The sequence below is a fragment of the Cannabis sativa genome, chromosome X (genome assembly GCF_029168945.1).
Source record: "Cannabis sativa cultivar Pink pepper isolate KNU-18-1 chromosome X, ASM2916894v1, whole genome shotgun sequence".
NCBI lineage: Eukaryota > Viridiplantae > Streptophyta > Magnoliopsida > Rosales > Cannabaceae > Cannabis > Cannabis sativa.
Genome location: NC_083610.1, coordinates 55,167,719 through 55,239,807, shown reverse-complemented (window position 1 = coordinate 55,239,807; position 72,089 = coordinate 55,167,719). Strand labels below are relative to the sequence as shown.

The 72,089-nt window shown below is 31.5% G+C and overlaps 2 protein-coding genes and 1 long non-coding RNA gene across 5 annotated transcripts; 2 read left to right on the top strand and 1 right to left on the bottom strand.

Annotated features, from left to right (window-relative positions):
• The first annotated feature begins 17,539 nt into the window (after positions 1 to 17,539).
• LOC115724729 (uncharacterized) lies at positions 17,540 to 18,753 on the top strand. The gene is made up of 2 exons (XM_030654065.2): positions 17,540 to 17,899; positions 18,022 to 18,753. Exons 1-2 carry the CDS (start codon positions 17,769 to 17,771, stop codon positions 18,515 to 18,517), a joined length of 627 nt encoding a protein of 208 aa, XP_030509925.1. The 5' UTR covers positions 17,540 to 17,768; the 3' UTR covers positions 18,518 to 18,753.
• A 5,033-nt stretch (positions 18,754 to 23,786) lies between these two features.
• On the bottom strand, positions 23,787 to 26,554 carry LOC115702691 (uncharacterized). Of its 3 annotated transcripts, XR_009684936.1 has the most exons (6): positions 26,099 to 26,554; positions 25,595 to 25,969; positions 25,167 to 25,215; positions 24,992 to 25,063; positions 24,289 to 24,746; positions 23,788 to 24,201 (listed from the first exon to the last, which is right to left on the bottom strand). It is a non-coding gene; the product is annotated as an uncharacterized LOC115702691 (long non-coding RNA). The 3 variants fall into 3 exon arrangements; XR_009684935.1 differs by having other exon boundaries at positions 23,787 to 24,746; positions 26,099 to 26,550; XR_009684937.1 differs by lacking the exon at positions 25,167 to 25,215 and having other exon boundaries at positions 23,788 to 24,746; positions 26,099 to 26,549.
• A 24,915-nt stretch (positions 26,555 to 51,469) lies between these two features.
• LOC115724804 (serine/threonine-protein kinase-like protein At1g28390) lies at positions 51,470 to 54,016 on the top strand. Its single transcript, XM_030654160.2, has one exon. The coding sequence runs from the start codon at positions 52,032 to 52,034 to the stop codon at positions 53,694 to 53,696; it is 1,665 nt and encodes a 554-aa protein (XP_030510020.1). The 5' UTR covers positions 51,470 to 52,031; the 3' UTR covers positions 53,697 to 54,016.
• The last annotated feature ends 18,073 nt before the right edge of the window (positions 54,017 to 72,089 follow it).

The window sequence follows — 72,089 nt, the reverse complement described above, 5'->3', positions numbered from 1 at the left end:
CTGCAACCAATGTAAGGTTTTCTTAACTTTATATGTGTTTAATTATCGTTTTAGAAAGTTCATATTTAGGGTGTTAAACAACATACTTGTGAGTAGATCTAAGATCCTGGTAAAATAAATTCCAACAGATATGTGTTTGGTGGATAGCGCAACCACTCATAAAATACTTAGAAGTGATAAATATTTTTCAAATTTATCAAGAATGAAGGCAAATGTTAATACAATATCAGACACTTCAAATTTAATTGAAGGCTCCGGAAGAGCCATTATATTGATACCTAGAGGAACAAAAATTATTATAGATGATGCCTTATTATCCACCAAATCAAAAAGGAATCTGTTGAGTTTCAAAGATATACGTTATATCATATTGAGACAATAGATGAAAATAATTTTGAATATCTTTGCATTACATCTATTGTTTCAAGAAAAAAATACATATTAGAAAAATTACATGGTTTGTCTTCAGGTTTGTACATTACACGTATAAGTATAATAGAAACTCATGTTATTGTGAACGAGAAGTGCACAAATCAAAAAAAAATATTTGTTATATGGCATGACCTGTTAGGCCATCCTGGTTCAATTATGATGCGTAGAATAATAGAGAACTCACATGGTCATCCATTGAAGAACCAAAAGATTCTTTTATCCAGTGAGTTCTCATGTGCTGCTTGTTCTCAATGAAAGTTTATCATTAAGCCCTCACCGGTAAAGGTTGGAATTGAATCCCCTGGATTTCTTGAACGAATTCAGGGCGACATATGTGGGCCTATTTGCCCACCATGTGGACCATTCAGATATTTTATGGTATTGATAGATGCATCAACTAGATGGTCACATGTTTGCTTATTATTTACTCGTAATGTAGCATTTGCAAGATTTCTCGCTCAAATAATCTGATTACGAGCACAATTCCCAGACTATGCAATCAAGACAATCCGCCTTGATAATGCTGGTGAATTTACATCACAGGCTTTTAATGATTATTGTATGTCAATAGGGATAAATGTTGAACATCCTGTTGCTCATGTACATACACAAAATGGTCTAGCAGAATCATTTATTAAGCGCCTCCAATTAATCGCAAGACCATTACTTATGAGAACAAAACTCCCAATTATAGCTTGGGGACATGCTATTTTACATGCTGCGGTACTTGTACGCATTAGGCCAACATCATATCACAAATTCTCCCCACTACAATGGGCTTTTGGTCAGGAACTAAATATTTCCCATCTAAGAATCTTTAGTTGTACAGTATATGTTCCGATTGCTCCACCACAACGAACAAAGATGGGTCCTCAAAGGAGGATGGGAATATATGTTGGGTATGAATCTCCATCTATCATTAAATATTTCGAACCCACAACTGGAGATATATTTACAGCACGTTTTGCTGATTGTCATTTTGATGAGACAAGTTTCTCAGCTTTAGGGGGAGGGGAAAAGAAACTGCTGGAAAAAGAAATTATATGGAATGCACAATCATTATCTCAATTTGATCCTCGTACAAATCAATGTGAACTTGAAGTTCAAAGAATAATTCATTTGCAAAATATTGCAAATCAATTACCAGATGCATTCACTGACCCAAAGAAAATTACAAAATTACATATTCCAGCTGAAAATGCTCCGATTCGAATTGAAGTCCCAGAGGGACAATTAATTAATGGTTCTAAAGCACGTTTGAAACGTGGTAGACCAGTTGGTTCCAAAGATAAAAATCCTCGAAAAAGAAAGGGAGCAAATAATCAAGATGGCCCTAATGAAGAGGCTGAAAATTTCGAGGAAGATGTTGACATAAACAAATCTCTTCAAGAGATTCAGGTACCTAAAAATATTAGAAATAATGAGATCTCAATAAATTATGTCAATACAGGAAAATAATGGAACCGACTCGAAGTAATTGTCGACAATATTTTTACTTATAATATAGCGCTAGAAATTGTAAATGAAAGCAAGGATCTTGAACCTAAATCTATCAAAGAATGTCAAAATAGAAAAGACAGGCCAAAATGGAAAGAAGCAATTCAAGCAGAATTGAATTCACTTGCTGAACGCAAAGTATTTGGACCTATAGTCCAAACACCTGAAGGTGTTAACCCGTTGGATACAAATGAGTATGTTTACGTAAAAGAAATGAGAAAAATAAAGTTGTGAGATACAAAGCAAGACTTGTAGCTCAAGGTTTTTCTCAAAGGCCAGGTATTGATTATGAGGAGACATATTCTCCTGTGGTGGATGCAATAACATTAAGATATTTGGTTAGCCTGGCTGTGAGTGAAAAACTCGATATGCGATTAATGGATGTAGTCACAGCTTATTTATATGGATCACTAGATAGTGATATTTACATGAAGATCCCTGAAGGATTTAAGATGCCTGATGCATATAATTCAAGCAATTGAGAAATGTGCTCAATTAAATTACAAAGGTCATTGTATGGATTAAAACAATCAGGACGCATGTGGTACAATCGACTTAGTGAATATTTATTAAAAGAAGGATATAAAAATGATCCTATTTGCCCATGTGTTTTTATAAAAAGTTCAAGTCCTGAGTTTGTTATCATTATTGTAGATGTTGATGATTTGAATATTATTGGAACTCCTGGAAAACTTTCAGAAGCTGTGGAATATCTAAAGAAAGAGTTCGAAATGAAAGATTTAGGAAAAACAAAATTTTGTCTTGGTCTACAAATTGAGCATTTAAAATGTGGAATTTTCATTCACCACTCAACTTATACTGAAAAGATTTTGAGACGGTTTTATATGGATAAATCACACCCATTGAGTAGCCCAATGGTAGTTAGGTCACTTGATGTAGAAAAAGATCCTTTTCGACCTAGAGAAGAACATGAAGAGCTCCTTGGTCCAGAAGTACCATGTCTTAGTGCAATAGGAGCATTGATGTATCTTGCTAATTGTACAAGACCTGATATAGCTTTCTCTGTCAATTTATTAGCAAGATTTAGTTCTGCTCCAACATATAGACATTGGAAAGGGATTAAGCACATACTCCGCTATCTCAAGGGTACTATTGATAAAGGATTATTCTATTCTAATAATTGTGGGTCACAACTTATTGGCTACGCAGATGCAGGATATTTATCTGATCCACATAAAGCTAGATCTCAAACTGGCTATTTGTTCACTTGCGGTGACACTGCTATATCCTGGCAGTCAACAAAGCAAACTCTGGTGGCTACTCAAATCATGCTAAGATACTTGCAATTCACGAGGCAAGTCGAGAATGTGTTTGGTTAAGATCAATGACTCAACATATTCGAGGAACATGTGGATTAACATCTAATAAAGAAGTACCAACTATTCTTTATGAAGATAATGTTGCTTGCATCGCTCAACTTAAAGGAGGGTACATTAAAGGAGACAGAACTAAACATATTTCACCAAAATTCTTCTTTACACACAATCTTCAAGAAAATGGTGATATCGATGTTCAACAAATTCGATCAAGTGATAATCTTGCAGACTTATTCACGAAGTCATTACCAACATCAACTTTTGAGAAGATGGTTCACAAGATTGGAATGCGTCGATTAAAGGATCTCCATGAATGCCAAAATGAGGGGGAGTAATTTCATACTGCACTCTTTTTTCCTTGACCGAGTTTTGTCCCACTGGATTTTCTCGGCAAGGTTTTTAATGAGGCAGTTATTATGGACATCCAAGGGGGAGTGTTATAAATATTATTAATTATGTGGATGTCCAAATCTTTTACCAGTAATGTAATCAACATTCCCTTTTTCTTAGTTTCCCTTTTTTTTAGTTTCTTAATATTTGATTCTTGTATGTGTATAAATAGGAGATCACTTATTGGAATAAAACACTCAGAAAATTCTCATATCTTCTCTATTTTCTTTCTCTAAATTATAATATTACATAGTACTAATATTTCATAATAGTTACACGTTATTTATTTATTTATTTTAATTTCTAAATTAATTACAACCATCCAATAGTGATCTAGTGACTAAAAAAAAATGTAACTATGAAGGTTACATATTTGATGTAACTATTGAAACCTCTTCCATAAATAAATAAATGGGTGACTATTCAATGGTTACATTTTTATTATAACCATATGGTTACATTTTTCTTTGACCTGTAATAGCAGGTTACTAATAGGTAGACTTTCCTTTTTTAGAATTAATTAATTATAATTAACTATTTTCTTAAAATAATTAATTAAGTAGTAGACATTCCTGTTGGGTTTTATGCCCTAAATAAAACTCATTTCAATATAATCAGATTTGTTTATTAATATAGATCAGAAATAACATTTAATGTTGCATGGTTCACATGATTTATTTCATGATTATATGTACATAATGTATAAATTCATCTGAAACCCTTTTCACATACTTGATCCTGTTTATTGTGTCGTCAACACATTGGAAAGTAAACATGACTATGTGAATAAAGTTTCCTAGATTTATCAGACATAGGGTTTTACTGATATGATAATCTACAACAAGAGTTTACTTGTATTTGGAGAAATACTATGTTCTTTCCAGAACATTGGTTAAAGTAAAGCTCAGGTTGGATGCATGGAGTATGCATCGGAAGGGACCGATATTGAACTTTGACTTAGATTTAATTAAACTTACCGTAAAATCTATTCAAGTCAATATCGCCTAGTTGATCCTAGATCAAATGATCTTAATCCAGATATGATTAGGCTCAATCTTGAAAGGCTATTCGTGTTCTTTGATTTGTTAGTTAAGCCTACTTTTAGGTCAGGGTGATACGTACATTTTGGGAACACGGTAGTGCAATTGAGTGGGAGCGCTATCATAAACATGGAATCTATAGCTTCTATCTGGCGAATAGTAAGCAAAGGATGATCTCCTTCGAGCTTGACCAAACGAACATAAATGGTGGAGTACTCATTTCACATAAGCTGAAATATCATTTATACGGGGTCAAGTGTTTTAAGGAATAAATACATTGTAGGGTGTAACGGTAATTTAATCCCTTTACAGTGTAGATCATTCATATAGAGGATCATTGATCAAATTAGGATTATAACAATGGATAACTAATGATGTGTCTATATGGTGGAACATATAGAGCATTCTATATACTGAGAGTGCAATTCTAAGTTCTATGCGTGGATTCAACGAAGAATTAATAAGTTAGTGAATTTTAGTGTTAAATTCTTGATCTACTTATTGGAAGCTCGGTTATATAGACCCATGGTCCCCCCACTAGTTGAGATAATATTGCTTGTAAGACTCATGTAATTGGTTTTGATTAATCAATTATAATTCTCAAATTAGACTATGTCTATTTGTGAATTTTTCACTAAGTAAGGGCGAAATTGTAAAGAAAGAGTTAATAGGGGCATATTTGTTAATTATGATACTTTGTATGGTTCAATTAATAAATATGATAAATGACAATATTATTTAATAATTATTTATAGTTATTAAATAGTTAGAATTGGCATTTAAATGTTTGAATTAGGAAATTGGCATTTTTGAGAAAATCAGATACAAAAGGTGTTAAAATTGCAAAATTGCAAAAAGCAAGGCCCAATCCACTAAGTGTATGGCCTGCCACTTTTGTAGGAAATTTAAATTGATTTTTTCATTATTTTAATGCCATATAATTCAAATCTAACCCTAGTGGAATGCTATAAATAGATAGTGAAGGCTTCAGGAAAATTACACTTAAATTTTCTATTTTTCCTTCAGAGAAAAACCTGAGCCTTCTCTCTCCCTATCTTTAGCTGACCACTCTCTCTCTTCTTCCTTAGAATTTCGAAATCCTTAGTGATTTGAGTAGTGCCCACACACATCAAGTGATACCTCAATCATAGTGAGGAAGATCGTGAAGAAAGATCATCAGCAAAGGAGTTTCAACATCAAAGATTCAGAGAAAGAGATCCAGGTTCAGATATTGATAATGCTCTGCTACAGAAAGGAATCAAGGGCTAGATATCTGAACGGAAGGAGTCATATTATTCCGCTGCACCCAATGTAAGGTTTCTTAAACTTTATATGTGTTTATTTCATCGTTTTAGAAAGTTCATATTTAGGATGTTAATAAACATACTTGTGAGTAGATCTAAGATCCTGGTAAAATAATTTCCAACAACTGGCCTCAGAGCCATGGTAATTGATTTACTTACATGTAATTTGGACTTTAAAACGATTGTTTGTATGTTCTTTGGATGGTATCATGTTGTATTGAGTGTTATTTGATGATTGATTGATGATTGTGAAATTTTCGTGAAAAATAATTGTTATTTCGGTTCTGGCATTATTTTTATTGGATAGTATGGAAAAAATTAAGCAAGTTAGCCTTTTACAGAACTCAATTTGGATTTTATTTGAATTAGTTATGATTTTTTGAAGATTTGACAAAATCGCCATTGATAGTTTCATGATCGCAGAACTGTCCGTACAGTTTCGAATTTTTTCAATTTTCTTCAATTTTTCATACTTTTTCATGGAATTAACTTCCAATTTTTTGTATGTTTTTGTATATATACTATTACTATTCCTAATTCAATTCTAATTATCATTTTGAATTAATTTAATTTTTTTTTAATTTAATTCAAGATATTAGTGTAATTTGAATTTGAATAGAATTAGTATTTATCTTTTTGCTTAAAAATCTATCTTATTTTTAAATTTGATTATATTTTTTTTAAATTTAAGCGTCGTATATTTTAAGATATTTATAATATCTTTTAAGATATTTATAATATCTTTTAAGATATTTAAAAATATCTTATCTTTTAAAGATATTTATAATATCTTTTAAGATATTTTAAAAATATCTTATCTTTTAAGATTTTTTAATTAAATCTTTTTAGATATTTTGACCATATTTAAATTTAAAATAAGATATTTATAATCATGTAATTTTAAATAGATATAAGATATTTTGCTAATTTTTTAAATTTTGTTATTTTATTTATTTAAATTACATTTAAAAATTTGAAAAAGATATTTATTTATCTTTTCTAATTTTTTATTTAATTTTTATTTATAAAATAACATTTAAAATTTAAAAGTAGTTAGCAAATTTTTGAAATGATATTTAGGTTGGTTGAAACCTAATTTTTCAAAAATTGTAGGTTTAATTTTAAATTTTTTTAAAATTTCGAATTTTTTTTTAAATTTTTTAAAAATTTTCGAAATTTTTTATTTTTTTTTATTTATTTAATTAATTATTTTCGAAATTAAATATTTAATTTAAAATTAAATAAATCCTACATCCAACTATCCAACTAACCTTGTTGCAGGAGTATGTGTTTTAGCTTATGTGTAAGTTTTTAAAACCTATTATTACTTGATTGCAAATAGCCATGGTTACTTTTTGCCAGATCTAATGATCTGATGGCTCCCTTGGTCAAGATAATAATTTGTAACAGGTATATTTACAATCTTCTTTCATCTGTGTATGACCTAGCAACATGATAGGACCCATCCAAAGTGTGCCTGTGTGAGCCTATGTGTTTAATTTTATTATAGATGCATATAGGTTAATGTTGCTAAATAAAATGTCATAGTCATTGATAGATTTTATTTAGGCCCATTTAGTTTTGGGCTTATTCAATTAATAACAGTTGTTCTTATTAAGGTTAAATTCCTCTCTTTTGGGCCTTGTGTGAGAGTTGGGAGCCATAGAAGTGGGTACGACATACTGAACCAAAGACTCCCCTCACACAAACCACCCCAATTGTGAAGGCCCATTTGCCTGATTTGAATGACTGTACTAGGTTAATTAAACTAGTTTAACCTAATAAAATTGATTAGCAACATAATTAATTTCATTTATTTTGAAATTAATTTAAGAAAAATATAGTTTAAGGAATTTTATATTCTAAGCTAAACTATATGTATTTTCTTGTATTTAATTAAATATAGAATTATAACCATCTAGATTCTTTCTGGAACTTAATTTAAATTTTTCATTAAATATTCCTATTTAAGTTGATATTTAGTTATCTTCAACTAACCAACTTAAATCTGAATATCTTTTGAATTCAAAATTTCAAAATTAAGTTGAGGAATTTTAGGCATTGGTTATTAAGATTCTTTAGATATTTTTTAAGTTAATATCTTTTCAAATATTAACTTAAAATGGAATATTTTCAAATTAAGTGGTTACAACTTAATTTTTGATATTTAATTAAATTTAAATTTGAAAAATATTTAAGTTCTAGATTTTTTCTAATACAACTTAAATTAGATATTTTTTCAAATTTTGTGGAAAAGATACTTAGTCAAATAAGATATTTTCTAGATAGTTATTTCTAGACTACTTATTATTTCTAATATTAAATAGGAAAATATTATACATTGTGAAATTAATTATTTAAATAATTAATTTTGGTACAATTTATTTTAAGTATATTTTTTCCTAATATTAAACTAGAGATTAATAATTAAGCCTCTCTACACTTAATTATTTATTTCTTGAATTTAATACATTTAATTAATTTGAAAATTAAATATCTAAGTTGATTTTATCATCATACTTAAATATTTCTTTTTCGTGACATTTAATTAAATAGAAAATTATTTTTAGTTGAAATTTAATTTTTCAACTAAATTTAAATAATTTTCAAAATATATTTTTTCTTTATTTTATTAATCAATTTTCGAAATTGCATTTCTTAAATGCTAGAATTTCGAATTTTATCTTGAAAAATAGATTAAGTTGTAAATTAATTATTTTAATTAATTCTTGGATCAACTTAAATCAATGATTTTTTCATTTATTGATTAATTTAAAATAAATTGAATTAAAGTATATTATTAGAAATTGAATTAATTAGTCAAAGGAAAATCTAGATAGATGATATTTTTGCTTGAAGTATTTTTCTAGAAAATTAATATTTAAGTTGATTTTCATCATCATACTTAAATATTTGAAATTTTTCTTATATATTTAATTAAATAGGAAAATTATATTTTTTGTTGTAAATTAATTTTATTAATTAATTTTGGGCCAACATTAAATTAGAATAATTTTTCCAGGATTAATTTTTTATTTTAACATGCATTTTCGAAAATTGTATTCTTAAATACTTTAATTTTTCGAAATGCAATATATATTTAAAGAAAATTAAATTTGAGTTGTAAATTAATTTATATTAATTTTGTAACAGCTTAAATTGAATATTTTTCTAAATATTTATTGGAAATTATTACTAAGATGGAAATAATTCATCTAAGTAAAATTTATAAATATTAAATTAAAATTTATATTTTGAATTTTTCATTCTAAATTGGAAATTTTAAATAAATATATATTTAAAATAAATAAATTAAATAAAGAGAATCAAAGAAAATACAACTCACTTTAAATAATGAGCTTGATTATTATTAAGATATTCGATCTCCATTGTTGGTCTTACAAAAGTTAAATGTTTTCAATATAACCTCGAGACGCTAGACTTCGTCCCCCTATGGATGGTTATTCGTTGAACGCATTTAACACCGTAAGATTTCATTTGATAAGTGTTTTGTAAGTTTTCGTCTCTATTAGACTCTCCCCTACGGTGACTACTTAGAGATAAACTTATGAAACATGAAACAATGGTGGAAGCTCATAAAATGAGAATAACCTTGACTCTCGCCTACCGGGACAACGTTGGATTCTTATTTTGATCGAATAAAAGGTTGCTAGAATGGTTTTTATTTTAGATGAGCTGACAACTCTATTCAATAAATGATGCTTTGACTCTCGCCTACCGGACACCGTATCGCTTTATTGAAAACCTTGGAAATTATTTAGGATTGTATGTTTTAGTATTTTCACTAGTCATTCCTACTTGCTATCTGTTTATAAGTTCTGAATTGTGTATGAATTTATATTGAACCATGTTAATTTTCTGTTATTAAGTTGTAGTTTAATTTCGAATCTTCATTGTTGGTCTAACATGTTTGTTTTTCTAATGAGATAAATCCCTAGTGGATTTTCACCATTAGACATACATAATAGTGTAAGATCTCGAAAGATAAATATTGTATATGCGACATCTAGCTGTTCATCAATTGATGACACCTTAGACTAGTATTTTACGATATGAAACAAGAAGATTATATAAATAAGATTACTTTGACTTTCGCTAATCGAAGCATCGTTGGATTCTTATTTTAAACGAAATTATCCTAATTCCTCTTAGCTTATTCATTTCGAATTAGCTTTCAAAACATATCATTGGATGAATGGTCTATAAATCATTTCATGTCATTTTATATGACGCATATGATTATAATCCCGAAATTCTATTCCCAATTGATATAAATCCTCAATCTTAGAAATCTCCTACTTGTATGGGCAAATCTGACTTAGAGTTTGTATTAGTAGTGCTGGTCCAAGATAGAATTACTCATTATATTTGGTATAAATTTAAGTCTTTGACTTTAATTTTAGATTCCAAATAGAAATTTTCTTAAATTTCTAATTCCGTAATACAATACAGTTACACTTTCTCAAGTGTTTAATATCCATCTTTTATTAATGGATTAAAACTGTATGGAATGTGAGTTAGGTATTCTGTGACCAGGATCCACTTGAAGTATTCTAAGAACTCTTTGATGTAACTAAACCTATATCATCCAAAGACACTACCAGTTTTTTTAATCTATGGCATTTGTATCTTGTTCATAGTGGTTTTGACAAGATCAATCTCTGCAAAGAGTTAATATGCCTATATCCACTGAAAGTAGTTCATCTCATTCGCAGATGGATGTACATTCAGGGGTGGATATGAGTTTTTCGTTGTATTCTTAAAACGATAACTCTAGATTATACCTTATGCAAAGAAATTTGAAATGTTTGAAAAATTTCATCAATTTCTAGCAATGGTTAAACACCATTAAGGTATGTGGTTAAAGATCTTGCGAACTGATAGGGGTGGAGAAATAGTTAGTAGATATGCAGTTCAAAGATCATTACATTGATTTTTGAATTATATCCAAACTTACCTCCCCAGAAATTTCGATTTGCATATTGATGATTAGTTACTAGTCGTTGCCTAAGTCCTTCTATGGTAATACAATTTCAGAATGATGTAATGGTTGTAAATCATTACTAGATTCATGGATGACCTAATCAAAATCTTAAGAAAGGCTAGAACTGTTAACCATGGTTTGTTAGCTTTTCTAAGTGATTAGGGGTGGACCATCCCATTGTCAATAGATAAGAAAGTGTTTGTTCAAACAAATACTACTTTTCTAAGAAAATGACTAAGTCTGAAAAACAAGTAGCAAATAAAGGAGATATTTATTCTTGATTCCAAAAGTGTTCTATCATCTTATATAACATATGATGATCCCACTGCCTCTGTTGTCTTGTCACAACCGAAGAGATCAATACCATTTAGTTTTCTTCGACATAATTCACGGTACCTTGTCGTAGTGGGAGAGTTTCTAGGAACTCACCTTCTTATGACTTGGGAGACACAAGTGATTAAAATCCATTGTGAGTTTAAACAAGTAATGGATTGTCAAGATAAGAAACTAAGAAGAAAGCCAATAGAACTATGGTTTAATCCATTCACATGGAATGACCTAAAGTTTTCTATTACAAGGACATAAAAGGAAATTTTCGTTAATAAGTCTATTCTATGGACTTAACAAAACTTCCTGTTCCTAGTATTATAGGTTTGAGATTATCTAAACCTATGGCTTGTGGTATACACAGTAATTACTTACTCTAATGCAAGCAACTTACTTTAGTAAGATGCTGAAGCATTTTCTTTCTAATGGCAATCTATAGAAGCTTCACAACTTCTTAGGCATAGATTTTATTTATCTAAGGAAAAGTCTCAACTATTCCAGAAAAGATAAAGCCATGGAAAAATTTCTTATATCAACAGTGAGAGGTCTTAGATATGCTTTTGTATGCCTTAGACCGTACACTGCTGTTGAGTGGGAGTAATGAGTAGGTATCAGATTAATCCAGGAGAAGAACATTGGAAGACAATCAAGTAAATCTTAAGATAAAGAAGAGGAACTATATGTTAGTCTATAAGGGTGTGTTTAAAACTCTTAGACTACACCATATCAGATTTCGAAATTTGCCTATGTGCTAGTAAATCTTTCTGATAAGATGGTGGTTACTCTGGGGGTGGAATAGTGATTTTGGAGAAGTGTAAAAACCTATCTGAAGTCTCTAGGTCTACCAGAAAGGGACTGAATGTTAAAGCTGCAGGAAAGTTACTTATTCAGTCTAAGGAAAGTTCTATACATCTTTGGCACCATTCCAAATTGCCTTAAACTACTAGTGTTAATTTCCTGATTAACCAAAAGTAGTTGCCAAAGGTATAGAATCCAGTATCCCAAGAGAGTAAACATATAGAGAGGAATTTCACATTATCAATGATTTTGTGATTAAAGGAAGAGTAATGGTGGAGAAAAGGTTGTGGTTAATTCAACCTTTCAGATCCTATTACGAGGAGTTTACTACTACTACACTTGATTTGTATATCAAGGTGTTGAGATTATTTGAAACGCACTTTTTGTTTTATATTAGTGCAAGTGGGAGTTTGTTGGGTTTTATGCCCTAAATAAAACTCATTTCAATATAATCAGATTTGTTTATTAATATAGATCAGAAATAACATTTAATGTTGCATGGTTCACATGATTTATTTCATGATTATATGTACATAATGTATAAATTCATCTGAAACCCTTTTCACATACTTGATCCTGTTTATTGTGTCGTCAACACATTGGAAAGTAAACATGACTATGTGAATAAAGTTTCCTAGATTTATCAGACATAGGGTTTTACCGATATGATAATCTACAACAAGAGTTTACTTGTATTTGGAGAAATACTATGTTCTTTCCAAAACATTGGTTAAAGTAAAGCTCAGGTTGGATGCATGGAGTATGCATCGGAAGGGACCGATATTGAACTTTGACTTAGATTTAATTAAACTTACCGTAAAATCTATTCAAGTCAATATCGCCTAGTTGATCCTAGATCAAATGATCTTAATCCAGATATGATTAGGCTCAATCTTGAAAGGCTATTCGTGTTCTTTGATTTGTTAGTTAAGCCTACTTTTAGGTCAGGGTGATACGTACATTTTGGGAACACGGTAGTGCAATTGAGTGGGAGCGCTATCATAAACATGGAATCTATAGCTTCTATCTGGCGAATAGTAAGCAAAGGATGATCTCCTTCGAGCTTGACCAAACGAACATAAATGGTGGAGTACTCATTTCACATAAGCTGAAATATCATTTATACGGGGTCAAGTGTTTTAAGGAATAAATACATTGTAGGGTGTAACGGTAATTTAATCCCTTTACAAAGGTAGATCATTCATATAGAGGATCATTGATCAAATTAGGATTATAACAATGGATAACTAATGATGTGTCTATATGGTGGAACATATAGAGCATTCTATATACTGAGAGTGCAATTCTAAGTTCTATGCGTGGATTCAACGAAGAATTAATAAGTTAGTGAATTTTAGTGTTAAATTCTTGATCTACTTATTGGAAGCTCGGTTATATAGACCCATGGTCCCCCCACTAGTTGAGATAATATTGCTTGTAAGACTCATGTAATTGGTTTTGATTAATCAATTATAATTCTCAAATTAGACTATGTCTATTTGTGAATTTTTCACTAAGTAAGGGCGAAATTGTAAAGAAAGAGTTAATAGGGGCATATTTGTTAATTATGATACTTTGTATGGTTCAATTAATAAATATGATAAATGACAATATTATTTAATAATTATTTATAGTTATTAAATAGTTAGAATTGGCATTTAAATGTTTGAATTAGGAAATTGGCATTTTTGAGAAAATCAGATACAAAAGGTGTTAAAATTGCAAAATTGCAAAAAGCAAGGCCCAATCCACTAAGTGTATGGCCTGCCACTTTTGTAGGAAATTTAAATTGATTTTTTCATTATTTTAATGCCATATAATTCAAATCTAACCCTAGTGGAATGCTATAAATAGATAGTGAAGGCTTCAGGAAAATTACACTTAAATTTTCTATTTTTCCTTCAGAGAAAAACCTGAGCCTTCTCTCTCCCTATCTTTAGCTGACCACTCTCTCTCTTCTTCCTTAGAATTTCGAAATCCTTAGTGATTTGAGTAGTGCCCACACACATCAAGTGATACCTCAATCATAGTGAGGAAGATCGTGAAGAAAGATCATCAGCAAAGGAGTTTCAACATCAAAGATTCAGAGAAAGAGATCCAGGTTCAGATATTGATAATGCTCTGCTACAGAAAGGAATCAAGGGCTAGATATCTGAACGGAAGGAGTCATATTATTCCGCTGCACCCAATGTAAGGTTTCTTAAACTTTATATGTGTTTATTTCATCGTTTTAGAAAGTTCATATTTAGGATGTTAATAAACATACTTGTGAGTAGATCTAAGATCCTGGTAAAATAATTTCCAACAACTCCTTTTTTAGAATTAATTATTTATAATTAACTATTTTCTTAAAATAATTAATTAAATATTCAACAAGACCTCTTTTAGCAATTAATATTTATATTTAAATCCTTACTTGAATTATTTTAATAATTAAGCCATTTAATTATAATATTTACAATAAAATTTATTTTTTTTACAAAAATTAAACTTCTTTAACAAAAATTAAAATGCTCTTCTTATAATAAAATTTCAAATAATTAATTATTTTTAAATGATATTTAATTATTTTGTTACAATTATATGAACTAAGTATGAGGTCTCAAGCTAATCAATCGATAATAAGTGCAGGCATTTTTTTTTCTAAAAAATCCTTTAACTTATTTCATTTTTTACTTTTTAAATATTTAAATAAAAAAATAAATAATTAAGTGAAATAATTTAAAATTAAGATTACAAGTATAATAAAATTTAAATTATGAAATTATATGTGTATAATTTTAAATTATAAAAAGTTTTGCTATAAAATTTTAAATAATTTAAGTATAAAAAAAATAAATTGCTAAAAGATCCTTATATAGTAATAAGTTGCAAAAAATTAATTAATAATTATAATTAATTTAATTCTAAAATATAATTAATCTTAATTAAAGTTTTATAAGGAAATAAATGATTAGGTTACTTTCAGGTTACACGTTATTTATTATTTATTTTTATTTAATTTCCAAATTAATCACAACCATTTAATAGTAATCCAATGACTTAAAAAAATGTAACCATGATGGTTACAATAAAAATGTAACCATTGAAACCTCTTCCTAAATAAATATATATATGGGTGACTATTCAATGGTTACATTTTTATTGTAACCATATGGTTACATTTTTTTTTAACCTGTAATAGCAGATTACTAATAGGTAGACTTTCCTTTTTTAGATTTAATTAATTATAATTAACTATTTTCTTAAAATAATTAATTAAATAGACATACCTTTTTTAGAATTATTTAATTATAATTAACTATTTTCTTAAAATAATTAATTAAATATTTAACAAGACCTCTTTTAGCAATTAATATTTATATTTAAATCCTTACTTGAATTATTTTAATAATTAAGCCATTTAATTATAATATTTTACAATAAAATTAATTTTTTTTACAAAAATTAAACTTCTTTTGACACAAATTAAAATTCTCTTCTTATAATAAATTTTCAAATAATTAATTATTTTTAAATGATATTTAATTATTTTGTTACAATTATATGAACTAAGTATGAGACCTCAAGCTAATCAATCGATAATAAGTGCAGCTATTTTTTTTTTCTAAAAAATCCTTCAACTTATTTCATTTTTAACTTTTTAAATATATAAATAAAAAAATTAAATAATTAAGTGTAATAATTTAAAATTAAGATTACAAGTATAATAAAATTTAAATTATGAAATTATATGTCTATAATTTTAAATTATACAAAGTTTTGCTATAAAATTTTACATAATTTAAGCATAAAAAAATAAATTGCTAAAAGATCCTTATATAGTAATAAATTGCAAAAAATTAATTAATTTGTATTATAATTAATTTAATTTTAAAATATAATTAATCTTAATTAAAGTTTTATAAGAAAATAAATGATTAGGTTACTTTCAGGTTACTAGTTATTTATTATTTATTTTTGTTTTATTTCCAAATTAATCACAACCATTTAATAGTAATGGGAAATTTGATTTTATATACTTAAAAAATTAAAAAAATTTATAATTAAACCAAAAATTTAAACCCTAAAAAAACTATACCTTTTTTTTCAAAACCCCAAAAATACCCCCCTCACAATTCTCTCTCTCTGCATCATCTCTCTCTCTCTCTATCTCACCCCAACCGCCCACCCTCACCACCACCTCTGACCTCCATCCTCCGACCTCCGACCCTCACCGCCACCTCCGACCACCTGCAATAACACCCCGACCCAGCCCCACTCTCTCGGACCGCCCAAAAGTCGCACTCCGAAAACCTACTCTCTCTTCCTCTCTCTCTGAAATTGCAGAAGAAAAAAAATTGCTCCTGGTCCGATGGTCGGACCATGGGTCCGATGGGGTCCGACCAATCGGACCCATGGTCCGACCATCGGACCTTGGACAATTTTTCTCTCTAAAAACGCAAAAAAAAAAAGTAAATAAAAAAATTGTCCCAGGTCCGATGGTCGGACCATGGGTCCGATTGGTCGGACCCCATCGGACCCATGGTCCGACCATCGGACCTGGGACAATTTTTTTTTTCTGCGATTTCAAAGAGAGAGGAAGAGAGAGTGGGTTTTCGGGGTGCGATTTTTGGGCGGTCCGAGAGAGTGGGGCTGTGTCGGGGTGTTGGTACGGGTGGTCGGAGGTGGCGGTGAGGCCTGAGGCCTGAGGTGGTGGTGAAGAGAGAGAGAGAGATGTGAGAGAGAGAGAGAGAGAGAGAGAGAGAGAGAGAGAGAGAGAGAGAGAGAGAGAGAGAGAGAGAGAGAGAGAGAGAGAGAGAGAGAGAGAGAGAGAGAGAGAGAGAGAGAGAGAGAGAGAATTGTGAGGGGGGTATTTTTGGGGTTTTGAAAAAAAAGGTATAGTTTTTTTATGGTTTAAGTTTTTGGTATAATAATAAAATTTTTTAATTTTTTAAGTATATAAAATCAAAATTCCCATAGTAATTCAATGATTTAAAAAAAATGTAACCATTGAAATCTCTTCCATATATATACTATAAATGAAAATAAAACAATTCTTTTATGCCTTTCATTATCCCAAAATTAATATTATTGATTTTTAATTGTGTGATTGCTCTATTTGCTTGAATGGATGTCCAAATAAGTGTAAAAAAAGATATTAGATTCATTTCATATATTCTTTGTTAGTAAAGATATATCTTTTTTGAAATATTTTAACCTTAATTTTCTTAATAGAATGATTAAACCACGGGAAGCACGAATTAGTTTTCTAATTCAATATAAGATTAACAACAAAAAAGTAAAAGTCAATTAACACTCAAAATTGAAATTAGAAAGAATGTTATCAATTTTCTCAAGAGAAAAAAAAAGAAAGAATGTTATTAAGAGAGAGAAAAAATAGGAAGGTGCTTGAGAGGGGGCCACCAACTTCAATTATTATATTATTGCGTTTATAATATTTATTACGTCGGACACACGGCGACAACTAGTAAGTATATAATAAATAATTATATTCACAAATCCAACGCAATAAAACGACGTTGGAGCATGTTTTCTGGCTTTTTGTTTGTGTGGCTATCGGCCTATACTACCCCAAATCCCACCACCTTCACCACCCCTTCAGTCTCCTCTTTTTCTCTCTCCTCAAAACGACAACATGACAACCAGCAAGACTCCCAATACGACATCATCACACTCAATCCAACAAGAGTGTTGCATGTGCGGCGATTACGGTTTCTCTTATGAGCTTTTTCAGTGCAAAGTTTGCCAATTCAGATCCCAGCACAGGTAATTAAATAAATTTAATTTCTATGTATTTTTGTATATTTTTTTTCTGGTTAAATTTTTGTTGATAGGATTTACAGTTTATTGATCATTATAAATCTTATGTTGTGAGTTCATATGTGCAGGTACTGTAGTAATTTGTACCCAAACATGCCTGTCTCTTGCCGAACCTGCAATTGGTGCCTCATGATTCAAAACGAAGACAAAACCCAACACTCATCCAACTCCAATTCATCTTCCTCCTGTAAAACCGAAGACAAAACGACATCGCCTACGACCAAGATCAACAACAGCGATCATCATAATCAGGTGGGTTCCCTCATTTTAAGGCGCCAGGGAATTCGCCCAATGAACCTCCAACAACTCAGCGGGCCTATCAAGAAACAGAAATCGGTCGAGATCGTGGTGCCTCCACCGTCTCCATCGCCTTCGCCGGTGGCGAAGTCGCCGTCGATCCGGAAAAGGGTCTTGACGAATGGGGCAAAAGAGGAGAGGCTGAGACGAACCAGGTCTGCCGAGATTTCAAACGCTCCAAGTCCAACTGGAAATGGGATCAGTTCCAAACAGGTCTTTAGGAGTAAGGTCAGGAGGTACAAGCTTTTAGATGAAGTTTCTAGCTAATAAACATAATAATTTGACAACTTTTGTTTTTTTAAGTGTGCAAAGGGAATAGACTTTTAGTTTCTTACATAAGTAGATAGTTATGGAATGGCTTTGGTTCGATGTGGGACTGTTTTTGGTCCCAATTTCCATCTATAGCTCCATCGGGTATAATGAATTATGGAGTTTTGTTCAATATATGTACAGGAGGAGGAGAAATATTATTTACTAGTTAAATTAAATAATTCATATAGCAATATCTCTTTTTTTTTTTTTTTCTTTTTTTGGATCAAAAAACAATAGGATCGAGTAAGTCAGGCAAAAGTTTAGTTAGAGTTTTGGTTTCGAAATTATCAATTCAATTGTTGGAAAATGATAACGGATAATGTTGAGTGTGGAACTAAAGTCTCCCATTAATTAAGAATGGACAATATTTCTATTGATAGGAACGAACAATATCATACCAAAATGAAAATACAGTGTTCGAGGTCCTAACATATAGAGTTATAAACTCAAATCTCATTGTATAACTGAAGAGCTATTTAGGAGTTAGGACCATATCCAATGGTTACTGCTGATAGTTTGATTTAATATTAAGCACTATATGATTGAGATATCTGGTTTCATTGTTTTACTCATATACACGTACATGGATGAACGGAGAACTAAATGTTATTATTTTGTGTTCTCAATAACTAATCACATCACATGCTTGCATGTGTATGGTTTGTGATTATTTTCAATTATTTAGAGTACAGTTTCACTATTATTGGTTTGGGGGGTACGAGTATTGATTACAAAGGCGCTTTGGCCAAACTGTTATATTATATTTTAGTGATTTTTTGTTGAGATCAAATATTTATGAAGTGTGAGTACCTACCTACAAGTCCTTCATGCTTTTTCTTTTTTAATCAGGAGTGCCTATATTAGATTCCAAAGTAGCCAAGTTGCACTAAGAACATTTTGAATGGGAAAGCTTCTCAGATTCCTAGGAAATAAAGATAAGAAAATCATCTAATCCAGTCCCATATAAATGAAGAATATGTTGACTTGGTAAAAAGCATTAAACATATACTAGTAGTATAGTGCCTCTTCTTCATCCCAAAAAACCAAGTATAGCTAATTGGAACCCATTACTTCCACGGGTATTATATTCTTTCGGCGTAACGATAGCCAGAAAATATTTGTATTTAAGAAAATAAATACAATTGAAAAAAATATAATTTCACCAATTTCTTGCTTCTCTTCTAGCGTATAGCATGGGCTAATGGGCCTTAGGGTATGTATGTATTTTATGGGGATAAGTTAAAAATATCTTTTTTTTTATCTATTAATCAAAAATACTTTCATATTATATTTTTTTAAAATATGCTTACTTTTTTGAGTGAGTTGCCCAATATACTCTCATTCTTTACTTAACATATAATTTGCATTAACCTAAGATGTTTAATGAGGATATCATCTATAAAGTGGGTATATCTTAAAGAATATGAAAATAAATGTAAAAATTAAAACAAAGTAAAGTGAATATACCATATAATTTCCTCTATTTTATGGGGGCTGAGCTGAGTTTGAGAATCAGATACTTTTGCTTAGGTCAACAAATATTTTGTTGGTGGAGGCTTTAATTCAACAAATGTTTTAGGTGGAGATTAGAGACCTAAGTCAAAACATCAGCTGAAGTGTTCAATTAGTGTGTAAAACGCGTACAACCAAAACCAAAATTAGGAGATTGTTTGGTAACTTCTTAAATTTCATTCCAAAAAGAAGACACCCACTCACTTCATATTCATACTTGCATTGTACCATGTAGTTGTAAAATTCTAGCTGTATCATCTATATATCTATATAATTTCCTTACTAATGAAGATGACATGGCAACTTAACCATCCAGGATTCTAATTTTTCTTTTTCCTAACTTTTTTGATTTTATTTTATTTTTGTACTCTAAAACATTCTATTTACACTATGAATTAATAATTTACCATTAATTTCAAAGATGAAAAGTCACACATTAATTTACCAACTTAATGACATGCATTAGTAAAAAAAATTCATTACGACTAAAAATCACTCTTTAATTTACCACGTTCAGATGCATTAGTAACTCAAAAGACTAATTCATTTAATTAAAAAAAAAAAAGCATATTATTTCATGTAATATCAATAACCCCAAAATCCTTTTAATAATAATAATAATTTCTATGTATATCTATTCTATATAAAGTGTGCCTATATAATACAATTCTTGGTTTATGAGAAATTCATGGGTAACTTTTTATTTATATTAAAAATAAAATAATTTATGAGAAATTCATGGATATAAAATGGTTTATGAGAAATTCATAGGTCACTTTTTATTTATATATAATAAAATAAAAATAAAATAAATCCCATTAAATTCAAAAAAAAAAAAATAGGGTTCTAGATTTTTTTTAATTACCGTATTTCTAACCCTATTTGATTATTTATGCCTCTTTTATAAACCCTATTTGATTAAAGTTAAGATTATAAAATTAATTTAAATTATTGTTCATATATTAATTAATCTCATTAATAAAAAATAATTCAATATATGAACCCTATTTGATCAAAAATAATCTTAACTTTTTAATTCAATTAATAATTATTTGTCACGTAATTATTAAGTCTTTTCCCTTTAATTTTCTTTTTGTTGATAATGCTAATTTATTCATATTTTGATTTCTACAATTTTGGTGTTCAGACCATTAAGGTAGTGTTTTACTAGGGGATCTAACGAGTTTCACCCCTTCGCTAATGGCCTCTAAGAGTTCAAATTCCAGTATTGTATAAATCTTCAATTTGTTCTATTTCTTATATTAACTGAAATTTTGCTACTTTTTTTTTTTTTAATTTTACAACTTTATTGTTTATATCTTATTAGGATTCATAGGTCACTTTTTATTTATATATAATAAAATAAATCCCATTAAATTCAAAAAAAAAAAATAGGGTTCTAGATTTTCTTTAATTACCGTATTTCTAACCCTATTTGATTATTTATGCCTCTTTTATAAACCCTATTTGATTAAAGTTAAGATTATAAAATTAATTCAAATTATTGTTCATATATTGATTAATCCCATTAATAAAAAATAATTCAATATATGAACCCTATTTGATCAAAAATAATCTTAACTTTTTAATTCAATTAATAATTATTTGTCACGTAATTATTAAGTCTTTTCCCTTTAATTTTCTTTTTGTTGATAATGCTAATTTATTCATATTTTGATTTCTACAATTTTGGTGTTCAGACCATTAAGGTAGTGTTCTACTAGGGGATCTAACGAGTTTCGCCCCTTCGCTAATGGCCTCTAAGAGTTCAAATTCCAGTATTGTATAAATCTTCAATTTGTTCTATTTCTTATATTAACTGAAATTTTGCTACTTTTTTTTTTAAAATTTTACAACTTTATTGTTTATATCTTATTAGGATTCATAGGTCACTTTTTATTTATATATAATAAAATAAATCCCATTAAATTCAAAAAAAAAAAATAGGGTTCTAGATTTTCTTTAATTACCGTATTTCTAACCCTATTTGATTATTTATGCCTCTTTTATAAACCCTATTTGATTAAAGTTAAGATTATAAAATTAATTCAAATTATTGTTCATATATTGATTAATCCCATTAATAAAAAATAATTCAATATATGAACCCTATTTGATCAAAAATAATCTTAACTTTTTAATTCAATTAATAATTATTTGTCATGTAATTATTAAGTATTTTCCCTTTAATTTTCTTTTTGTTGATAATGCTAATTTATTCATATTTTGATTTCTACAATTTTGGTGTTCAAACCATTAAGGTAGTGTTCTACTAGGGGATCTAACGAGTTTCGCCCCTTCGCTAATGGCCTCTAAGAGTTCAAATTCCAGCATTGTATAAATCTTCAATTTGTTCTATTTCTTATATTAACTGAAATTTTGCTACTTTTTTTTTTTTTAATTTTACAACTTTATTGTTTATATCTTATTAGGGACATTCATGGAAATTTGGGTTTCTTTAAAATATGCAATTAATGAGCATTACTTTTTGATCATAGTGTGTTTTCCATGGCTGAAAACCTCAATAATCTCTATCATTTGATATCAAATAAAATAAAATTATCATAATTATAGATTATGGTTATTTAATGAGTAATTAGTGTGTTGAAATTGTCAAGCTGATATTTAAAATTGTTTATAATTGAATTGTTTCTTTGTCTAAATTAATATTAAGTATGTTTATATGTTTATAGGTTTATCTGTTTTCTCTTAGATCAATCATGCTCATATAGCAAAAATACTCATATAGACATGTTATTTTTATTTTGTAATTTAAATCTTCTTAGTCATTATTTAGTTCACTTAAACCTTTTCCGATTATGGTGAAGTTTTGTTTCTTTTAGGTATCCTATTATAAAGATATGTACTACATGTATTATTTATTTTTGACTATGAGGAGGTGGATTTCTTTATTGGGAAACATATAGCGTGACAAATTATTGTTCATATATTGAATAATTATTTTTAATTAATGGGATTCATATATATAACTGTGTATATTGAATTCTTTATTCAAATAATTATTTTTGATTTTTACGTGATTATTTATTGTTCATATATCTAGAACCTTATTTGATTAAAGTTAAGATTATAAGATTAACTAATTTGTGATTTCTTCCTATACACATAATAATAATCTCACCTAATAACTAATAATATTTTTTCTTTAATTTTTAATTATATCACTTTCAAATAACATAGAAAAATCTAGCATAAAATTTAGTATACGTGCCTCGCACATAGTTTTTTACTAGTATATAGATACATACTTAACCGATTTCATTTTTTTTTTCTAGCTTTTTTGATTTTATTTTATTTTTGTACTTTAAAAAATTCTATTTAAACGATGAATTAGTAATTTACCATTAATTTCAAAAATCAAAAGTCACTCATTAATTTACTAACTTAATGACATGCATTAGTAAAAAAAATTATTATTACACTACGAAGACCAAAAATCACTCTTTAATTTACCAACCATCACATGCATTAGTAATTCAAAAGAAAAATTCATTTAATTAGAAAAACCATATTATTTCATGTAATTAATATCAATAACTCCAAAATCCTTTTAATAATAATAATAAAAAAAAATACATACATAACCCATAACTTTTATATATATATATATATATATATATATATATATATACTAGGTAGATGTTACGTGGACGAGCCACGTATTGTTAGTTTTATTTAAGGTTTTTTTTTTCAATTTTGGTAAATAAAGTAATATGATTATTTGAGCAATTTGTTTTTAAAAAGTATACTATGGGTACTGTGTTTATAAAGTATACTATGGGTACTGTGATCATTAATGAAAATAAATCAAGACAAAAAAGAATACACCCAACATAAATATACATACTTGAAGGCTCAAAATTATATAACACATCAGAACCTACCTTTTAAAGAAGATAGTTTAGGAATAAGATATTCACATGAAATACATGTGAAGGAGAGATATCCACTACTTAGTATGGAAACAATGAGATTGAAAAAATACATTACCACATGAAATTACAAGTTAAAAGCGCACAGGGAATCATGAGTCCATTGCTCATTGCAAGAAACATAGAACCAGGTGATAAACCCTTAATATTGTCAGGAATTAAGAAACTTGTCCGCTGAAAAAATAAAAATCATCAAGGTTACATTGTGAAGTTGTTTAATTGAGCAGAAACAAAAACACTAACTAAAATATAGATTATTACCATTTGTGATCCACATGAAGAGAAGTGTAGTCGTTCATCTAGATATAGCTCCAACAAATTTAGTACCAATGTACGAAAATTTGAATTACAATACTTAATCAAATGCCTCATTATCATTAAGCATATTCAAAACTCTACCAAAATTCTTTCAAACATGTATATAATACACTATACAACAACAACCCAATAAGAACCCAATAATACACTGAATATGGATCTTATGAGTTCATACCTAATGGTATAGCAAGAGACTTGCATCAAATGATAATGGTGGTACTGATTTGATCACCACCACAGTACAACAACAACCCAGTACAACAACAACCCATTAAAAACACTCAATTTTGTAAATAAATACACTCATAATAAACATTGCCAAACCCGTACCATTTGACTGCACATATCATTTGCCCAAAATATCTGATACTGTTTTGTCAACAATTTGGAAAAGCCCTTCCCTATAAGAAAGAGAAAAAAGTCATTATAGAGTGCACAAAAGAAAGTCACTGCAAAGTCATATTCCCGGTAAGAAAGAGAAGTTACTTTGTTTTGTATAATTTCCTAGTATTTTTCAACAATACATAATAGTCATACAATTGGCTTCATCTTATACAGAAACAAACAAAAAAAATTAATCTAAAACAAGCATTAATATTTCACTGGTTTATATTTATCATGATAATATTGTTGTTAAGATTCTTACTTGGTATTGCATTGCATTATCTGATGTCACAACAATCACATCCAATGGTGTCTCTCTCAAGGAACAGAGAACCTAAATTTAACTCAAGCAGAAAACATCAGACCAAAAAAAGGTAATAATAATTACAATAAATCTTGAGCTTACTTTTCGTTCTAACAATAGAATAATCTCTTACATGGTTAGATAGCTTAGCAAAATCGATGACTCTGACATTTTACTTCTACCTACCAAAATGTTCGTCCAAGTCCAAGATAACTATTAAGTGTCATCACTTGGATTTCTCAACAGAGAATAATACGCCAACAACATCTCCATATCAACCAAACTTAACACTTAAGACTCATTCAGAAAGGTCACCCATTTAAAAGATCTTGTTTTTACTAATGCGATACTAAGAAAAAGATCCCATTTATGATATATGAAATGATTACATAAAATTGAAGTTGACATTCATAAAGGCAATTCCATTGGGTGCAAAAAAGATTGAAATTTTGAAAAACATATATTAAGAAAACATTAGGTTTCTTGCATATACTCATAACACAATTGGCAACAAGAAAAGTCAACATTGAAAATAATGTTGATGTTTGAAAATAATGGCACCTGTAATATTCTCTTTTGTTGAAAAGCTCTACTGCCTCGTCGAAGCTGCAATTCTCAGCATCCTCTTCATCGTGGTCGTTCAAAGGAGAGAATCGGTAGAAAGTACGGAAAGAATCGGAACAGGCAGGGAGTTTTAGTGTATTGTATTGGGAAGGAATGAATTGAATTTTTATGCGGGGAGAAACGGAATAATAAGAAGAAGAAAATACGCTGGGACGATGGAATGAGCGATTGAGAGAACTTGATAATTGAAAGTTGAAAAGAAGACTCAAATTTTCTCTTATTTTTCACTGGATCCCATGATTTTAGTAAATCGGTTAGGGCTAAAGAAATAGATTTTGGAAACCTTCTAGTCACCTTTTGGAAACCTTCTACCTGAAAAAGCACAGGAGGCATTAGACAAAGATTACCCAAATTCCAGTGATAAAGGAACTACTAATCCTAATTCATTACATACAGTTGAAAGAATCAATGTAAATTTGGTAAATTTATGTTAGTTGTGACCTGAAATTTATCGATCAAGGGTATGGCACCAGCGAGTTCTGGTGGAATGGCCATTGATAGAGAAGTAGGCGTACTGCAAGTCAATATTTGAAATTTGTAACAAAAATCAATGAATGAAAAAGAAGACTACGAAGAAGAAGAAAGACTTACGGAGTGCAAAACCTATACCAGAGTGCAAACATGATTTTTTATCACAATATTTGGGGATATACGGTTTGTTAGAGAGATATGTGGCTAACATGATTTTTTTTAATTTTTTGGGTTTAATTATTGGGTTTATTTATTAACGGTAGATCAAACTTATTAACATCGTTAAATTTAACAGAATATTCTTTTTATTTTTAAGGTATATTCTGTTAAACCAAAAAATGCCGTTAAATAGACACTTTTAATATATAAAGATATAAATACATACTTGAATGTTATTGAGTTACCAACCTTTCTACTTACCATAACCCCTTACTTAATTATTTTATATTTAATTACTGTTGTATATAAATACATACATATATTTTTTCTTTTGTGCACCATGTTTTGGTGTTCTACTATATTATTATTTTTGTAAACTCATATTTCTTTTTCTTTGTTGCGTTATTTTTAGTGTGTATATATAAATATATACATGTAAATATATGAATATTTAGTGATCATATTTATGTAAATTATGTGTATATGTATTTTTTTTTTAATTTCAATATACATACCATAACCATCAGAAGAATTGTTTGCTCCAGGATCACCCACAGTACCAATCTATAAGTATTCTTGTTGTAATATAATTGTAACATAAAGATTGTTACTATTATAATCAAAGCCAAAACTATTTCATTGGATTGATCATGCATTGTAAACCTTTTAAAGAATCATCATAATAAAGGTATTAAAATTCGATAATTTCGATCCAATTTGTTTCACATATTTCATGGACAATGAAAATCATAAAGGCACAACACAAATGTGATTATTTTGTGAGATTAATGACTACAGCTAATATGTACGTACTCATATATATATATATATACTAGAAGAAAATTACGTGCGAGACACGTATACTTAGTTTTATGTTAGATGTTTTTTATTTTATTTAAAAATGATACAATATATAATTGAAAAAAAATATTATTAGTTATTGTTTGAGATTATTTTTACTTAAGACACTGGTATCAAGAATTACAGCAAATTACAAAATATTATAAAAATTAATGGCAATTTTCAAAAACTACATATTTTTCCTATTGACCATTTCATAATATTAGGTCCATGATACTTTAAGATACCCAAACGGCAATAAAAATTGTCAATTTCACACTCAAATGGATCTGAAAAAAAACACAACATGACATAAGATACATCATCATCATAATATAACATTAAGCATATATAATATATATTTATATATAATAAGTAAATTGTACCAGGAATGAGTTCGAAGAATAGCATCAATATAACAAAATAACCTCACAACAAGCTACGTTAGTTTTCCCATCAACAACCTTTTATTCCACACACTCACACAACCCCAATTAATATATATATATATATTTATATACTAGTAGAACGCCAGGTGATAGGCACGTATATTAAGTTTTATGCTAGGTGTATCTTGCTTTATTTAAAAACAATACAATAAATAATTAAAGAAAAAATATTATTAATTATTGTTTGAGATTATTAATATGTATATTCAATTAATGTAAATAATGTTGTTAATAATTAAAAGTAAATACGGGATACAATATATGAATGTTAATAATCTAATTGCAGTTTGTTTTAAATTAATCCAAAATTAAACCAAAAATCAATGTTCAAAAAATAAAGCATACAATTTAAATTTGAGTTAAATAAAAAAAGATATTAAAATTTAATTTCTAAATTGTTGATAGGTGAAGATAACACGTGTAAAAGTTGCAAAAAAGAAAAATAAGGATACTCTTAATGGTTGGATTTTAATTTTCTTTTGCGAGACAACAGTGTAATATTTGTATTTTGTACTTTTCATTCTAGCTGAATCTGCTCGACAAAGTTATTATTTTTCATGTAAGATGGTAAGATGTAGTGTCAATAATTAATTTAATAAATAAAATCTACTTATGATACTCAAGTACATTTATTTTATTTATGTAAAACTATATCTATAGAATTCTTCAAACCTAAATTGGTGAGTATTGATGAAATAGAGGAAGAGGAAGAAGAATCGCAACAGATGAATTGTTGTCATAGAAGAAAATAATAGCAATGTTCTATTTCTATATTAGCAAAATAAAAAAAAAAATACACAAAATAATAATTACAATTTAGAAAACAAATGACCTCTTCTAATGGGTAACTTTTGGTCACCTATAATGGATTAGAAAGAGAGTCTGGTGTGTTTAGTAATTAGTTTATTTTTACATTTTGTTTTAAATCAAGATATTTATAATTAGTATATTTTTAAAAAGTGACCCATGAATTTCTCATAAATTATTTTATTTTTAATAATAAACTATTTTATTTTTAATATAAATAAAAAGTCACCTATAAATTTCTCATAAACTAAAAATTTTGTTATATAGGCACACTTTATATAGAATAGATATAATGATTATATATTATATGAACTTTTGTATAATAACATAAGAAACATACTCCTGAGTAATGCTAAGCAGCAAGTTTTATGTAGAAGATAAAAACTTACCAAACCAGCTCGTCTCTCTTCCAATGTCACATCCATCTTGAGAACGTCACTTTCCAAACCATTGAGAGTGAGATTTCGAATCATGCGAACATACAAGTGTATCGAAGCCAACTACAACCTTCTTTGGCATTCTGAATAGTACCAAGTACAATTTCTACATTCAACTGATTAGCTAATTTGGAAACAAACTGAATTTCAATAGGAAGTTGTTCATTAATCCAAGAAATATAATATTAAAGTTCACTGTTCCAGTATAATGCTACCAGGAATAATTCTACTGCAACAATATATACACATATCTTAAGTTTAAACAAAATCAAAACTAAAGAAGACTATTGTTTAAAAAAATAAAAACTGAAGAAGGCTAAACTTTTTATATATAAATATCACAATATATTTTGAAGCTTTTCAAATTGATCTGTCATCATTCATATCAATTTTGAAGTTCAAATCTTCCCTTGAGCAATGCCTTTTGAATTCAGATATGCATTCCTCGAGAGTAAATCAGATTTACAATTAAAAATAAGACAAATAGATATAAAATATACCAATTTATTTTATAGACTCGCCAACCATATATAGAGAAACTAAATTTGCGTCCAACCAACCAACATTAGTCTATTTGCATACAACGCTTACACGCGTAATTGCATTTCTATATCTTTATCATTATCTTTATTTTAAATTATTACAAAAAATAACTAAAAGCAAATTTAGAAAGAAAAAAAAAACTTATGAAGAAGTAGGAGACTTTATCTCAGGATTGTTCTCAAAACCATTAATAGGTGATTTAATCAATGAACTTTGACCAATGCAACTTTGTAAACGATATATGAGTTTGGTGATAGATTTTTATCATCTCCTTCGATTCCATAACCCATTGGTGGGGTAGTGTTCTCTTTTCTCCTACATGCATACCTTCAAGACCAATATCCCAACCCTCTGACTTTTGCTACACCTAAGAAAAATTTGTAAGAAATAAAAGACGAAGATTTCAATTATAAGAAATAAAAGACTTGCAAAGTTTGAAACAAAAAGAGGCAAATATGAGAATTTTAAACTTAAGAATAATAAAAATAATTGAGAAAGAGGAATCATCAGTATATATGATGATGATGGGTGTATATTAAATATTCTTACACCTACCTGTTTAATAACATAATAACTTATTGAGCGTATAAAGGATCAACATCAACCCTTTTAAGTGCAGTTGCAAAACAACATCAAAGGAAATTTATAAAACTCACTCTTGAGTGTAGGTGCGCTTTATAATTTTTCTGTTTATAGGAATCCATAATAAGAAGCATCTGGTAAATAAATCTTGGCTAGTGCTCATATAGAAATATTGTCATAAAATATCATGTACATGGATAATGGTGATGCATACTATTATCTATTTAGCCCAGTCCATCTCAAGACCCAATATGAAATGAAGTAAATAAAAAAAGATCATCAAAATAGATAAAGGTTTCAAAATATTTACCTTGTTTCTTAGAATTTCCTATTGCTTCCTTGGAACCTGTCGAAAATACATAAATAAATAAATTACTGCTTATGTAACCCCATATATCTAAACTACCAATTTATAAATAAATAAATTACTGCTTGATGTAACCCCATATATCTAAACTACCAGTATGTCGTACCCCAACTTCAAACTTTTTTTTTTTTTTGTAATTCATCTCTCAGGGAAATCAGTAAAATAACAATTCACCTAAAAAGTAAAATTTCCATATAAATTAGAGTATGAGAGACTCACTGGCGATTAAGCTGGATGACCGATCTTTGAAATAACTTCCTCGGGTGAAAGTCCAACTTGATCTGCAAAACAAAACATAAATAGGCGCTATAATTAGGAAAATGGCATAATGTATCTGTACATGTGTGAGCAAAATATTTTGAGTGTCAAACTTACCAAACTGCTGCTTCACCTGAGAGAAAATCCAATCATTGCACATCCAAAATCACACAAAATAAAACAATCACATCCCACATCCAAAATCACAAAAAAAAAATATGGAATTTCATTCTCAATAACATAACAATTGAACCTAAAACCTAAAATCAAATTTAAAATCTTACCTTGCTCGTTGTAGGCTATGGAGGTGACGGTGGAGGCTGAGGAACGGCTTCGTGTGGTGGCGTAAAATAGAGAAAGCTCGAGCTTCGGTGGTCGATGGAGTTTGGGGCTTTAAGAAGAGGAGAAAGGAGAATGGGTCGTAGGCTATGGAGGTGCACCCAGAAATTGAAAGTCAACCAAATAATACTCAATATCAGTATACTTATATATTACTCTCGAATAAAGAAGGAAAGAGGGTTGTGACTCTCGAATAATTAGCATCAAATATCAGTTCAAATATTAATGAGATTTGTTTTATTTTTATTTTATTATTTTATTATATATAAATAAAAAGTTTTCTCATAAACCAAGAATTCAGTTATATAAACACACTTTGTAGATTAGATATAGGGAAATTTACACCCATTACTGTTTTTTCCATTTTTTTTCGTTTGTACTGTGACACGGTGGAATTTACTTTTGTACTGTTTTTTTTTTTTGGTAGTATACTACCTGCAAGCCTTTGCAAACTTTAAATAAATATATATATATATATTATAAATTGTAAAAAACGTGTGAGGTTTTTTTTTTTTAATTTTCTTTTAATTAAAATTATATTATATTTTAAAGGTATAAAGGTGTGATGTGACTTGTGTTGTCACTTTAGTGACATATATATTTTTTTATTATTTTTTAATTGAAATTGATGATAAAAATATGTCACCTAAAATATTTCAAATTCATTTCTTTCACTTTAATCTCACTTTCTCCATTATTCTCTCTTACTATTCATCATCTTCTTCATTTTTTTCACTCTCTACTTCCTCAAGTTCTCTCTATTTCTCTCCATCAACATATAACTTTTTTATTTTTTTTCATGTTCAGTTCTTCTTCTTCATCTTCTTTTCTTTTCTTCTTCTTCTTTTTTTTTTTTTTTTTTTTTAATTTTTTGAAGTTCTTAGTTACGTTTTTTTTGAAAATATAAGAGTTAGTGTGGTTTTTTTTGTTCTAATTTTCCAGAACTTTCTTGCAAATACTGTGCATTTAGTATTGAGGATGTGCACAACATAGTTAATTTTTGATCATTTTTTTCTTTTATTGTTTTATTTGTTTTAGTATTGTTTTACTGTTGTTTTTCATGATTTTTATTTTTTTTCATGTTCAGTTCTTCTTCTTCATCTTCTTTTCTTTTCTTCTTCTTTTTTTTAATTTTTTGAAGTTCTTAGTTACGTTTTTTTTGAAAATATAAGAGTTAGTGTGGTTTTTTTTGTTCTAATTTTCCAGAACTTTCTTGCAAATATAATGCATTTAGTATTGAGGATGTGCACAACATAGTTAATTTTTGATCTTTTTTTTTATTGTTTTATATGTTTTAGTATTGTTTTAGTATTGTTTTACTGTTGTTTTTCATGATTTATTTATTTGATGCCGATTTCACTGCCCTTGCTGCATCTCGCTGGAATTAATAGGTATTTTCTGGGTGTTCTCGTGTTGTTGTGATGGTTCTGTATGTGAGTGTGGAAGATGGAGGCTATAAATACATTTCTTCTTCGTTCTCTTTGGCTATTTTTGTGGTTTTTTTCTTCTGGTTCTCCTATAAATACATTTGACGAGCTCACTCATAAGAGAGTTTTGAGGTGTGTGTTTCTTTTATATTTTTCTAAGTAGTTATATTTGCTTCATTTGTTTTTGTGTTGTTTCAGTGTTGTTTTAGTAGTTTTTTGTATTATAATTTTCTAGGAATAGACTTGCAAATATAGTTGATTTTGCATCTGGTGTTGAGGTTGTGCAGCAGATTGTTTGTTTTTTTTAATCATTTTTTTCTTTTGTTTTGTTTGATTGTTTTAGTGTTGTTTTACCGTTGTTTTGTCATGATTATTTATTGACGTCGATTTTACTGCTTTTGTTCAATCTTGTCGGAATTAATGGTTATTTTCCGGTTGTCCTAGTGTTGTTGTGGTGGTTGTGTCTGTGATTGTCAAAGATGGAGGCCTCATACTTTTGTTTTGGTATTGACAGTATAAAAGAAAAAAAAAAGGAGGACAGTATAAATGTAAATTCTGCCGTGTGGCAGTAAAATTGAAAAGTATTATCCCAAATTCAGTATTTTTGTAAAATGCCCTAGATATATGTATAGAAATATATATTGAAAGGGCGGGATACACGTACTCATTTATCAACCAATTAAATCATATAAAATTAATTATTTCAGAACGGTTTTCGACTAAATTTTAATTAATATATTTGTTTAAATTAAATATTTTATAATGTAGCTAGCTTAGCTATATGACTTTTTAATTCGTGGAATAGAAAAAATATTTGGAAAGATAAGAACATACCAGCATATGTTAGGTTGGCCTTCAATTGACTATATAGTAGTGCATGCGATTGCGAAGTGTCCTTTTTATGCCCCAATGTTGCATATATAAATATTGACATACTTATATACGTTTCAGACCTTACAACGCATGCATACCCTATTGAAAACCTCTACTTTAATTTGTAGTTTAATAGCCCTATTGTAATCTGTAAACCACTGCTTTAATTTCTAATTAATAATTTATATATATATAAAAGTGTTATAAAATAATGTAAATTAAATGAGAAGAAGATGAAGGGAGAAAGAGAAAGTGAATGAGAATTTCTCAGATCTTTATTCTACTCGGATGAACTCTTATTTATACAAAAAGTATTGATTAAAGGAATGAGAAACTAAATTAATATATAATAAAGGAAAATACAACCAATCAATAATGGTGATAACTAATTTGGTGATTTGGACATCCATAAATAATATTTCATAATACTCCCCTTTGGATGTCCATAATAATTGCCTCAATAAAAACCTTGCTTAAAAACTTGGTCAAGAGAAAAAGAGTACAGTGTAAACTAATTTCTTCTCATTTAGGCATTCATGGAGATCTTCTAATCGACGAATTTCGATCTAGTCTGCCGTCTTCTCAAATGTTGATGTTGGTGATAACTTTGTGAATAAATTTACAAGATTGACACTTAATTGAATTTATTGAACACCAATATACATTCTCTTGAAATGTATAAAGAAAAATTTGGTAAAATTTGTTTTAATTCTATTAGTTTTGACATTTTATCTTATTAGATATTTTTTTTAAATAAATTAATTTTGGCAAAAATAACATGAAATTTTGAAAATTTGTTCGTTTAGGTTTGAATAAAAATTTTAGAGTTTCTAACCATAAAATTTACAAACTTAAGATATTTTTTTTAACAAAATTGATAATATCCTAACCATAAAATATCTTATTTTTTAAATTATTTATTTTTGTAATATTTAATTTATTAAATTATAAGATTAAGAATAAAATAATAGGAATATCTAAATTTTAAAATTCAAGGTATTATATTATATTATCTTATTAGATATTTAATTAATTTAAATTATTTAAATAAACTTGAAAATTTAAAAATTGGTTAGATATTTGAATTTAATTTATTTAGGAGATTTGTTAGTTTTTGAATTTTTTCAAATATTCTCTAACAACCTAAATTTTAAATTCTAATTAAGATATATTTTAAATTTTAAATTTTAAAATAGAAATATCTTGACATACTTTCCAATTATCTGTTACATGTTTGTTTGTAATGTTTGATTATTTATTTATTTATTTATTCAAATTTTTTTTACAAACTTATTATTTATTTGATCTAAATTGGTATGATTAATTTGTTGACAGATCCAATGATCTGATTTTAATCATAGTCCAATTATCAATAGATCTTATAAATAATTTATAAGAGGTAATTTTTGCAATTTCTTTCATCTGTGTAAACCTTGTAACATGATAGGGTCCATCCAAATCATTTGACCTGTGTGAGCTTATATGTTTACTTTTGGACTTAGATGCATATAGGAAGCCCATTTAAGTTTTATTAATTAAATGGACTAGATTGCTAAAATAAAATTTCACATAAGTAATTTTATTGAGGCCCAATTAGAATTGGGCTTATTTAATGAATAACAATTATTTATTTAAAGGTTAAATTTCTCTCCTTTGGGCCTTGTGTGAGAGTTAGGGGGCCATAGAAGTGGGTACGACATACTGAACCCAGCCCTCCCTCACATGAACCACCCCAATTGTGAAGACTCATTTGCCTTATTTAAATAATTGTATTATGTTAATTACAGTTAAAAATGTAAGAACAAGACTGAAACCAGAGGGAAATAAAGCAGAGAAATAATAAAGTAAAATGTTACAGAGTATAGTAGCAATATGCGGCAAAGTGTATTCTATTTGATTTCTCAGTGAGTGATTACATGTAATAATAGGTGTATATATAATACAAGGAAAGGAATATTTTCCTTAACAAGAAAATATTCTCTTGATCAATGATTGGCTGACATACAAAAGAATCCCAAGATTTTAGGAGATATTATGACAGCTCATGATTGGGAAATATCTACAGAATCCAATATTGACAGCACACCGAAATAGGGCAGTGATCTGGTGCGGCAAAGACTTGTTAAATTTAACACGCTCCCTCAAACTTGGCGTGGTTGAGCCACCACGACAAGTTTGTTTTTCAGGTACTTGAACTGTTGAATTGAGATAGCCTTTGTGAATATGTCAGCTGTTTGCTCAGAAGTGGGAATGTGCCTGATTTCTATTTTTCCTTGTTTCACTTGATCACGGATGTAGTGTACATCTACTTCTATATGCTTTGTGCGGCTGTGGAAGATAGGATTGGAGGCGAGTAATTTGGCGCCTGCATTGTCGCACCAGATTATGGCAGGCAGTTTGTGTGGTATGCCAAGTTCTTTGAACAAAGAGTTAAGCCAGGCCACTTCACTGGCAGTTTGTGATAAGGCCCTATATTCAACTTTTGTGGATGATTTTGCAACAGCCTTCTGTTTCTTTGAGCTCCAAGTGATGAGATTACCTCCTAAGTAAACGCAGTAACCAGTTGTGGATTTTCGATCATCGATGGATCCAGCCCAATCGGCATCACTGAAGCATTCTACATTGAGATCTTTAGATTGTTTGAACATAATGCCTTGTCCGATTGTCCCTTTTAGATACCTTAACAGTCGTTTGCACACATTCCAGTGATGTTGTGTAGGATTATGCATGAATTGACTCAACTTGTTGACGGTGAATGCAATGTCGGGACGGCTAAGGGTCAAGTATTGGAGTTCCCCCAAGACACTTCTAAAAAATGTAGGCTAATCGAATAGCTTGCTGTCTTTGGCACTGAGTTTGTCACTAACTAAGATTGGAGTTGTACTCTCATGAGAAAGCAGCATGTGTGTTTTGTTGAGTAAATCAGTAGTGTATTTTCCTTTTGATAGATGAATACCATACGCCCCTCTAGTGATTTCGAAACCAAGAAAATAATTGACAAAACTGAGAGTTTTGAGCGAGAAAAACTGTTGGAGTTGGGAAATCATTGTTTGGACCTTTTGAGTGTTGTTACCAGTTAATAGGATATCGTCTACATAGACAAGAAGATATAGCTCAGCACCAGAATTTTTGTAGTAGAACAATTAAGAATCAGAGACTGAATTGCAGAAGCCAAGAGAGAAGAGCACATTTTTGAGTCGATCGAACCAAGCCCGAGGGGCCTGACGGAGACCATAGAGAGCTTTTTGCAGTTTGCACACATAAGATGGATGTGTGAGGCTGACATAACCAAATGGTTGTTCCATGTACACATCTTCAGTGAGAACCCCATTGATGAAAGCATTGTCGATATTGACTTGTTGAATATCCCAATTGTTGGTGGCAGCGAGAGAAAGGCTGACTCGAATGGTGGCACACTTGACAACCGGACTAAAGGTTTCAAAGAAATCAATACCAGGTTGTTGTTGGAAACCTTTGGCTACAAGGCGAGCTTTGAGGCATTGCACAGTCCCATCTCGATTAAGTTTCACCCGAAAAATCCATCTATTATCGACGACACTCATACCCGGTTGTCGAGGAACAAGAACCCATGTCTTATTGTTTCGCAAGGCAAAGATTTCAGCATCCATAGCAGACTTTCACCAGGGATTGTGAATGGCTGTGAGAGCATTATGTTGGAAATTATTTTACCAGGATCTTAGATCTACTCACAAGTATGTTTATTAACATCCTAAATATGACCTTTCTAAAACGATAAATTAAACACATATAAAGTTAAAGAAACCTTACACTGGGTGCAGCGGAATATAATGACTCCTTCCGTTCAGATATCTAGCCCTTGATTCCTTTCTGTAGCAGAGCATTATCAATATCTGAACCTGGATCTCTTTCTCTGAATCTTTGATGCTGAAACTCCTTTGCTGATGATCTTTCTTCACGATCTTCCTCACTATGATTGAGGTATCACTTGATGTGTGTGGGCACTACTCATACACTAAGGATTTCGAAATTCTAAGGAAGAAGAAAGAAGAAGTGGTAGCTAAAGATAGGGAGAGAGAAGGCTCAGTTTTTTCTGATTCAGAAAGTCTGAAGAAAAGTGTGATTTTCCTGAAGCCTTCACTAGCTATTTATAGCATTCCACTAGGGTTAGATTTGAATTATATGGCATTAAAATAATGAAAAAATCAATTTAAAATGCTACAATAGGTGGTCGGCCATGCCTTAATGGATTGGGCCTTGGGCTTTGCAATTTTGCAATTTTAACACCTTTTGTATCTGATTTTCTCAAAAATGCCAATTTCCTAATTCAATCATTTAAATGCCAATTCTAAATATTTAATAACTATAAATAATTATTAAATAATATTGTCATTTATCATATTTATTAATTGAACCATACAAAGTATCATAATTAACAAATATGCCCCTATAAACTCTTTCTTTACAATTTCGCCCTTACTTAGTGAAAAATTCACAAAAAGACATAGTCTAATTTGAGAATTATAATTGATTAATCAAAACCAATTACATGAGTCTTACAAGCAATATTATCTCAACTAGTGGGGGGACCATGGGTCTATATAACCGAGCTTCCAATAAGTAGATCAAGAATTTAGCACTAAAATTCACTAACTTATTAATTCTTCGTTGAATCCACGCATAGAACTTAGAATTGCACTCTCAGTATATAGAATGCTCTATATGTTCCACCATATAGACACATCATTAATTATCCATTGTTATAATCCTAATGTGATCAATGATCCTCTATATGAATGATCTACACTGTAAAGGGATTAGATTACCGTTACACCCTACAATGTATTTATTCCTTAAAATACTTGACCCCGTATAAATGATATTTCAGCTTATGTGAAATGAGTACTCCACCATTTATGTTCGTTTGGTCAAGCTCGAAGGAGATCATCCTTTGCTTACTATTCGCCAGATAGAAGCTATAGATTCCATGTTTATGATAGCGCTCCCACTCAATTGCACTACCGTGTTCCCAAAATGTACGTATCACCCTGACCTAAAAGTAGGCTTAACTAACAAATCAAAGAACACGAATAGCCTTTCAAGATTGAGCCTAATCATAACAGGATTAAGAACATTTGATCTAGGATCAACTAGGCGATATTGACTTGAATAGATATTACGGTAAGTTTAATAAATCTAAGTCAAAGTTCAATATCGGTCCCTTCCGATGCATACTCCATGCATCCAACCTGAGCTTTACTTTAACCAATGCTCTGGAAAGAACATAGCACTTCTCCAAATGCAAGTAAACTCTGTTGTAGATTGTCATATCAGTAAAACCCTGTAAGCCCAAGTTCTTGTCTAACCTATCTTTTTCATATTTAGATTGATTTTATCTTAATTTAAGCTTGAATATAAAAAGAACAAAATCAAAGATTCAACACCAGAATTTTACAAGCTTCATCTGCACTGAGAACACATCTCAGCCGACTAGTGCTTGGGTTCCCCGAACCAGGGTAAATTCATCCACTAATTCTCAAAGGTTCATATTACAATTTCCAATTCTCTCTAAATGAATCAAATACAACCTTAACAGCAATTAGTAATGAATTACCAACAACAATCAAGAACACTGATTGTTAATGCACAATCCCTTGTGCTGCAACTGAGCTCTTCTTCAACATGTCTTCAACCTGAAATCCCTTCAGATCTGATGATGAAGATGACACTGAACTCCCTTCGCCTTGAACTCGGCAATTCCTGCATTCGCATCATTCCGCCATTGATGAACACTCTCAAGCTCCAAGATCTGACCTGCCATGGAACATACAGAAGAAACAAGACAAAAAGAAACGAACGTAATCCCCAAATCTCTGATAAAAAAGTTCGTCAACAAAATACCCAGAAATCGTATTTATACCCAGCTAAACCAAGAAACCCGAAATAGACAGCTGTTACCATCTGAACAATTAAAACCTAAAATATCTTTGCTGACGTGGACTAACACTAACAGTACGAACCCCAGACAAAACACTACGAGTCCCAGACGCAACTGGAATACTACTGGACATAATTTGTCACTACAGAAAATAATAGTTCTAACAAACCCTATGTCTGATAAATCTAGGAAACTTTATTCACATAGTCATGTTTACTTTCCAATGTGTTGACGGCACAATAAACAGGATCAAGTATGTGAAAAGGGTTTCAGATGAATTCATACATTATGTACATATAATCATGAAATAAATCATGTGAACCATGCAGCATTAAATGTTATTTCTGATCTATATTAATAAGTAAATCTGATTATATTGAAATGAGTTTTATTTAGGGCATAAAACCCAAAAAACTCCCACTTGCACTAATATAAAACAAAAAGTGTGTTTCAAATAATCTCAACACCTTGATATTCAAATCAAGTGTAGTAGTAGTAAACTCCTCGTAATAGGATCTGAAAGGTTGAATTAACCACAACCTTTTCTCCACCATTACTCTTCCTTTAATCACAAAATCATTGATAATGTGAAATTCCTCTCTATATGTCTACTCTCTTGGGATACTGGATTCTATACCTTTGGCAACTACTTCTGGTTAATCAGGAAATTAACACTAGTAGTTTAAGGCAATTTGGAATGGTGCCAAAGATGTATAGAACTTTCCTTAGACTGAATAAGTACCTTTCCTGCAGCTTTAACATTCAGTCCCTCTCTGATAGACCTAGAGACTTCAGATAGGTTTTTACACTTCTCCAAAATCACTATTCCACCCCCAGAGTAATCACCATCTTATCAGAAAGATTTACTAGCACAAAGGCAAATTTCGAAATCTGATGTGGTGTAGTCTAAGAGTTTTAAACACACTCTTATAGACTAACATATAGTTCCTCTTCTTAATCTTAGGATTTACTTGATTGTCTTCCAATGTTCTTCTCCTGGATTAATCTGATACCTACTCATTACTCCCACTCAACAGCAGGTGTCTGGTCTAAGGCATACAAAAGCATATCTAAGACCTCTCACTGTTGATATAAGAAATTCTTTCATGGCTTTATCTTTTCTGGAATAGTTGAGACTTTTCCTTAGATAAAATCTATGCCTAAGAAGTTGTGAAGCTTCTATAGATTGCCATTAGAAAGAAAATGCTTCAGCATCTTACTAAAGTAAGCTGCTTGCATTAGAGTAAGTAATTACCAGGTATACCACAAGCCATAGGTTTAGATAAACTCAAACCTATAATACTGGGAACAGGAAGTTTTGTTAAGTCCATTGAATAGACTTATTAACTAAAATTTCCTTTTATGTCCTTGTAATAGAAAACTTTAGGTTACTCCATGTGAATGGATTAAACCATAGTTCTATTGGCTTTCTTCTTAGTTTCTTATCTTGACAATCCATTACTTGTTTAAACTCACAATGGATTTTAATCACTAGTGTCTCCCAAGTCATAAGAAGGTGAGTTCCTAGAAACTCTCCCACTACGACAAGGCACCGTGAATTATGTCTAAGAAAACTAAATGGTATTGATCTCTTCGGTTGTGACAAGACAACAGAGACAGTGGGATCATCATATGTTATATAAGATGATAGAACACTTTTGGAATCAAGAATTAAATATCTCCTTTATTTGCTACTTGTTTTTCAAACTTAGTCATTTTCTTAGAAAAGTAGTATTTGTTTGAACAAACACTTTCTTATCTATTGACAATGGGATGGTCCACCCCTAATCACTTAGAATAGCTAAGAAACCATGATTAACAGTTCTAGCTTTTCTTAAGATTTTGATTAGGTCATCCATGAATCTAGTAATGATTTACATTAAGTATACAACCATTACATCATTCTGAAATTGTATTACCATAGAAGGATTTAGACAACGACTAGTAACTAATCATCAACATGCAACTCGAAATTTCTGGGAAGGTAAGTTTGGATATAATTCAAAAATCAAATTAATGATCTTTGAACTGCATATCTACTAACTATTTCTCCACCCCTATCAGTTCGCAAGATCTTTAACCACTTACCTTAATGGTTTTAACCATTGCTAGAAATTAATGAAATTTTTTAAACATTTCAAATTTCTGGGCTAAAAGGTATAATCTAGAGTTATCGTTTTAAGAATACAACGAAAAACTCATATCCACCCCTGAATGTACATCCATCTGCGAATGAGATGAACTACTTTCAGTGGATATAGGCATATTAACTCTTTGCAGAGATTGATCTTGTCAAATCTACTATGAACAAGATACAAATGCCATAGATTAAAAAAAATGGTAGTGTCTATTGATGACATAGGTTTAGTTACATCAAAGAGTTCTTAGAATACTGCAAGTGGATCCTGGTCACAGAATACCTAACTCATATTCCATACAGTTTTAATCCATTAATAGAAGATGGATATTAAACACTTGAGAAAGTGTAACTGTATTGTATTCTGGAATTAGATATATAAGAAAATTTCTATTTGGAATTTAAAATTAAAGTCAAAGACTTAAATTTATACCAAATATTATGAGTAATTCTATCTTGGACCAGCACTACTAATACAAACTCTAAGTCAGATTTGCCCATACAAGTAGGAGATTTCTAAGATTGAGGATTTATATCAATTGAGAATAGAATTTCGGGATTATAATCATATGCGTCATTTAAAATGACATGAAATGATTTATAGACCATTCATCCAATGATATGTTTTTAAAGCTAATTCGAAATGAATAAGCTAAGAGGAATTAGGATAATTTCGTTTAAAATAAGAATCCAACGATGCTTCGATTAGAGAATGTCAAAGTAATCTTATTTATACAATCTTCTTGTTTCATATCGTAAAAATACTAGTCTAAGGTGTTCATAAATTGATGAACAGCTAGATGTCGCATATACAATATTTATCTTTCGAGATCTAACACTATTATGTATGTCTAATGGTGAAAATCCACTAGGGATTTATCTCATTAGATAAACAAGCCAAGTTAGATCAACAATGAAGATTCGAAATTAAACTACAACTTAATAACAGAAAATAACATGGTTCAATATAAATTCATACACAATTCAGAAATTATAAGCATATAGCAAGTAGGAATGACAAGTGAAAATACTAAAACTTATAATCCTAAATAATTTCCAAGGTTTTCAACAAACTGATATCAGTGTCCCGTTTAGGCGAGAGTCAAAGCTACCATTCATTGAATAGAGTTGTCAGCTCGTCTAAAATGTTAAACATTCTAGCAACCTTTTATTCGATCAAGATTGGAATTCAGCGTTGTCCCGTTTAGGCGAGAGTCAAGGCAATTCTATCTTATGAGCTTCCACCATTGTTTCGCAATTTGCAAGTCAAGTATGGTCGCCACCATTAGGGTGATCCATACCATACAAAACACTTACAAACTACTTATCATGCGAGGTTAAACGGTGCGAAATTGCTAATGAACGTTCCTCCATTAGGGAGGATTACTCACTAAAACAAACGCGGTGTAAAACCCACAATGGAGATCGAATGTCTCTTGATAATAAAGCTCATTATTTAAAAAAGAGTTGTATTTTCTTTTATTCTCTTTATTTATTCTATTTATTTTAAATATATATTTATTTAATTAAAATTTCCAATTTAGAATGAAAAATTCCAAATATAAATTTTAATTTAATATTTATAAATTTTACTTAGATGGATATGAAAATAACATGAATTATTTCCATCTTAGTAATAATTTCCAATAAATATTTAGAAAAATATTCAATTTAAGTTGTTACAAAATTAATTTAAATTAATTTACAACTCTAATTTAATTTTCTATAAATATATATTGCATTTCGAAAAATTAAAGTATATAAGAATACAATTTTCAAAAAATGCATATTAAAATAAAAATAAATCCTGGAAAAATTATTCTAATTTAATGTTGGCCCAAAATTAATTAATAAAATTAATTTACAACAAAAAATATAATTTTCCTATTTAATTAAATATATAAGAAAAATTTCAAATATTTAAGTATGATGATGAAAATCAACTTAAATATTAATTTTCTATTTAATTAAATACACTAGAAAAATACTTCAAGCAAAAATATCATCTATCTAGATTTTCCTTTGACTAATTAATTCAATTTCTAATAATATACTTGAATTCAATTTATTTTAAATTAATCAATAAACGAAAAAATCATTGATTTAAGTTGATCCAAGAATTAATTAAAATAATTAATTTACAACTTAATCTATTTTTCAAGATAAAATTCGAAATTCTAGCATTTAAGAAATGCAATTTCGAAAATTGATTAATAAAATAAAAAAAAAATTATATTTTTAAAATTATTTAAATTTAGTTGAAAAATTAAATTTCAACTAAAAATAATTTTCTATTTAATTAAATGTCATGAAAAAGAAATATTTAAGTATGATGATAAAAATCAACTTAGATATTTAATTTTCAAATTAATTAAATGTATTAAATTCAAGAAATAAATAATTAAGTGTAGAGAAGGCTTAATTATTAATTTCGAGTTTAATACTAGGAAAAATATACTTAAAATAAATCGTACCAAAATTAATTAAATAATTAATTTCACAATTTATAATATTTTCTTATTTAATATTAGAAATAATAAGTAGTCTAGAAATAACTATCTAGAAAATATCTGATTTGACTAAGTATCTTTTCCACAAAATTTGAAAAAATATCTAATTTAAGTTGTATTAGAAAAAATCTAGAACTTAAATATTTTTCAAATTTAAATTTAATTAAATATCAAAAATTAAGTTGTAACCACTTAATTTGAAAATATTCCATTTTAAGTTAATATTTGAAAAGATATTAACTTAAAAAATATCTAAAATATTCCATTTTAAGTTAATATTCGAAAAGATATTAACTTAAAAAATATCTAAAGAATCTTAATAACCAATGCCTAAAATTCCTCAACTTAATTTTGAAATTTGAAATTCAAAAGATATTCAAATTTAAGTTGGTTAGTTGTAGATAACTAAATATCAACTTAAATAAGAATATTTAATGAAAAATTTAAATTAAGTTCCAGAAAGAATCTAGATGGTTATAATTCTATATTTAATTAAATACAAGAAAATACATATAGTTTAGCTTAGAATAAAAAATTCTTTAAACTATATTTTTCTTAAATTAATTTCAAAATAAATGAAATTAATTATGTTGCTAATCAATTTTATTAGGTTAAACTAGTGTAATTAACCTAGTACAGTCATTCAAATCAGGCAAATGGGCCTTCACAATTGGGGTGGTTTGTGTGAGGGGGTGCTAGGTTCAGTATGTCGTACCCACTTCTATGGCTCCCAACTCTCACACAAGGCCCAAAAGAGAGGAATTTAACCTTAATAAGAACAACTGTTATTAATTGAGTAGGCCCAAAAACTAAATGGGCCTAAATAAATTCTATTAATAACTATGATAATTTATTTAGCAACAACAACCTATATGCATCTATAATAAAATTAAACACATAGGCTCACACAGGCACACTTTGGATGGGTCCTATCATGTTGCTAGGTCATACACAGATGAAAGAAGATTGTAAATATACCTGTTACAAATTATTATCTTGACCAAGGGAGCCATCAGATCATTAGATCTGGCAAAAGGTAACCATGGCTATTTGCAATCAAGTAATAATAGGTTTTAAAAACTTACATACAAGCTAAAACCACATACTCCTGCAACAAGGTTAGCTGGATAGTTGGATGTAGGATTTATTTAATTTTAAATAAATAATTTCGAAAAAATAAATAATTAAAAAAAATATATATTTTAATATTCGAAAAAAAAAATTTAATTTCGGAAATAAAATTTAAATTTCGAAAATTAAAAAAAATATTTAAAATTAAACCTACTTTTTGAAAAATTAGGTTTCAACCAACCTAAATATCATTTCAAAATTTGCTAACTACTTTTAAAAATTAAATGTTATTTTAAAAATAAAATTAAATAAAAATTAGAAAAGATAAATAAAATATCTTTTCAGATTTTTAAATTTAATTTAAATAAATAAAATAACAAAATTTTAAAAGTTAGCAAAATATCTTACATCTATTTAAAATTACATGATTATAAATATCTTATTTTAAATTTAAATAAGGTCAAAATATCTTAAAAGATTTAATTTAAAAAAAATCTTAGAAGATAAGATATAATTAAAAATATCTTAAAAGATAAGATATCTTAAAAATATCTTATAAAATCTGACCTTAAATTTTAAAAAAATAAGATATAATCAAATTTTAAAATAAGATAGATTTTTAAGCAAGAAGATAGATACTAATTCTATTCAAATTCAAATTACACTAATATCTTGAATTAAATTAAAAAAAAATATTAAATTAATTCAAAATGATAATTAGAATTGAATTAGGAATAGTAATAGTATAAATACAAAACTATACAAAAAATTGGAAGTTAATTCCATGAAAAAGCATGAAAAATCGAAGAAAAACAAAAAAATTCGAAACTATACGGACAGATTTGCGATCGCAGGAAAATATCAAGACAAATTTCCCGATTTTTTCAAATCTTCAAAAAATCATAACTAATTCAAATAAAATCCAAATTAAGTTCTGTAAAAGGCTAACTTGCTTAATTTTTTCCATACTATCCAATAAAAATAATTCCAGAGATAAAATCGCAATTATTTTTCACGAAAATTTTACAAACATCAATCAATCATCAAATAACACTCAATACAACATGATACCATCCAAAGAACATACAAACAATCATTTTAAAGTCCAAATTTCTTGTAAGTAAATCAATTACCATGGCTCTGAGGCCAGTTGTTGGAAATTATTTTACCAGGATCTTAGATCTACTCACAAGTATGTTTATTAACATCCTAAATATGAACTTTCCAAAACGATAAATTAAACACATATAAAGTTAAAGAAACCTTACATTGGGTGCAGCGGAATATAATGACTCCTTCCGTTCAGATATCTAGCCATTGATTCCTTTCTGTAGCAGAGCATTATCAATATCTGAACATGGATCTCTTTCTCTGAATCTTTGATGCTGAAACTCCTTTGCTGATGATCTTTCTTCACGATCTTCCTCACTATGATTGAGGTATCACTTGATGTGTGTGGGCACTACTCATACACTAAGGATTTCGAAATTCTAAGGAAGAAGAAAGAAGAAGTGGTAGCTAAAGATAGGGAGAGAGAAGGCTCAGTTTTTTCTGATTCAGAAAGTCTGAAGAAAAGTGTGATTTTCCTGAAGCCTTCACTATCTATTTATAGCATTCCACTAGGGTTAGATTTGAATTATATGGCATTAAAATAATGAAAAAATCAATTTAAAATGCTACAATAGGTGGCCCGCCATGCCTTTAATGGATTGGGCCTTGGGCTTTGCAATTTTGCAATTTTAACACCTTTTGTATCTGATTTTCTCAAAAATGCCAATTTCCTAATTCAATCATTTAAATGCCAATTCTAACTATTTAATAACTATAAATAATTATTAAATAATATTGTCATTTATCATATTTATTAATTGAACCATACAAAGTATCATAATTAACAAATATGCCCCTATAAACTCTTTCTTTACAATTTCGCCCTTACTTAGTGAAAAATTCACAAAAAGACATAGTCTAATTTGAGAATTATAATTGATTAATCAAAACCAATTACATGAGTCTTACAAGCAATATTATCTCAACTAGTGGGGGGACCATGGGTCTATATAACCGAGCTTCCAATAAGTAGATCAAGAATTTAGCACTATAATTCACTAACTTATTAATTCTTCGTTGAATCCACGCATAGAACTTAGAATTGCACTCTCAGTATATAGAATGCTCTATATGTTCCACCATATAGACACATCATTAATTATCCATTGTTATAATCCTAATGTGATCAATGATCCTCTATATGAATGATCTACACTGTAAAGGGATTAGATTACCGTTACACCCTACAATGTATTTATTCCTTAAAACACTTGACCCCGTATAAATGATATTTAAACTTATGTGAAATGAGTACTCCACCATTTATGTTCGTTTGGTCAAGCTCGAAGGAGATCATCCTTTGCTTACTATTCGCCAGATAGAAGCTATAGATTCCATGTTTATGATAGCGCTCCCACTCAATTGCACTACCGTGTTCCCAAAATGTACGTATCACCCTGACCTAAAAGTAGGCTTAACTAACAAATCAAAGAACACGAATAGCCTTTCAAGATTGAGCCTAATCATAACAGGATTAAGAACATTTGATCTAGGATCAACTAGGCGATATTGACTTGAATAGATATTACGGTAAGTTTAATAAATCTAAGTCAAAGTTCAATATCGGTCCCTTCCGATGCATACTCCATGCATCCAACCTGAGCTTTACTTTAACCAATGCTCTGGAAAGAACATAGCACTTCTCCAAATGCAAGTAAACTTTGTTGTAGATTATCATATCAGTAAAACCCTATGTCTGATAAATCTAGGAAACTTTATTCACATAGTCATGTTTACTTTCCAATGTGTTGACGGCACAATAAACAGGATCAAGTATGTGAAAAGGGTTTCAGATGAATTCATACATTATGTACATATAATCATGAAATAAATCATGTGAACCATGCAACATTAAATGTTATTTCTGATCTATATTAATAAGTAAATCTGATTATATTGAAATGAGTTTTATTTAGGGCATAAAACCCAACACATTATTGGGTTCAAACTCGGTCATAAAGGCCATGGGTGATGGTGAGAAGACATTGAAGGTGCGAGGTTTGCAAATGCCAGCTTTTGCCCGTGTAATCATAGGGTGAGAAGGTTGGCGTTGCATAGGTGGTGGATTTGGTGGAGTTGTATGGGGTGGGGTGGAGATAATAGTTTGAGGCGATTGTGTGAGCTGAGTGAGAGGTGAGATTGGAATATGGACATGTAGTGGAATGGTGGAGTAGGAGGGGATTGATTTATGGGAGAGGGATGTGTGTTTAGATGGTGAAGGGGTCTGGTATGATGAGGTATTTTTGTGTGGTGAAGCGGTAGTAGAGTCCGAGGAAGGATTTTCTGTTGGGACAACAGAGACAATGTCTTCATTATTCACACGAGCATCATAATCTAAAGTCACATTAGAAATATAAGGCAACCATTGAGGGTAGTGACTAGGTTGAAATGGCCTTAGCAGACTTCGTGGTGGAATGTACAAGCAAATAAGAGAACAATACAAAGGATAACCCAGAGCCAGTACAAGAATAGACTTGATTGGACAATTTCCCAAAGGTAAGGGTAGAGTACAATATGCAGTAGTCGCAGTGGATTACTTCACGAAGTGGATAGAGGCTGAGCCCTTGGCAATGATAACATCTAAGAAAGTGCTGGATTTAACAGTAAAAAACATTATATGTTTGTTTGGACTTCTGCACAAAATTGTCTCAAATAATGGCAAACAGTTTGATAGCCAGATGTTCATAAATTTCTATACGACACATGGAATCATAAAAAGTTTCTCCGTAGTGGCACACCCTCAAACAAATGGCCAGGTCAAAGTAGTCAACAAGACACTCAAAGACACAAAGAAAATATGGCTTGAAGAAGCTAAAGGGAATTGGCTGGAGGAGCTACCTGAGGTATTGTGGTCGTACCGAACAACAAAAAGAGCAGCAACTGGATAAACACAATTGGCTATGGCTTATGGTTATGAAGCCATATTGCCTGTAGAGTTAGCACCTCCGTCCCACAGGAGACTGACCTATAATCAAGAAGCTAATCACACCCTCCTGGTAGAATCACTTGATGAAATTGAAGTAAAAAAGTGCCTCAACAGACCGAAAGCTAGTAGCTCATCAGCAAAAGGTGGCTCAATACTTCAACAAGTGAGTGAGGGCAAGGAAATTCTTTGTGGGAGATATGGTCCTTAGAAGAGTATTCTTAAACGCAAAACATAGCATGTCTGGCGTACTAGGACCTAACTGGGAGGACCATATCAAGTAATAGAAGTCACGGATTCTGGAGCATACAAACTTGCTCGGTATAATAAAAACATGAAACTTGTTCTAGTACCAAGGTATTGGAATGGAGAACATTTAAGGAAATACTAGAAGTAAGTGTACAAGGTCTGATGCCCCCCCTTAAGGTACACAATACTCGAACATCTACTTTTAAGTAGATGGCCTTTTGGGTGGACCTCGCTCTAAGGTTTAGATAAAACGCTGGTGCTTAGATTGGATGACCATCTATAAAATGCAATCTAAAAAAGAAAAAAAATTGCTTTATGTTTTAATTAGCTAAAGATTAGTCATATCATGTCGTAGCTTTCATAATTCAATAAATGTAAGTTACTACGGTAACAAAATCATTCAGACCAATAAATGAATAAAGATATTAATTATCATTCTAATTGTGTCAATTACTTTTCTTACTATAGCAATTTATGAATTTAACGTTAAAAATGTGTACAAAGGGTCTGCTTGAATCCAATTGCCGAACACACAAAAATTGAACTTGTGCAATACAAGTGACCAGGAGTCATAAGTCTGCTCGATTGATTGGGGGCAACTATACTCGTACAAATTATAGGTAAATAACAAGCTCAAAAAAACACAACAATTTCATGTGCAATTACTTAAACTTAAGGGAAAATATTCATTTCAAAAGATAACAAAGAACAATAAATCTAGAATTAACGGCTGCCAGACCAGCTAGTTGTGTTAAAACAAAATGAAATATTACCAAGTTTAAAGGTCGCTTGGTCAGCCACATTGTACTGAAAAAAGGCTCATGGGCCAAACTGAAATTAAAAAAAAAAAGAGGAGAGAAAAAATTCATACGACTGGAGTCCTTCGCTCTTTGTACGGGTCGATGATATCCTCAGTGGTCGGGGTGTCGGTACTTTGGCTAGTCGGAGCTTCGGGGTTGACTGCCTCATATTCTTCTTTCTCTTTTTGGGTCTCACAGAAACTAATATATGCCTCCTTGTTTTCATTGAGGTAATTAAAGTTTTCTTCTTCGTTTGCCTTTCAAAACTCATAGAAAACATTCAGGGCAGTCATCTCCAAGTTTTCCATCTCCTTCTGAAGTGCCTCCCGCTCTTCCTGCCCGAAGTTGAGATTCTCTTCCAAATCCCTTTTCTCCTTGGTTAAGTTAGAGAGAAGAGCCTGGAGACCTTCCCTCTCAACTTTCAAAGCATTAAGATCCTTGGTCAGTGCCTCAATGTCCGCTTCAAGTTAAACAGTGGACGGTATATCCTTAATCTCCTGCTACAGTTTCTCAACTCGCTTGTTGGCAGCCAAAAGTTGTTTATTAACCTCGCCCAACTTCAAACTCTTTTTCTTGGCCTCCTTGGCTTCGTCCACCTCCTTCTTCAAGTTGGTGGTGGTTGTTATGGCTTTTAAGGTTGTGGACTTTGCTCGGGAGTAAGTGTAGGCCATCTTCAAGTTGAGTTGCGTAAAGAAAAGTTAAAATTTGCACGGGTAAAAGAATGGGATAAAGACTATTTATAATTTTTTTCAAACTTTTAATTTATTATATAAACTTTTGTAATTTTTTTATAAGAAAAAAAAACTACTTATAAATTTTCTTTTTTTGAAGAGAGGAAAAAAGTTGATTAGAAAAAAAAAAGTTACCTAATTTGAGTGGAGAGAAATGGTATATATATTTTTATAAATAAGAGACAAAAAAAAAAGTTGTAAGCATCTCTCAATCTTGTAATTTTTCTTTTATTTTTAGACAGTGTAATTTTACGGCCCATAACGTGAATAAGTGGGCTTTTGTTAGAAGTGTAACTGGTATGGTCAATCTTGTCGATATACCAAATAACATTTTATGTAATGACCATAAAATCTAATTTGTGGTATTAATTTATAATGGCTTTTCTTTTAAAAAAAAGTAAAAAATAATGCATTATATTCGTATTATAAGTGTCAACTTTTAATAAGTTAGACATCTAGTTGAGACAAAATTTTAGATAGAAGATTGGAGTGTAATTTGATTTCCTTATTTCCCCAAGCATGCTCCATGCTACGAGAAAAGTAGAAAATAATCATTATGACGGCCTACCTTGTTAATTACCATATGTTGCAAACTCAAAAGCTCTTCATTACTCCTACACAAAATGGTACAAAAGTAGGCGTGTAAATGTCCTAACTCAAGAAAGGAAGCCATTGTCTAACTCCAAGTCCAATGTATTGTACATCTTTCTTCTTCTTCATTAATTGTGCATAAATATTCTTCAATATTTGTAATTTCAATACTTAATGAGATACTTAAATATTATTAAATTAGAGATAAGAAAAATTGAACTAAAAGTAACCACTTAGTTGAGAAAAAAGAAAGAAGGGCCCACAAGACGCCCAAGCCCAAGAAATGCTCTCACAAAAAGGCTTTCATTTCCATGGTTAAAATAAAATGTAATAATAAAATATTAGGGGAAGGAAGATGAGAGTTGAAAAGCTCCCATTTTCACATCAAATTCACATTCACACCCTCTTTCCTTTCTTTTAAAACGACACAAAGAGCTGTAAAACAATAACACGCACGACTTTAAACGCCACAACACAACTCCTTTTTTTTTTAATTTTTGTTTATTTATTTATTTTTTATTTTGTAGTTATGGCCTTTGCCGCTCTCGGCTTTCCCCACCATGACCACCACAACCACAACCATTATCAACTCCTTCTTCATCTTCTTCCTCATCCTTCTCTACCACCTTTACAGCAATCTCAAACACCCTTTTTATTCTCTTTTGACTCGTCTTAAGTAAAATTTAAAAATTAAAAAGTAAAGTTCGACTAACCAACTACTCTTCATAAAACCATTTGGCCTTTCCTCTCGATCTTCTTTAGTTTTATCGTTAATTCTTTCATATGGGTTATCTTTCCTGTAATGCGGAGTCCGCCGTAGCCACCTGCGATACATACAACTGGCCTGAACTAAAAAACAAAGCTAATAAGATACGTAGAAGACCCAATAAGCAACTTATTAAGAAGATCAGAGAGTTTTCTTACGACGAGCTCGCCGCTGCCACCGACGGTTTCTCCGCTGAGAGCTTTCTCGGCAAAGGCAGCCATGGAAGCGTCCATAGAGCCGTCCTCGACGATGGGAAACTTATTGCCGCCGTTAAGAAGACGAAACAGCCCTCCAACTCCACGCCGACTACTCTGCACCACTTCAAGTTCAACGCCGCCTCCTGCCCCGGAAATTGTACAACCCCGGCGGAGAACGAGATCGAAATACTCTCGAGGGTTCAGCATCCAAGGCTGGTGAATCTCCTCGGGTTTTGTACTGACTCCATGGATAGGAAACTGATCGTGGTCGAGTACATGCCTAACGGGTCTTTATACGATCTGTTACACTCAGGATCTTCGAGACCTCCGGGTTGGACCCGACGGGTAAGATTCGGGTACCAGGTCGCGAAGGCGGTTCACGCGCTTCACACGTCGAACCCGCCTGTAATCCACCGGGATATAAAATCTTCCAACGTTCTGATCGACCATGACGGGGACGCCAGGCTGGGCGATTTCGGACTCTCCTTGAGGGGACACGTGGAGGACGTTCTAGTGCAGTGCACTCCTCCAGCGGGAACATTGGGTTACCTCGACCCGGGCTATCTTGCTCCGGGTGATCTAACGGCCAAGAGCGACGTCTTCAGCTTTGGAATTCTCCTACTCGAGATCATCAGCGGGAGGAACGCTATCGACGTTAATTACAGCCCTCCTTCGATCGTTGACTGGGCTGTTCCCGTAATAAAGCGCGGCGACTACGCTGGAATCTGCGACCGAAGAATCGGTCCCCCAGCTAACCCAGCCCTGATCCGACAACTGGCTGTTCTAGCGGCGAGGTGTGTTCGGTCAACGGCGGAGAAGCGTCCGTCGATGGTTGAGGTGGTGGAGTGCCTGAAGGTGGTCAGGAAAAGGGCTCACGCACCGCCTATATGGAACAACTTCAGGCAGCGAGTGAAATGCGTGGAGAACAAAGAGCCATTGCTTTGCCACCGGGAAGTTTACGACGTGAGCGAAATAGACGTGTTAAAGGTCCTAGAAACGGCGGCGGCAGGGCAAGGAGTTAGCCGTAGAGACAGGAAAATATCCAGTGGTACGGCTTCGGGCGCACAGAGTGGGAATGGAACTACTTTCTCTTATTCTAATAATATTAATGGTAGTCGTGGTACTGCTTCGACTACTACTATTACTAAAGTTGAACGAGTGGTGCGGTCAAAGTCAATCGGGTCCGTAAACGAAATTGAAGTGGGACTGGGGCCTGAACCCGAAACGAGCAATTCTGGTCCGAGTGCTGGAGGAAGAAGGTCAGGGGTGACGGTTAAGATGGCTCCGGCGGTGGTGCGGCTGAGTAAGTCTAGGTCTCTTGGAGGATCGCGTAGTAATAGTCAGGAACAGCAGCAGCAACAGAGGGTTGTGGTGCAGAGGTATGTGTTGGAGTTTGAGCGGGACCCATCTTGTTCGTCTACGGAATTTGATATGTCCAAGTTGGTTATTAGTTTAGATGACAATTCTGACAGGAAAATGCTCTAGAAACCACTGGTTACTCCACCTCCTCCTCCTCATCTAGCTAATTAATTAATTAATACTATGTTACTTTTTCTTTTTCTTTTCTTTTTAAATTATAATAATTAAAAGAGTTGTTCATTATTTGATAATTGGGGATAAAACCAAAAATAGTTACCTAATCATGAATATGATAGATGGGTCGTGATCATCATGTGTTAATCATATATTCATATATTGACTCATCTTTCAGGTTGGTTGACTGAAAAAAAAACGGAGCTGTAGAGAATTGAATCATGGTTTCTTTCTTTTTTTCGTTTTTTCACGATAAATATAGCCTTTTCTTCTTTTCTTCTTCTTATAAATTCCCTGTTTTGATATAGGGGTGGATTCCTTGAACATAATTTTTAACACAATTTATAGTTCATTGGATTCACCTACATTAAAACACATGTATATATCAAATTAATATTACAGCTCTTTATTTTTTTTTTCCTTTTTCATTCCTAACCCAAAATAAAATAAAATTAATTGTACTTAAAAAATAAAAAATCGTCGTTGCTCGCTGCTCGTCACCATCTGATTCAACACGAGGTCTTTCTAATTTTCTTTTCCTCTTTAATCTTCTGAGGAGTGCTATTTTGTTTTAGTTTTGTACCATTATTTTTGATAGTATTGTTTTTCTTTGATGATGGAGAGGGCACCTTAAAATAGGACACCCATTCAATTAAAAACCCAAATAGTAGTCGAAATAAGGAACCAAAATAAAGAAAACTAAACAAAACAGAGTAGAAGCAAAGCCTAAGTAAAAACGAAGACAAACTAATTGAAATCACTAATAAATTCTCTAGTAGTATTGAGCTAGCTACTGTTCTCCATTTTTAATGCAGTGAATGAAAAAGAAATAGTAAGCTAGCTTTTGTTTTTTCCTAAATAGAGCAGCTTTTTGTTGTTTATTGGAAACTTTACCCTGCTGTTTCCAAAAATTATGCGTGAATTATGTGTTAATGAAATTGTAGGTTTTATGTCTCTTAGCTTCTTTGTTTGTATCCTATGCTATTCATAATAGTTTTTATTTCACAGCTTATATCTTCTTGATTTTTATTAGGTAGTGGATGAAAATGAAGAACAATATGGTGAAGTCAATGTTTTACATACAAGTAAAGATATAGATAGATTGAAAACACCATAAGTGGGATTGATTTTTGGGACAATGAAAGAAGCAAAATTATATTACGAAGAATATGGCCGAAGTAAAGGTTTTTCAAAGTACAGAGATAACCTAATCAAATGATATCACAAGCATATTATTATGTTGCTCACATTACCAAAAGAAATTTTTACACCAAAATTATAAAATAATTTTTTTTATTACATATATACTTCCACACGGTAGTTATTTTTTACACTTTTGTTATTTATAATTTTACTATTTATACACTTTACACACAATGTCACTCTTTACATGCAATCTAGGTATCTACAAATTAACGTCAGTTGATTAACGCCTATCAATCCATTCTTTCTCTCTCTTTTTTCCTTCTTTTTTTCTTTCAGTTTTTTTTTTTTAAAAAAAAAAATCTCCATAACTGATCTTCTTCCCTATCCACGATCAAAACCCATTTTTCCACTACCTAATTTTCTAGTCATTTTCTTTTCTAACTTCCATTAACCAATTTATGTAACCATTTGTACTCTGTTTTCTTTGGCCTAAACTTATATAAAATCATGGTTATTACTGATTCTTCATCGTCCCCTTCTCCATTGCCCAAAAAAAAAAATGAAAAATAGTTGTTAAATCTGTAGCAAATAAGTCCAAAAGAAAATGCCCAGTTGTAGAAGATGATGACTCAGACTTTGCTCCGCCTGTATTGAAATGAGATCGTGGACTTGCGAAAAAGAAATCTAAAATTTCCGTTCCTCAGGATTTTTTCCCAACTTCTAAGAACATGAAGGGGAATGTTGAAGTTGATCATGGGTTGGAGGTTTGTTTCTAGATTCGTATTTACTTTCCCCCAACTTTGATTCTTTTTTTTAGTTATATTTTTTGGTTTGTGTATATTGTTTTGATTTTTTTTAGGGTTTAGATTTTCTATGTTATTTTTATCCTTTTTTTTTTTTGTTGTTTTTGGTTGCAATCATTCCGTTGCTTTAATTTAGTTTATATTTTGATTATTATGTTCTTCTTTTTGGTTTTTCTAGATTTTAATTTTTTGATATATTTTCTTGTTTATATTTTAGTTTGTTTCCATATGTATTTAGGGTTTACCTTTATTTTGTACATTTGCTCTTTGTGATTGTTTCTTTATAGTTGTTTTGTAATTTTTTTTACAATTTTAAAACTATCAATTCATAGACATTATTGTTTAGTATTGATCATATTTTTCTTTAGATTTTTCACATATTTTCATCATATGTTCTCTGTGGAATCCATATATCGATAACATCAAGTACTAAATATAAGAACTACCCTAGAACTTGATCTTGAACGAGCTAAATTGGGTTATATATTTGTGAGGGGTCTACTCCTTTTTTTGATTTTTATGCTTTTTTAATTTTTATATGTTTTGTTGTTTATATTAGGTTTTGTTTTCATCTAAGGTTATGTTTATGTATTTTTTTTCTACTTTTGTTATGTGTGACTGTTTTTTCATGGTTGTTTTGTAGTTTTATTACAGTTTGGAACTTTAATTGTTTACTCATTCATTATTTTATTTCTCCTTTTTTGTATGCACGATTGGGTTTACAAATTTAGTCCTCGAGATTATTACAGATTCAAGTGTGTTACTACATGCACTGACTCTGTTATTCTTAACATAAGGAACACTATTTCTGGCAATTTGTTGAAGATGTTCTGAGATACATAGTTTGGTCATTTTTTGGACATTCTGGAGTACAAATTCCATCCTCAAATTGTGCACATCCTTTTATCGAGAGAGGTTAATCAACCCAACCCGAAAGAATTTTAGGTAAAGGTTGTTGGCTGTTGTATTTGCTTTAGTGGAGAGGAGTTCTATTTGATATCTAGTTTGGAATATTTTGGTGATTGCAATAAAATGTTATTTAGCCAGGAATCAAACTAGTTGGTCGATATATGCTTTCCTGAAACTAAAACTATTGACCATAAGTCTATTGAATATGTATTTTTTGGGCACTAGCTGGGGCAATGTTGAATCTCTTGGTTTGAAGTTGACTTTTCTATATTTCATTCATTGTTTCCTTTTAAGTAATACTCCTAAGAAGGAACTTCTTAGGTCAAAATTAGATATCATTGATAGCGGTCGGTGGGATGATTATTGTTGTGGTAGGAAGTCGTTTGAGTTGACAATTGATTCATTCAAGGGTAGAGTTAATCATGGTATCAAGATGAAAAACTAGAAAGAGAGAAAGGGAGGTGAGTCTTATGATGGTTGGTATATAGCTTTGGGGTGTCCATGGGTGTTTATTGTCTGGTTTTATGAGTGTTGTCCCGAGATACTAAAATGTTTTTGCGAACGAGTTGCATCTAGTATTTCGAGAATTCTCAATTGGACCAATGATGTTGGGGCCAAAAATCTAACTTTTAAGGTTTTGAAAGATAAGATATTTGATTTTCCTTTAAAGCAGGTGAATTTTAGTTTGTTAACTGTTTTATAATTGTTTTTCCCATTCTATTAATTTTTGTTGTTGTTTCGAATTATAACTTTTGCAAACTTTTTGCAGTTAATGTTGAAGAACATTCATCCTTCTGATGAAGAAAGGAAGCCTTTGAAAGTGGATGGCTTATTTATGGATGAATCTATAGATGATCGTGGTCCATTCAAGTCAACCATTAAGACTAGTTCATGTTCCAAAAAATCTGATTTTGATGATATAAAAATGTTAAAAAATAAGTTGGAATTAGTTATATCCACTCAGGAGTTGTTGGCCAGTAATTTTATTGCGTTGAGGTCTTTTGTTGATCTTAACTTCAAGTTTTTGTTGACTGTTGTTCAAGATATTCAAAAAAAAAAAGTTACTATCATTTACGATCGACCTTCTGTTGAGGTATATATTTTTATAGTTTTGGTTGTATTCTATAATTCATTGTTATGTTATAGTTGGTTTCTTTAATGTTTTATTCAGTTGCATTACTATTCTTAAACAGGTGAAGACATCCAATAATATTGATGATCTTGATTCTGATTATGATCCTGCTGCTGCTGCTACTGATGATGATGATAATGATGACAAAGGATTACTAGAATCAAAGAATATTGAAACTGAGTCTGCTAATGGTGATGAGTCAGGTGAAGATCGTGGTGATGGTTCTGCTGATGATGATGAGTGTGATGATAAGGTTGGTGCTGATGCTTCTGCTATTGGGGAGGTTCAAGGTGATGTTGTTGCAGGTAGTGAAGATGATAAGTCCAAGGATGTTGATAATGTCAAGGGAAAAGAAGTTGATATAAAGGGAGATAATTTTTTCAAGGGCTTAAGCCAGCTTGAGATTGATGATGACCCAGTTATTTTGACTGGTTTGGAGGCTGTTACAAAAATCAAGGTATGTTGCTTTATTATTTTTTTTAGATTGTGTTTCATAGTAAATGTTTTGTAGTTTTATAGAGTTTTGTTTTAGTTTTGAAATTATCAATTTTTACTTGTTATTTTTCTTTTCAATAGGTTCCAAATTCCATTCCTGCTGAGGTAGTTGAAAAAAGAGATGCCAATGTTTCTAATGAAGAAGAGGATGACACTGTTGCTTGTACTCCTCTTTTCGACAAGAGAAAGTGTGCCCCAGCATTAAAATCTCCTTTAGTAGATTTTCGGTCGGTTGATTTGAAGACCAGTCTAATAGAGTTAATGTGCTCAGGTTCTCAATCTGCAGGAGATGAGCGGGATTTTAAGATTGTTACGTATGTCAAGGGTCTTCGTACTCTTGATGATTCTTTTTCTAATCCTGTTTCTCCTGAACTTGAGGCAAAGTTTGATGAATAGATTAGCAAAGGATTGCTTAAATATCCTAGGTGATATTTTTCTTTAACCTATTTTATCTATTTTGTATGTATTTGATTTTATTTTGCCAATTATTTTAATTCATTTTTTTATATTCATTTGTATTTTATATAGGGCCTTTAATGTTTATGAGGATGATGCCAAGAAGTTTTCTTCAGGTTTCAAATTAGGTGTGTTGAAGATAAAACTTGGTTTTATCATTTGTCTTACTGCCACATGTTTATCAATGACTCGGTAATATATTTAAATCCATTTGTAAAATTTGTAGTTTTAATATAGTTGCTTGTTGATTATTTTTTAGTTTTGCATTTGTTATTATGATCTTAGAATGTGTGTTCACATTTTACTATTTTTTATTGTGTTATTTCAGCACATGAATACTATTTTCTATTACCTTAGAAAAAAGAAAAGTTTTCTTCTGTTGTTACTGAGAATTTTGCTACAACAGATTGTCTTTTTGATGATTCTATCAAGTCTTTATACCATAAATTCTACAAGGCTAAGTCATTAAAAACGAAGATGTCTCACATTCATGCTGCTCACCCAATAGCCCATTATATCAAAGACTTGCGAATTCCTTGTTCTATGTCTTGGTATGAAGCCAACCATATTTCATTTATTGTAAATCTTAGAAAAAAGAGCCATTGGATTTTTGGCCGTCTGGATTTGAATGAGAGAATTATATTTCTTTATAATTCCTTAAGGACTGCCAAAATGAATGCTGCAGTAAGGAATGCAATGAAGACTTATTCTGTTTTGCTCCCATTATTTTTTTATCTTCTTGGGTTTTACAAGAATAGGTCCAATGTTCTTGATTTGGGTTCTGACCTAAAAACTCCACTAAGAGTTGTGGAGATTGCTAGCCTTCCAGTTCAGCAGAAAAGTAAGTTATTGTTATTGTGTTGTTTTTATATTGCATAATAGTTACTTAACTGTTGTTTTTTTTTTTATTTTCGTTGAGCAGTGATTGCAGCGAATTTGTTGGTGCTTTTGTGAAGTTCTTCATCCATGGGAAATATGTCCCAAATGACTTTGACATTGAAGTTTACCGTACTCATCTTGCTGCCCTCTTGTTTTCCTATGGTCAAATGGAAAACAACAAAAATATTGACAGTGAGGATGGGAAGCAGAACAAGTCTTCGAAGGCTTCTAAAGGGAAGAAGTAAGGTCATTTGATGGGGAACTGTTTTATGCTCGTTGTTTGATTTTTATATCTTAAATGATTATACTTTTTAATGGACGCTATTTTTTTCTAGTTTTATGCTCTAGTTTAAGTTCTGTATGACTTATTGTAATCTTTTCTTTTCAGACAATTGTTGGTCTTTTCTGTATTTAAATACTTAATACGTTTAATATTATGGCAATTGCTTAGCAACTATTATGCAATTTGAAATTAATCATTCTAGTATGTTCATTCTTTTTCATCTTAATAGCAAAATGTATTATGAACTTATAATGAACATTTTTAGTATATTTGCTTAGGCATACAACTTTTAAATTATCCATCTCTTAAGAATCCAATTTAGTAGCAATCTATTTGTCAATATATTTTTAACATGTATCTCAACTGATTAGCAACTGTTATGCAATTTTAAATTAATCATTCTAGTATGTTAATTCTTTTTCATGTTAACACCAAATGTGTTATGAACTTATCAAGAACATTTTTAGTATACTTGCTCAGGCATACAACTTTAAAAAAACTAATATCCAACTCTTAAAAACCAATTTAGTAGAAATCTAATTGTAATATATTTTTAGCAAGGATCTCAACTGTCTAGCAACTGTTCTGCAACCTTGAAAAAGCTATTTCAATCAAGAAAGTAATAGCAATCTATCAAACTAACTTTTCATGATGTAAGAGTTCACATAGAAATTTAAATAATTCAAATAAATGTGTTGTATCTATTTAATTGCTTGGTTGTGGCATGTCTTTCAGTTGTGACCTTGTTGTCCATATTTGCTGCACCTATTCTATTTTTTGTATCCCAATCAGCTATAAATCTCTTTTCCCTTGGTCTTCTGGATCTCATTTTCTGGTTTCGTGGCAGAACAATGATATCTTTGATGTTTTGTGGTACATCCCATGTTGTGGGATTGTGTACAAAATATATTAACTTGCTATATGTTTCAAGCCATGTTTTGGTTGTGTAATACTGTGAATAGTAATTATAAACATTCAAGTTCATCTCTTTCATCACAGCAAGAGCATGAACATGTGGTAGTTTGTCTAGTTGGAATCTATTGCAATTGCATGTCTTTTCTTTTAGATTGACCACCCATGACCTTGTTAGTTGTACCACTTCAAACATGCTCTCGTTTATTGGTTTCACCTGCATATTAGGTGAAGATAGTCAATGTATTGAATGTTATAAAACCAAAAATAATTTATAACGAAAATGTTATGCAACTTGAAGTTTTATGTGATCTTGCATTTTCCGTTAACGAGTCCATAAAGTTGTTGATTAACTTCTTCTTTACTGTAGGTGTCAAAATTATTGTGGTTTTCTGTGCTTTTTTCTTGTTTTTGTATGTCCATTGTTGTATCAAAGCTCTCAATGACTCCATTAGTGTTGTGATTGGTAGTTCTCTATCTGCTAAGTTTGATGAGTTTAGAGATTCAACAATGTTAGAAGTCATAGTTGTATACTTGTTGTGTTTGCTGTGGTACCTTGACCATTTGTGGTATCCAACATGTTGTAAATAGGGTCTAACACGATTGTTCAAGCTATCAAGCTCGCTCATATGGTATTCAAATTTCCTCACTGTGTATGCTTTTGCTGCTGCAAAGAATAGTTTATCAAGTTTTCCTGCATTCTTCTTGAAGGTTACTTAATAGGTGGTATACACAGTAGCCATGCATTATTTTTTGAAATACATGAGCAGCTGCCTTAATTATGCTCTCATGTCTGTCTGAGATCAAGCATTGTTCTTCTCTGACCCCATATGTTTCCCTTAATTTTGTAAAAAACTATTGCCATGAGTTGTTGTTTTCTGAATCCACAATAGAAAAAGATAGGGGAAAATGTGCCCATTTTCATCTTGTGTACAAGCTGAGAGCAATGTCCTTCCATATGTTGATTTAAGAAAAGTTCCATCAACAACGATTATGGGTTCGCACTTATTCCATCCTTTTATTGAAGCATCTAGTGCCACAAACAAGTACTTGAAGTTGTTATCTTCTTCTGTTTGCATGTGTACAATTGTTCCTGGATTAGTTTTCTGCAGCATGTGCAAAAAACTTGGCAGCAAGTTGTATGATTCTTTTACTTTTTTGCATAATTCTTCTTGCGCATGCTCTTTACTTCTCCATACTTTCATGTAGTTCATTTTTACGCCATACTTATGTTTCATTTCTCCTCTGATGTCTTGTGGTGTTTGAGTTGTTTTTATGTTGGTAAACCTTGGCCTGATGTAGTTTCTAATCAACTTTATTGTAGTCTGTCTTTTGCTTACAAATCTTATGTTTAGATCACAAGTGTGTATCACCTTTCTGTCATATTTACGGATTATGAAAGACTTGGTTGGTCCGTTTCTAGATGCTGTTAGTGCCCACTTGCATTTTGGATCCAAGCAAAAAATTTGTATGTTCTTGCGCAAGACTTTTTGACCTTGTATTGGAAGTTGTTTTTAATTGCATAGAAACTAAGAAAACTTTATAGTGTTTCTTTGTCCTTGTATATTTGTGCTTCTTCTATTTCAGGATGTTGTGGATCTGTGATTAGTAGTTCGTCATAATCTGTGATTTCTGCCTGTCTGTCTGGGTTGTTTTCTAGTTGCTTAACTATTTCGTCTACCACAAGTTTTGCATAGTCCATGAAGTTGAACATTATTTCACCATCTTCGAGTATTATGCCTTGCATTGTCTGTTGTTGAGTTGTTGATTCTTCTATTGGTGGTGCATTGTCTTCCATTGTTACTATTGCATTTGTTTGTGCAACTAATGAGTTACTCATTTCCAAGAATTATGGATTGTTGGTTGTTATTGTATTGCTGACCACATTCACACATTATGGATATGTTGTGAAGTCAGGTTCCTTCAGTTTTAGTTGTATGTTACAAGTATAGGCTTTGATCGTCCTTTATCCTTAACGGTTGGTATCCTTCTTTCACTTGGTATTTCAGTTGCAAGTCAATATTTTCTTGGTTGCATTCCATGACTTCTTTCAGCTTGTGTATCAGTTTATCATATTTACAATCAATTGAGATGTATTTCCCAGTAGCTTCATAATTTGCATATTCATTCGATCATCAAATTATCCATTACAAAAGACTAGGAATAGAATTTCGTCTTTTTCCTGAGATTATGAAAGTGTTATTATTGTAAGTCAACTTGTTTGAAACTATAATAAATTTGTAATGCTTCTGTTATATATGATTCCAACCAATTTTCATAAAAATTCAAAAAACAAAAATTAATATAATCTACATGAAGTAGAAAAAAAAAACTTCTATTAACTTTCTTATGTTCAAGTCATGTATTGCTAATTCTGAACCTTGTATTTATTATACATTTTTTTTTGTATCTCAATTGTTATGAAACTACAATAAAACTAAAATGTAACTAAATATCAACTAGTTGAATGAATTCATATAACTAACCATGTTGTAGAAGTTTTTTTTGAAGTGATTTCTCTTTACTTTGTCAAAGAAAATACCTACAAATTTGATAAACACCATTATCAAATGATAATGCAACCATAACGCAACCTAAAAAACCAAAAGTATACTTCTATCTCTGTGGCTATAGATGCATTCAAATTTTTCTTTTCTTAACTTGATTATAAATTAATATGTTCACTATTGGAAATCTGAAAATCAATATCAATGCAACTAGATAAACATTAGATCTATTATTGATGCATTTTTTTTTATTTGGATTATACTTGAGTTGGATTGATGGGGAGCTCCATATCTGTTTGTTAGAGATCTACATTATATGAATCTAAAATTTGTATTAAGGGGTTTGGTTTTGTTCAAATAAAACCAAAATTCAGTGTTGAATTTCAATTTCAAACTAGTTTTTGTGCTCTTTTTTTCATCAATACAAATCAACCTTTGGTTTGATCGATTCCTATCTTCTTTTCTAGTGAATTCGCTGAAATTAATGGTAGTATTCCTCCTGCTTGGGTTTCCTTTTGGTTGTCTTGCTGGGTTGAATGATTGAAGCTTTTGTTGGTGATTATTCTGTTTTGTGCGGTTGAAGCTTTGGAAGAGGTGGTATTTTTTCTTTGTTGGTTGCCTCAAGGTCATTTTCTAGCTCTGCAGTAGATGGAGTGTTAGCAATCAGTTGAGTTAATTCCTTAAATTTGTTCTTTTGCTCAAGAAAATCCTAGTTAACTTGCCTAAAAGCCTCTTCTTTTGCAACTAGGTCCTCCTGAACCTTCTCAAGCTCAACCTTTTTTTTTTGTAACAGACTGTTTGGATAGAACCTTGGTTTGAGAATAAACATAGCTGACCTATAGGTTCAGCTAGCAAAATGAAGCAAACTCAAGTTAGTAACAGTGTAAGAATGAAGTATGAAGTGTCCAAACAAAAAGATATGAAGAGTAAAAAATAATAGCTTTGTAAACTCTATGAAAAGACCTGTCATCATGAAGTCGGTCAGAAGAATATCAAATCCCCTCAGCACCTCCCCAGTTTCTGCTCGGTGCCTTTCCAATTAACAGTTGCACACCTCTTTGACATGTTTCAACTTTACGGGCACCTTGGTCACTAATTTATCCTTAGGTTTCTGGGTAGAAGTAGCAGGAATTTGGGGCAGATTTTTTGAGCTCTTTTAAGCCAAAGATTTGGTAGTAGCTGAGTCACGCCCATAATCGATGACAACATTTCCCAAATCTATCAAAGTGGGAACTGAGATCTGGGAAGAAGCCATGGACTCTCTCCTTGAAATTTTACTTGGGCTCTCTTTGCCCATTGTACCGCCCAACTTTCTCTTGTAGAAAGAAGTTAATTTACTGGTCATCTCTGCACGGATAAGAAAGAGAAGAAAAATAATTGGTTAGAATGTTGGTCAAGGCTATAAAAATACACACAATTAATTAATATTCTACCCTAATCTTCTAGAGGCGCACCCTCCTGGACAAGAATAGAAGGGGCGTCATCATCAAAAGATTCATCTTCAATTTCTTCAACAATTGCCTTTCCCTTTCCTTCAACACTCTGTGGGAACCTACAAGCAGTTTCTTCCTTGAGATCCCTGAGATGGATAGGTTTTTCCCTAGACAGAGTCTTCTCCCTATTGGCTTTTTTCGTTTTCTTCTTGGGATAAGACATCTTGGCAGGTGTTGATTTTGCTGGCTTCTTGGGAAACAGACTACCTAGCCTCGGATAGAGCCCGTATTTGAGGAAAGTTTTGGTTCCCAGCAAAACAATATGTCAGTCACACACGGACAACTTTAAGATGGCTTGGGCTCTATCTCTTAGGCCAAGTGTAAATGCAGGTCAAGTGTATGTTTTGGAATGTTGGAATGCCGAAAACTTACTCTCCATCTTGGTGACTATGTAATAGTCATGGAGAAATCTACCAATTTTATTGATGCACTTATTGTTCCTGTCGATCAGCCATGAACACTTGAGTTGCAAAAATTAAAAGTATCATGAACGCTCATGGTAAGGAGAAGAATTCATTGTGGCCAAGTATTTAATTCTCTTCATTGTGAAAGGCGTTGATGAAATTTTGTAGTAGTCTGCCAACTTCACAAAGTATGGGTGAAGTGGCAAGATGGCGCCATGTTCATCATGCGAGTCAGACCACGCACACATACCCTCTCCCGGGTCATTAGCCAACTATCCATCAAAGGGAAGAAAAACTTGCACATCTCTAAGAAGGCCCTTTTTATCCAAATTCTTAAGGCGTCTCACTGTCAGTTCAGATGGAAAAGAGACCCACATTGGGCCAATCGCTTCTTGGTGCATAGATGATTTAGCCTCATCGAACTCTTCATCAATATATTGAATGCCCAGGACTAAAGAACGTCCCCGAGCATCAATTGTTTGTGTGTCCTTCGAATAGTCACCAACACCTTCGAAAGGCATGAGGGTGTATCTATCATATCTACCCGTAGCCTCGACTTATTGGACCTCTAGGTCCCCTACGAGCATCTCATCTTCTCCCTCGGAGCTTACTTCACCCTGTTCATGTCGCATAGCCATCAAGCGAACAAACTCCGAGTCGTCTGGGCCCAATCTTTCAGACAATTTATTTTGTTTGAGCCACATTTCTTGAGCGAAAGGAATGGCTTGAAGAAGGGTGATCTGTAATAGTAACGGTGATTTCCACATTGCTCTAGGCCATAGTGAAGGCTCCAGGTCTACTTCTGGTAAAGTATTTGGAACCCTTGTTTGAACAATGTACGTCCAATTAGAGGGTAGGTATTGCCTCCAACCTCTGTTATACTCCCAGATGAATCTCTCGTGCACACTACCTTCGATCTTTCACGGTAATAAATGATTCTGGATGGGTGGTGTAGTAGGCTAAGATTCATCACTTGATACTTCCCACTCTTCAAAACTAGAGGAAGAATCTCTAGTAGAAGATGAAGACTCTGCGTAGACCCTTGGCTGGTCCTCAAAAAGTAGATGGAGTAGTTCGTCGTCAATAAGGTTATTACCTTCCCAAAAGTCGTCAAGATTCATCTACACAGAAGGAAGGGGAGGTAAGTACTAGTCAGAAGTGAAGAGGCGTTCAAATAGAAACAATCTACTGTCTAGGTTGACAATTTGTCAATCTAGGCACCTTCTAAGTGTCCAATCAGAGATCCAACTTTTGCATCGTATTGGTCTTCATCAAAAACAAAGCAATACGCCCTTCTAGAAGAAAAACAACAATTCCTGAGCACAAATAAAGGGCCCCAGCACCCAGATTGACATTTGGGGCTGGCCCTGCACCTAAGTGGACATTTTGTCAACCTACCCATTTAAAATGGAGTTTTTTAGGAGTTCTTTCGAGAACCTTCTATATCTTCAGAAAATATTGAGATTCAACTATTTTTGGGCACCACACAGAATTTCCAAAGGGCGAAAAGTGTAACCCTGCACCCAGGTTGACACTTGGGGCTGGGCCCAGTGCCTAGGTTGACATTTTGTCAACTTGGGCTGTTTCCAATTGAGTTCAACAAAAAAGTGTTTCAGGCATTTTTTTCGTCATCTAAAATAACAAAGATTCAAGTAAACTTCGGGAGTAAACCACAATCCTGAGTCCCTAGAAGAAAGGCCTAGCGCCTAGGTTGACAATGAACCTGGGATGCTTCCTTCAATTACTCAAATGCCAAATCAGGTGTGACCATTGAATCTAGAATGAGCAAAAATGGGGTAGGAGACCTCGTCCTCAAGTTTAGAAGCCTTAGAAGTATCAAAAATAAAATCCCATAAGCTTGGGAGAAAGGGCCCAGCGCCTAGGTTAACAAATGGCCTAGTGCGCTTGGTTTTCTTATCAGAATCTAAAACCGTTTCGACCGTCCGTCTAGTTTTTCACAATTATAATCATCTATGAAGTCAAAGGAATCAAATTAACAACTTTGCATTTCTCATTTCTAGCACACCCAGAAATGAAGAGTTTCGAGCCTCTCATTTTAGGAAAATAGCAACATCTTTGAGAATCGGTGACCAGCTTTGCTGGAACATATAAATGGACTAAGTGGTGTCAAACTATCACTTAGGTATCTTAAAGGACATCCATTGGACGTTTTTACATGTACCCAACATTCAGGTTGACGTCAAATGTCAACTTGGGCGCTGGGATGTCAACTTGGGTGCTGGGACCTAAATAGCCTTCAGTAAAATATCCATAACTCACTCAATTTTGATCTGATTGATGCAATTCAACTTGAATTTTAAAGCTAATTCAATACAATATCAAGCATTGTCTTACACTCCATATGTAATTCTTAAGCTATCATCGTCAAAATTCACCTCAAGGGAGTTACAAAAATAAGCTCAGGGTTACCCACAGTGGGACCTATTGGGCACAAAAATTGGCCATCGCCACCAGAAGCTAATTTTCACCGTTAGATCATCACCAATTGTCAAAAACATCTTATTTGTATTTTTCCCTATTTTTGTGGCCTCCTTCACCTATAAAAGGAGAGCTCCCTTAGCTTATTTTTCACATTTAGAAAACTACCCACAAGGTTAGTGCTTCTCTCTTTAGAGTTTGAAATTTCTGATACTTAGTCTATTGCTATAGTTACCATCTCCTGAGAAATAAAAACTTCAAGTAGACGTAGACCCATTACTATCGCGATATAGGAGGTGAATTACTATAAATTGGCTATCTCTCTTAAATTACTTAACTACTTTTCTCATTCTTCCCAATCTAACAAGCGAGTGTGGCTTAGAAGTCTAGTCCAAATTTCTAAGTCAACATCTAGTATGAAATGCAATCTTTGGAATGCCTTCCTCTCGAATTCTCAACTGATGACAACCTAAGCATAAGTCAATCTTGGAGAAAACTGTTTTCCCTTGAAGCTGACCGAACAAGCCATCAATTCTAGGCAATGGATAATTGTTCTTGATCACCAGCTTATTCGATTCCTGATAGTAAATTCAAATCTAACGGGATCCATCCTTATTTTTCACGAATAAAAACTGGAGCTCCCCAGGGCGACACTCTAGGTCGGATAAATCCTAGATCAAGCATCCCCTAAAGTTGTAGTTTAAGATCTTTTATGTTTTGCCAAAGCCACCAGATAAGGTGCCTTAGAAACAGGCTCTGCTTCAGGTGCCAAGTAAATGACAACATCAATTTCCCGCTGCGGTGGAAATCTCAGTAACTCTTCAAGAAACACATCCAAGAACTTTCTTACAATTCTAACATCCTCAAGCCCAAATGTTTTGGGTCTGTTGGAGTCAATCACAACTGCTAGAAACCCAACACATCCATCGTGCATAAAATCTCTAGCTTTTAATATTGAAATAATTAGAATCAGAGAACCATGAGCATATCCTACAAACACAAATGGTTCCTTATCATCTGGCTGAAAAGTCACCATCTTTTGGTTGCAATCAATGTTGGTCGTGTACTTAGACAGAAAATCCATCCCAAGTATGATATCAAACTCAATTAAGTCCAACTCCACTAGATCATCACTTAACTCCCTATTCTCAATTCTAATTGTCATAAACCTAATCCACCTTTTGGAGATAACTAATTCTCTGCTAGGTAATAAGGCTCCAAACCCTATCTCACTAAAATCACAAGGCTTACCCAATTCATCAATTACTCTTGACGACACATATTAGTGTGTAGTTCTAGAGTTAAACAATACAGTATAATAGGAATCGTTGATAGGAAGCTAACCTATTACTATATAAGGAGTAGCTGCAACATTCGCTTATGTAATGGAAAATACCTGTGCTAGTGTGGGTTTCAACTCTTGAGTCAATTCCTCTTTCTTCAGTTGAGGGAAATCCTTCTTAAAGTGTCCCACCATTCCATCCTGAAATCATGTCGTTCTGTTACACTCCCCGGGATGATATTTCTTGCATCAAGGACATTCAAGATAAGTATAAGTTTGACAACCCCCTCTGCTTACCATGACCCCAGCAATTTGGTGCCAAAAAAGTTTTTCGTTTCTGATCGATGTTGGAATCCCCACAATCCCTACCATAACCAAAAGTACAAAAAGTGGTGATCCCACCAACACTTGGAGTCCCTCGGAGCTCTTGTGAAAAGTCTACCGCACCTTTGGCTCAAAGTGCCTTTTCCACCATCTCAGCATACATCTTAGTGTCATTAGTAGTAATCGCCAAATCGTGCCTAATCTTGGAATACAGTCTAGCAAATTATTTTTCCTTTCTACAGAAGTCTGTGGGTACTATACCTAAAGCCAACTAATCGAGTCGGTCAAATTGAGTTGTATATTCAATCGCTGACATGTTCTCTCCCTAAACCAGTTTGGTGAGCTCTTTTCTCTTGGTACTACAAACTGCTTGGTTGTAGTACTTGGCTATAAAAAATCTTAGAATTCCTCCCAAGTAATTCTAATAACATCTCGAGTAATGGACACCATTTCCCACCATGCGTGTGCATTATCATGGAATTAAAAAGTGGCACACGTCACCTTATCATTGCTTGTGACACCAATAAAATTAAAGATTCTATATAGATCATAGTTAGCCATTGTTTGGCTTTCATAACATCAGGGCCTCCCAAAAATACTAGAGGTGCTTGCTTGCGAAACTGCTCATACAAGGTCTCCATGCGGTTACCAACAATAAATTGTTCTACTGGTAGCACCAGAGCAAGAGCAGTTGGAACTTGCTGTTAAGGCATAATAGGAGGACCTTGCTGCCTTAGCCTCTAGATCTCTTCATCTTATTGGATAATCGGGTTTGCATTTTTGCAAACCTTTGCTTCCAATCCAAAGGAGCCTATGGTGGATTTTCATGACCATCTATTTGAAACCTACCACGACGTCTACCGCACCCACGGGGATCATGTGGAGGATTTTGGCCTCCCAAACCATCTTCGATCTCAACCATATTGCACTGACTCCTTGTGTTTCGTCAGGCTTCCATATCAAAGGAATTAGCCTTCAGACCCAAAAGTCAAGCAGGTCAGACAGCGATCACATACAATCCAATTACCGTATACATGGATTTTAGGCAATGCATTACTCAACCTATATATTGCTATCATGCTTACTATCATGCTTTGCTAATCAAATAAATTACTAAACAAGTAAAGGCTTACTGAACCATGAGTCGAGCATGTCTTAGATGATGATTTATCTTGATGGTCTTCGGTAAACAACCTGGTGGTTTTGATACCAAATTGTAACGGCCTAATAGCTTAGGCCCGCTATAGTGATTTTCTAATTACTCTGCATGGCTTTGCTAATTAAAGGATTTTTAAAATCGTGCCTAATTCAAACTTTTATTTAAAACATTTAAAACTTTTGTAAATATATAACATTATAAAAAATTTGGGATCCCATTTTAAAAGTTAACAACATCATTCAAAATACATTTTACAAAAGTCTCCCTCCACAACTACAAAATGAAGGCCCATGTTGTCCTGAGACCAAACACTCCAAGTTTAGCCATCTAGATATGTACAATCCTCCTCAAGCTCTGGACTCACTGGTGCTCAGCCTTCACCTTTTCTTTACATACACATGTAAATATATTTGTGAGTTGATGGACCCAGTAAGAAAAGTATAAAACATATAACATATTATTGACTTGCATCTAGGTGCCCATACACCTATTTACAATGCTTAATAGATGATTAAGAAGGTTTTTAACAGAAGTTTGACCTCTGTACCACATGCACTAAGTACTCATCTCGTAGTAATGTTGGTAGGGCTGGATCACACCTTGAGTATAACTGAGTGTTGTATCACATGCACTCTGTACTTGTCTTGTACTAGTGTTTGTAATGCTGTATCATACCCCTTAACATCATGTACTGTACTTATGCACTCTATACTGTAACCGTACTAGTGTTGGTAGTATATAAATATGATAATACGACATGTATATAACATACATACACATATTATACTAATCTTACCTTGTTTCCTAATTTAAGTGAGCCGATCAACCTTAATGGAAATTTTTCTTTCTAAATGGAGGCCCTATGTCACAATCATACAAAATGGGTAAACAACCTGCTAAAACTATTTCGGTGAATTAAACTCAAAATGATAAGTTTCCCTATCAATAAATAGTGAGACAATTCCCTAAATATCGAGGAAATATAAAATTTAAGGCTCCCAAAACTACCCAAACTGGTAAACTAGATTCCCAAAACGGTAAACCAATTTTGGATCCTGCCTGGGAAAATAGTTCACCGTTTCTGGAACAATGGTGGATTGTTTTCTGCATAAATTCCAAAGAGCTTCGAATCTCACTCAATTTTACTCTAAATTTCACACTAAGCTCCAAAACACCTAATTAAACAATAATAAACATAACTCAAGCAATAACAACATCCACAACTCATAGAATCAAAATTTACCACTGCTCAAAAACTCAACCAGCCCCCAAATTCTAACTAAACAAGCTTAAAACAATTTAAAACTAACCCAAAAAACAAACCCCAATCCCTTAAGGTTTGGACAGATCCTCTCCTCAAACTTTGCACGTTTAAACTTTAAGAAAAACCTTCAATACCCAAATAGAAAGGTGTTAAAGCTTTATCTCTTGTTTGTACCACTTCTATAACCTTAATTGAAGCTCAAATCCACAAAAATTAAGGAAGAAATTATAGGTGCTTGCTGGTTCTTTTAGCTGAAGGATAGAGAGACTAAGGGATAAGTTTATTTCTTTGGTATTTAATTTAACTTAGAAATGAAGTAAAGTCATTAATTGATTAATTGTAATATATTAATAATAAGCTTAAATCACCTAGAAAACTTATAGGGTTTCCACTATAAGTTTAAAAATAACATTAAGGAAAATTACCATTTTGTCCTTACTTCACCCTTAAGCAACCTA

Coding starts and splice junctions, on each gene's coding strand:
- LOC115724729 (XM_030654065.2), top strand. CDS start 17,769: ATGACAACCAGCAAGACTCCCAATACGACATCATCACACTCAATCCAA. Junction 17,900..18,021: donor CAATTCAGATCCCAGCACAG/GTAATTAAATAA, acceptor TCATATGTGCAG/GTACTGTAGTAATTTGTACC.
- LOC115724804 (XM_030654160.2), top strand. CDS start 52,032: ATGGGTTATCTTTCCTGTAATGCGGAGTCCGCCGTAGCCACCTGCGAT.